Source organism: Stegastes partitus, unplaced genomic scaffold (assembly GCF_000690725.1).
Source record: "Stegastes partitus isolate 25-593 unplaced genomic scaffold, Stegastes_partitus-1.0.2 Scaffold1045, whole genome shotgun sequence".
Taxonomy (NCBI): Eukaryota; Metazoa; Chordata; class Actinopteri; family Pomacentridae; genus Stegastes; species Stegastes partitus.
In genome coordinates, this window is record NW_007578776.1 from 183,033 (window position 1) to 250,792 (window position 67,760).

At 42.4% G+C, this 67,760-nt stretch overlaps 2 protein-coding genes across 5 annotated transcripts in view; both read left to right on the plus strand.

The window, feature by feature from the left end:
* The first annotated feature begins 11,789 nt into the window (after nucleotides 1-11,789).
* cep350 (centrosomal protein 350) lies at nucleotides 11,790-49,991 on the plus strand. Of its 4 annotated transcripts, XM_008295417.1 has the most exons (38): nucleotides 11,790-12,120; nucleotides 15,605-15,693; nucleotides 15,874-15,917; nucleotides 16,026-16,134; nucleotides 16,277-16,442; nucleotides 16,924-17,528; nucleotides 17,651-17,764; nucleotides 18,272-18,400; nucleotides 20,498-20,617; nucleotides 22,170-22,912; nucleotides 23,505-23,623; nucleotides 25,104-26,116; nucleotides 27,065-27,218; nucleotides 27,652-27,821; nucleotides 27,972-28,158; nucleotides 29,798-29,934; nucleotides 30,031-30,194; nucleotides 30,685-30,795; nucleotides 30,943-31,083; nucleotides 31,272-31,411; nucleotides 32,815-32,922; nucleotides 33,020-33,231; nucleotides 33,645-33,865; nucleotides 34,126-34,398; nucleotides 34,497-34,646; nucleotides 34,845-35,005; nucleotides 36,395-36,517; nucleotides 38,171-38,427; nucleotides 38,572-38,771; nucleotides 39,508-39,652; nucleotides 40,179-40,339; nucleotides 40,491-40,624; nucleotides 40,706-40,767; nucleotides 40,881-42,742; nucleotides 43,224-43,748; nucleotides 44,649-44,795; nucleotides 45,817-45,939; nucleotides 46,876-49,991. In XM_008295417.1, the coding sequence occupies exons 2-38, from the start codon at nucleotides 15,618-15,620 to the stop codon at nucleotides 47,044-47,046; spliced, it is 9,477 nt and encodes a 3,158-aa protein (XP_008293639.1). In that variant the 5' UTR covers nucleotides 11,790-12,120; nucleotides 15,605-15,617; the 3' UTR covers nucleotides 47,047-49,991. The 4 variants fall into 4 exon arrangements, with proteins under 4 accessions (XP_008293639.1, XP_008293640.1, XP_008293642.1 ...); XM_008295418.1 differs by lacking the exon at nucleotides 36,395-36,517 and having other exon boundaries at nucleotides 30,028-30,194; XM_008295420.1 differs by lacking the exon at nucleotides 36,395-36,517 and having other exon boundaries at nucleotides 30,028-30,194; nucleotides 33,648-33,865.
* Nucleotides 49,992-53,842: 3,851 nt separating this feature from the next.
* Nucleotides 53,843-67,760, plus strand: part of LOC103367402 (sulfhydryl oxidase 1-like) — a 17,411-nt gene continuing 3,493 nt past the window's right edge. The window contains exons 1-6 of the mRNA XM_008295421.1: nucleotides 53,843-54,365; nucleotides 55,648-55,748; nucleotides 59,351-59,399; nucleotides 62,095-62,197; nucleotides 63,045-63,135; nucleotides 64,362-64,507. Coding sequence (XP_008293643.1) covers nucleotides 54,077-54,365; nucleotides 55,648-55,748; nucleotides 59,351-59,399; nucleotides 62,095-62,197; nucleotides 63,045-63,135; nucleotides 64,362-64,507 — 779 coding nt within the window. The 5' untranslated portion in view covers nucleotides 53,843-54,076. The remainder of the gene's footprint in view (nucleotides 54,366-55,647; nucleotides 55,749-59,350; nucleotides 59,400-62,094; nucleotides 62,198-63,044; nucleotides 63,136-64,361; nucleotides 64,508-67,760) is intronic.

Here is a 67,760-nt window from a genome sequence, read left to right on the forward strand (position 1 = left end):
ACAAGAATCTCCCTCAGGAATAATAAAGTCTTATCTTATTTCTTCCAGCTCATAGAAAACACAACAATAATATTGACATATTAACAAGATGGAAAAAAATGACCAGAAGAGGTCTTTAAATCTAAACGTGCTCCTTCATCATACAGACACATCAGACGAATATTACAGTAAGAATGCAAGATGACACTAAAAAGTTTTCATCAACTTAAAGAATATTTTATGTTTTCTTTGCATCTAGTGTTTGATTATGAATATATACAGTTGGTCTGAGACTCTCCAGAATGATCCGTCACGGTGGGAAAAGCACAATATTCTGCTGTGAGCTGCGTCAGAGTTACAGTCTTCCTTCAGCCGCACTGTTTGCTATTTGTCATTTTACAGCTTTGTTTGCTTTGTACAAACAGAAGAACAAAGACGAGACAAATCGATCACGGAGCTGGAGCAGGACCGAGGAGCTGCAGCAGCAGCAGCAGCAGCCTGTGGGCTCCAACGGGAAGTTTCCTCTCAGTGAGAACTCTGAGCAGTAACTCTCTCTAAAATACAGCTTATTACCGCCGTGCATTATACAGAGTGCATGAGGCTGCGCCAACATCTGCATATTCAATTTACTACTTTCAATAACACACCGGGGTGGATTTCAGCGAGCAGAAGCAGCAAATTATGCAAATGTAAAAAAAAAAAAAGGATGTGTCAGAGGCAGAGCTGATCTTTAAAACAACTTGTGGACATGTGCAGCTAACGCACGCTAAGTTCTCTGGTTGGTAGAATCAGAACGGATGAGGCAGAACGTTTCCACTGCACCTCACAGCGCCCACATCCACGTCCTTCTTCTACATCACTAATTCATCCTCTCTGTAAAAGCTGGATGTTTAACGACAGACATGTTTTCTAAGTTGTTGATGTAAAAGCTGCACTGAACTCCCTCCTGTTCCTTTTGTTTTTCCTGTTTTCATTTCAACTTTGCTGCCACACAACACATTTCCACATGTTCTTTTCATGCATTTTTTATTGGCGCCGTTTCGTTTCCTGACGTTTTGCAGCCTGCACACGTCTCCCTGCTTCTCGCCCAGATGTCTCTATTTAACGCTTCTCGCTGCACTCGCCGTTTACTCCAATCATTTTGTTATTTCACGACTCTTTCTCCCTTATTCTCTGATATGTTGTTGCGCAACAGCAGCGGCTGGAATCCCTGCAGGGCTCATTAAAGTTTCACATTATTATTATTATGTAAGTTTGTGTCACGAACACTGAGCGGCCCGAGTTTGAACGGATCAAATCATCCGTCTGACAGTGAACACACAGCAGAACTCTATTTAGTTTTACTGTTTGTTCTCTGATTTTTCTTTTAAAGCGGACACGCCCGACTGAGCTCTTGATTAAACCCAATTAGAAAACACTGTAATTTGTGATGTTATGAGTTTGATTCGTTTATCAGAGAAGATAAAAGTGAAAAAAACGGTAATTTTTGACTTAATTTTCTTTAATAATTTGCAGTTTGTCTGCGGCTGCAGAGGTAAAATCCCGACATGTCGCCTTTAAACGATGAAAAGATGCCCCTCAGAGGGATCCCATTGCGGCGATGACCTTCCAGGAAAGACCATTATGCAACTCTGACACATCAGATCAGTAATGATCAACACGCCTAATAGGAGGCACGCACAGCTAAGGTCCAATCACGGGAAGGTGAAGTGGCCTCATGGGGGACGGCCGGGAGGTGATGCGTTTTCTCCACGATATTGATGAACAGATGAAGTAATGCGACCAAATCCCTTCAGACGAGACGGCGGTGGGAAACACAAAAAGCATGAATCACTGCAGAAAGTTTTTGTTTCTCTCAGACCCTGAACTATGAGTCAAAATATTTCAAATAAGAAATTCTCCAGAACTCAACGTCCCACGTGTGAATGTTTCATCAGGCTTCAGGGATGCGAAGCCTGACTCTGACTCCAACCTGCTGAGAATAAAACGAGCGGCGTCTTCGTCATCCGTGTGTGACCAACATGGAAAAGCTCCAAAATGACCGAATACTGAAGCTGCTGCACGATACCAGACAGCTGCTCGTACCACTCCAGGCTGATCATGATTTACACCTTTCAGCAGATTTGATTTAGTTTGTTTAGGTGGTGGTTTGCCTGAACATCACTCTGTGTGCTCGTAAGTGCTGCTGCAACTTACTGAGAGCTGGTTTTTACGTCTTCTGTTCGAATTTCATCAATGTTTGAATTCATACAGTCGATAAAATTGATTAAATAAGATGTCAAATAGGTAACTTTGAAAATATGACTTAAATGCACGACTCTAAAATGTATGTTTGGTTAAAAAAGTCAATGCTCTTAATGATAATGTTGAAGAATCTAACAAGTTGCATGAGAACAGTTTAGTTAAGGGGCGAGAGTGAAACTAAAACAGCCAGAAGCACACGGTAGTTTGTGATTTTTAACTTTGATTTGTTCCATATTTGTTTGTAATATTAGTCAAAGTCCTTCTACATGTAAATTTTGAGGCATTCGCTGTTGTGAGTTAACACATCTGGATCAACTGAGACCAGCTTGAGAGACACTTTCTTTAAAAAAAAAAGAGAATGATGTGTATTTAAAACCTTTAAATGTCCTATATTTGTGTTGACAGGAGGGGAAATAAAGCTTCAAAAGACAGCTGTATGATACTCTGCCTTTATTTCATCAGACCAGTGTAGTTACAGCTGGAAAGATGCTAGATTTGCTTCATGCATTCTGTATTTTTTTCATTAAACCTCTACTTTAATCTCTAGGAATCATTCAACAACCAACAGAGGACAGTCTGTGTTTGCTGCAAAATGTTCCAGTTGTGCAGCAGAAAAACTTCAAGCACAAGCCAATGACCTGATCGAGCTCAATAATGAATTTGGTCTAATAAGGAAGTTGGTGTTTTGCTGCATCTTGGCATCCAGCGGTTATAAATAAACTGAAGCCGGTGTCTGTCTCGCCTAACTGCTGGCGCTGGCCAGCCAACTTTTCATACAGCGAGTAGAATAACTGAATAAACCGCTTTCAGAATATAATGAGGGGAGAAGTGAATGTGTCGCATAAACTGGACGGCAGTTTGTGCTGCAGGCTTCCAGGTCTGCAGTCGAACAACAACTAAAACATGCATGTTTGAGCAGATGGAATATTACAAAACCCAGCGACAAAGAGCTCAGCGGGTCTGGTGTGTCCTGTACATGGTGTAAACACACCGTCACACACCTTAGAAACTCTTCTACAGATACAGGAATCTGTGCTGCATCAGTATTTCTAATATAAGTGTTTTCTCATGGACGAATCTGTTGCACAAATTCAAAAGAATCAGTGCAAAACCAGTATTTTTAATATCAGGATTTTCTCATTAAAGAATCTTTGCAAAATCAATAGAATCTGCAAAAATCTGTATTTCTAATATCAGTATTTTCTCAATAAAGGATCCGTGTAATATCAATAGAATCAGTATTTTCTCACAGAAGAATCTGTTGCACAACTTCAACAGAATCAGTGCAAAACCGGTATTTTTAATATCATTTTTTCTCATAAAACAATGCGTGCAATATCAATAAAATCTGCAAAATCTGTGGTTTTTTTATGTCATTACTTTCTCATGGAACAATCTTTGCAATATCAGCAGAACTGGTGCACAATCAGTATTTTCTCGTAGAAGAATTTGTGCAATATTGAAGGTTTTTCTTACATATACCAGTAAAATAATCACTTTTCCCAGATGCACAGGAGTCTGCTCAAAATCTGAACGTCTACATTTAGAAGAATCCGTTCAATATCAACAGTTCTTGTGTATTTTTCTTGTTAATTTTTGGTTTTCTACTACATTTTCCCTTTTGCTGCTCCTATCCTACAAAATAATACACCTACTGTTGTAACTCTAAAATGTATTAGAGGTCATTCAAAGGTTTGCATTTCCAGCTATAGCCATTCTTTTATATCCTGCATTAGAACCAAACTATTACACACCGTTGCTGAGCTCAGGGAACTCACAACACGAGGCCACGGACGCATCGATCTTCACAGAAATGTAAAAACCAAAGAGAAGCAACATCAGGTTTGAGGCGAGCAGCCGTTCGAAGCAAAACATCTAAATTCATCACGCAAATGTGAAAAAGCCGCAAGAATCTGTGGCATTTACTCCTAAAATCCAACGTCAGGCTCAGAATCACAACAGTGTGTTAGAATAAAAGCAGTGTTTGGATTTACTGCCTGATCCACACAGGAGCTGAGGATCAGCCTCTTAATGGAGTCTGCTCTCCTTCAAGGCTCGGCCAAGTCTGCTAAATAACTTTTAAGCATTCTATTGACTGGATATTGATTAAACTGGGCGGATTTGCATATCTGAATGAATTAGAGAGCCGCTCCGTGATGTCAGCGTCGGTCGAGCAGAAGCAAACTGCAGAAGTGGTTGGAGGCAACGTCCCAAAACCGAACGAATTAACTGATTTAGATACTGCAGCCTCTTCTTTTAGCTGCTCAGAAGTACGACAAAAGATGGCAAACATCCCGCTTGTGGATCTGCCACAACAAAATCCAAACAAAGAGCCTAAAATAAATGAGTTTACGAAGGAAAAACAGACATTTTTTAAATTAAAATTGGATAAAAACAGCTTTAACCGATAAAAAATATTACAAAACAAAAAATAGTCACACTGGACTGAGTTATATGAAGCAGCACCAAGGCCAACCGAGGCAGGGCCAGAGAGAAAAGAACATAAATATAAAATAACAAAGCCAGCATGAAGATATAATAAAACCAAGCAGTTATTTTTCCACTTAACTGACTCAATATGTAATCAGTCAGAACCAGTTCACACCGATAACAACATCTCAGGGTTGTAGAAATCAACTGAAGGCTGCTTTTTGTTGCTTGATTGCACATTTATTTGCCTTTTTATTTCCTTTAATTAAACCGATAAAAGTGTCGTTGAGACTGAAATCTCCTTTTCAGTAGAAATCTCTCCCCGTGAACAACATTCAGACCCACTGACACAACAAAAGCAGAATCGTCCACATTTTCACTCCCGTTCCTAAACACTGACAGCGCGTGAGACGACAAAAGACGTGATTGATCGTCTTTGTGGACGATGAATCACAATTAATCTGTATGTGGCTGTGAGTGGAAGTAGGTGGTCCAACAAAGCTTGTTTTTTTGTTCCCCACGAGAGCGAGTTCAAGAGGAAAGAGTCAGGTTCACTTCTGCGCCGAACAAAGGCACTAATTTACACGCCACCAAAACCAATTTACATCCCGTCCGAGCAGAGTGCTGTTATTCAATCGCAGCACTTGACAGGAGGAAGATTAGCAAAAGACAGTAACGGGAGGAGGAAGGAGGCCGCGTGATAGGACGGGGGAATAATTAACAAGTCCGCAGGAGTCGAATTGATCCGAGCAACAAGGTCCATTTGCTCTCGTTCGGGCAAAGATCATTTGATCAATTGGAGCAAAAAGCTGATCAGCCTGAGTATCGAGCCGCTGGGCAGCAGGATGAACGAGTGCAATCTGAAGGACAAAGAGAGAGACGTAGAGTTATGAAGTCGACTGGCAGCGTTCGCCTCAAGCAGCCTGTCAGCTCAAACACAAGCTCTGATTCCTCCAACTGCCTCTTCCTTCACTGTCAGACTCCCAGGACTTGACAACACAGTCGGACGAGCATTTGGATGGACTGCATCTCTGCAGGCCTTCAGTCTTCACAAAGATTTCATTTAAGAAGTCAAAAGATGGAGCAAATGGTGCCATTCAAGCATCAAACGCCTCACCAACAACTTGTCAGACTCCTTTTTTTTTTTTTTTACTCACTGCAGCAAATGAGGTCTCGATTTTCTCATCTTTAATTAAACCCTCGCTCCTCCAGGAAATAATGGCTGCCTTTTCCCTCGGCCTCTGAGACCGAGCTGCTGGAAGGTTTTCTTTTCTGAAAATTTCATAATTATCAAGCACAGGCCCAGTTGGTAATTAGCAGCAACTGATTCCAGTCGGCTCCCGCATGAACTTAACACCAGCTCTGAGTGCAGCCCTGGATTCTAACCACTGAGCCTGGTTGCATTAATCTAATGACTTCAGGTGAAAAATAAAAGTGTTGAATCTAGATTTAAGCACTTATTTGCCACGTTTTAGAGAATAAATATGCACAATTCCCAAGAGCCTCAGGAAAAAGCAACTGGTTTGGCTCTTGATGATGCTTCATCTGTCATGCATGATTAGTCAGAAGTGAAGAGAGGTCAGGAAACATGAGTCCAGTCGCTTTTTCCCTGAATCTGAAGTCTACAGAGACAGTCGTGCGAGCAGCGAGCTCCCTGTCAGCATCCAGAACACACACACATGCATCTCCACAGATTTACAGCCTCAACACAAGCAAATCCAATCAGAAAGAAAAAAAGTTAATCAATGCATAAAAACATGTTCAGCATCAGCAAAACTGCAGCATGTATTGGAGTCATTTAGAAAAGCTGCCCAACCTGCACCTGGCTGCACTGGGCAGCAGCTCCAGAGGAGGCTGGAAGGATTTCTGCACAAACACAAGCCTTCAAAAAGCAGCACTAGTTGTCGGACGAGCTGTGAGCTATTCTCCATCTGACACCTGTTTGATTGAACACAAGCGGGATTTCTTACCTAAAAAGAGAGAACTCCTTTCCATTTCGTTCACCTTTCCACAGGGAGGGAGAAAAAAAATGAAAATGTGGCAGCAGATACGAGCACGTCCTCTCCCCCTGCCAGCCCTGAGAGAGGAGGAGGCAGGGAGGGAGGCAGAGGGATGGGGGAGGGAGGGATGGAGGGAGGACTGTGGCAGGTTGTTTCCTATCAGGAGGAGAATTGGGGAAGTGGAGCAGCTGCCACTAACATTTGTTCTGTTGCACTTGGATAAGCAGCCGTGCGCCGCCGCTCGACACGCAGGTCACCTACTTGTTGCCTCCTGCAGACACGAACCTGGATCCCTGCCTCGGTTACGACGAGCTGCGCTGCAGTTTATATATTTATGACTCACCTGTTAACAGTCAGGACGCACGCTGCCTTCAAACATTTCCACTGTGTGCACTCCAGCCGTTGCCATAGAGAACAATGATAAGAGGGAAAAACTCCTCCTGCAGGGAAAAAAAAAAAAAAACTGTCGAAGGAGAGAAAAAAAATTAATCCTGTGATTCAAAAATTAACTGCACTCAGAGACTGGAGAGGAGGAGATTTATTTTTTTCTGAATGAGTAAAATGTTGGAGTCGACGCCATGCAGGCGGTAGTTTGTCTGTTCAGATGTGATTCCCACTGCGGCCACAAGGGGGCAGTAAACGTCTATCAGCTGTATTGATGAGGCTGCTTCTGGGCGGTAGTGAAGAAGGATTAGTGAGTGTGGAATATACATCTGAGGTCATGCATACAAAAAATAATAAAGGTACAAACTGGAGGAAGAAGTGGTTCTTCACACTGGTGCCAGAAAAAAAATTAAAACTTTAAAAGAAGCATTTCTGCAAACAAAAAAAGATCCATCACCCTTTCTTATCCATATCTAAGAGGAAAACTGTCCAACGTTTATCCCAAAGTGAACCCTGTGTGTCCTCGGTGGGAAAATCAAGCAGATCCACACTTTGTAAATATCCAGAAGATGTTGTTTCCTTTCAATCAGTCGCCTCAAACAGCAACGTTCAAGGTGGTTACTGATTAAATTAACCTCCCAGTATGTCAGAATCAGAATCTGATTTATTGCCAGGTGTAGTTCTCACAATATGAGGATAATGTTCTGGTGGGTTGGTGCAACAACACAACAATACAGCAAAATAAAGTAACTAAAAACAAAAATAACTAATAGTGCAAAGAATCAAATTTAAATTTAAACAGGAATGGTAGTGCTATTTACAGGAGTATTGAGGGTGCTGATATGTTGTTATTTACATTTATACAGACATAGAGGAGGCAGGGGGGTCAGTGGGGGTCCTGGGCCTTGTTCATGAGGCTGATGACAGACGGAAAGAAACTAACTGTTCTTGTGCCATGAGGTTCTGGTCCTGATGGACCGACGCCTCCTGCCAGAGATGAGTGTTTGAAGGAGTTTGTGTCCAGGGTGGGAGGGGTCGGCCAAAATCTGACCTGCACGCCTCAGAGTCCTGGAGGCGTGCAGGTCCTGGAGAGAAGGCAGGTTGCAGCCAATCACCTTCTTGGCCGAGCAGATGTTAAGCTGCAGTCTGGCCCTGTCCATGTCTGTCACTGCAGCGTAGCAGATGGTGATGGAGGAGGTGAGGTTGGACTTGATGATGGAGCTGTAGAAGTGCACCATCATCTTCGTTGGCAGTCTGAACTTCTTCAGCTGCTGCAGGAGCTGATGTTCAGCTCCCACTTGAGGTCCTGGGGGATGATGGTGCCCAGGAAGCAGAAGGACTCCACAGGGTCCACTGGGCAGTCTCTCAGGGTGATGGGGGGAGTGGGGCTGTGTTCCTCCTGAAGTCCACAATCATCTCCACTGTCTTCAGAGCGTTGATTAAATTACATGCGACTGCTTTTGTATTTGTGAATGCTAGACGACGAATTCTTCTAAGTAGGAAGATGAAACAGCTCCGACCCAAACTGACTGGATTAGAGGCTTTATGTTGTTGTTCTTTTGCAGCTACAGAAAGTTAGATTCACACTGAGGGGATCTGCTGATCAACTGTAAAAGGCCTGTCGGATGTTCATCACACACTCAGGAGGAATCATAAACTGGACATAACATCCTGAAGATGATTATTTGTTCTGTGCTGAAGAAGTTTGCACAAAGTTCGATATATCTGCTGCAAGAGGCCATAGTTTAAGGTATGCAGTGAGTCTAAAGTCATCCCCTTTTCCCTTTTTAATTTTTACTTTAACTTAGTTATTTGCTCTCATTTTTTTCTTTCCTTTTTATTTTTTATTTTGTAATTTTTTTAACTTAGTTATTTGCTCTCATTTTTTTCTTTCCTTTTTATTTATTATTTTGTAATTATTTTTAAACTTAGTTATTTGTTGTCTTTTTTAATTTCCTTTTTATTTTGTAATTTGTATTTTTTTAACTTAGTTATTCGTTTCAGTTGTCATTTTTTAGTTTCCTTTGAATTTATTATTTTGTGATATTTTAAACTGAGTTATTTGTTGTCATTTTTTCCTTTCCTTTTTATTAATATTATTTTTTATTTAGTTATTTGTTCTCATTTTTTAGTTTCCTTTTTATTGTAATTTTTTTTATTAATATTTTTATTTTTTACTTTGTTATTTGATCTCATTTTTACTTTCCCCCTTTCCAGTTGTTTTTACTTTACTTTTATTTTTTATTTTTTTAATAATTGGTTCTTTGAGCATTCTAAATTATTATGTTTGGGTTGAAAAATAAGCACATGAAGACAGTTGCTGGTTGTTTCATGATGTTCCTTTTTACTTAATTCAGCTACATGAAGGCAGACACAGAATCAGTCACTATGAGGAGGAACATAGAGCCATAAAACCTAAAATTAATAAAACACTGAATGTATTTGACAGTTACAGACGCATTGATATTAAACACCTTTATGTATGAACTGCATGAATTTGCAGCGTTTCAGAGACTGATAATTAGTTCTAATTTTACACTCTTATCTGCCTCCAAATAACTCCGGTACAAACAAAGAACCTTTGTGCCTCTAAGAACCACATAAAGAGCATTAAGAATCATCCACTAAATTAGAAGGCTCTTTAAGTGGTGATAGTGCTTTGAAGAACAACCAGAGAACCTTCTGAACAACCATTTAAGAACCATTACCTCTCTGAGAGCCTCAGTGGGTCTCTGCCTGTTTCAACACATCCTTCGTTCTAATTCTGCAAATGAGTGAATCAACACGAATACAATAAAACAGACTGATGTGCTTTTGCAAATCTCATCTCAGGTAACTGCTGAAGCTTTGTTCGTCTGCCATCCTCACAAATATCATCTTTATCTTTTGGTGCCTCGTTCTCGGGGAATCTGCCCCTGTCAGTGTCACACCTCCGCACATGAGTGAATCAACACAAACACCATAAAACAGGCTGCTTGATGAGCTGCTGCAAATCCCCTCTCAGTCAACTGCTGAAAACTGCTGTTTAAAATGACTTTTAGTTGCCACTTAGTTTGTCGGGCGTCGCCACAAACCGTTTTACTGAAGCGATTTCGGGCCATTGAATGTGATTGGAAACAAATGTGTGCTCACTGTAGTGCAGGAGTGGATCAGCATGCATCACACACACCTTTCACGGATGGTAACGCTCCCTGAGAGACGCTCATATTGTTCTGTTTTTTTTTACTTAGTTTTATTACTGTGCCTCTGTTTGTCATTCCCTGTCTTTGTCTGGTTTATTCCTGAGTGTGGCATGTGTTTTTATTGAGATAATAATAATAGATCTAGAGGCTGTTTTCAGTGGCACTTGTTTGCCCTTCATAGTCTGAACATCTTTAGTATTTTATGTTTATTTTATTCAGGTTTACAAATTGATTTTTACCAGCCTTCACACTGTGCTGCTTTTTGCATATATATGTGTTTGTTTATAACAGCTCTTTGATTAACTCAGATTTTAAACTGTGCTGCATAAATAGATTTGATTTAAATTACATAGCCTGTATTGTGTAGCTTCCACTCAGACCACAGGGGGGCAGTAAACACATATAGGTTGTATTGGTGAAGCAACCTGAGCACACCTCAGCAAATTAGTCACTCAACAAATGCCATAAAACAAGCTGCCTGGTGTGTTTTTGCAAATCTCCTCTTAGTTAACTGCTGAAAATTATTGCTGTTTAAAATTAGTTTTAGTGGCCACCTAATTGCCTTTCTGGGATAAATAAAGTTTTTTTCTGATATCTGACAATTTTGCTGAAATGGTTTCAGGACACTGAATGTGTTTGGAAACTAATCTGTGTCCACTGTAGTACAGAAGTTGACTAATATGCACCTTCCACAGACGATAAGGCTTCCTGACAAACTCCTAAATTGTTTCAGATACAAGAAACTGTCAGTAAAGTTAAATTTTACAGTTAATAATCGCTTTAGCTTTAGCTGATTTTGCTTTTTTATGATGGTGCCTCTGTTTATCATTATCCATGTCTTTCTCTGTTGAGTTCCTGAGTATGCTCAACGAATTATTATTATCGTTGTTGTTATTCTTATTATTATTGCTGCAGTTGTTGATTTTATGGCATAATGCATTTATCAATTAAGTTTAAATAATATGGTTAAAATTAAAACATTATTCCTTTATTGTACATGTTTACCGACTAAGTTAAATATTAATGTTAATATGCTACGATGGTATTAATCATACAAATTTAAATCTTATGTTAAATCCAAAAATATTAAATATATATTGCACATTTTAGGTTTTTTTTTTTTTTTTTTTTTTTTTACCTCATCTCACTTTAAATTTACCTTAATTTTAATTAAGGTGAAATTGTAGCATCCTAATCTTGATATTTAAAAATATCAAGATTAGGATGCTACAATTTTTTTTATTTTACAAATTTAAATATGAAGTTAAAATCACCACAACATTAAGGTGAAGATGCTACTAATTATACTACTTTACAGAACTCATTAAATATTGAACTACAGTATTAAAAATTACACAAATGCACTTGACTAATTATATAGTAAGTTTTTATTATTAAAGTTAAGGCAGTGCAATAATATTAATTACACAATGCCTTATTATTTTATTTTTTATTTTTTCTTGAGTTTCTTACGTGTGTTTTCGGAGGTGGGGCTTTTCCGAAGGTTTGACGTGGTCCAACTCTCGCGATACTTCGGTGTCAGTTACCTCCCCGTCCTGGATACTCTCGTTTCGCCGCTGAGAAACATCAACATAGTAACCCGGGAAAGGAGACCTCAGAGGCGGGTGGCGACGTTTCTTTCCGTGGATCTCACAGCTAACCTTCACTTGGAGATGCGGTTGCCCGAACAGACGCTGGGACGGTGGCTGCATGTCGCTAGAAAAAGTTGCTAGCTAGTTGTTGGCACCGCCGCTAGCTAACGTTAGCTGGCTAGCGGTAACGCTAGCAAACAGACAGCTGAACGAAACTGAAGCAGAAGTCCAGAGAAGTTCGGATCTTCTTATCATGAGGACATCGGCGTGAATGTGGACATCTAGAGACGCCGGATTGTTTCCCTAAAGGTAGATGTTGTGTCTCTCTAAAGTGTTGTTCAGCTGCGTTAATTCATGATTTTCCCATCAGCTAGCATTAATTTCAACTCTCTCGAGTTGGCGGCTCCGTCTATTCCCTGGAACGAAGACACTCCGAAATAAGTCGTCTTGAAGTCAGACGTTCCAGTTAGTTGTAGAAATAAAATTTGAACGTACAACCAGGATATTAGAAAACCCAACAAAGCTGCTGAAAGTTGAAAGTGGTTTCGTTATTACCAATTTGAAAAAAACAGTGTTACACCGGTAGTTAGTTCACACCCGAAAGTAGATTAACGATGGATTGTGTTCTCCCATCGCAGCAGCGAGTAATTCCTGGAAACTGGATTAATTAGTTGTCCTTTACAAAGGTATTTTCACGACTTTGACGCGGAGATTTAGGTGGCGTTTACTTTCGGTTTAGCACTGTAGACCTCAGTATATTCAGTAGTAACGATGCTGTCGTGAACACCGACTACAGCTAGCGTCCGAGTAGCTCCTGGAATGTCAGTGGGACCATCTAACTCTGGCTCTCTGTGTTTTACGAAATACTGCTAATAATATAAAGTCCCTGAATGTGAGGTAAACTTGTCGCTGACCTGTCCGGGGGCATAAATGTGACCCTAGGTGGATGTGAAATGATAAGAAAGAACCCTGACTCGTTTCTACTGAGTGAGGGAGATTTACGTTAAAGTCAATACAACCCATGTAAAGTCAAAGATGGCCCATTATTTCCTCCTCGCCCTGCTGCTGCTGCTGCTGCGGCGCTGTTAAGCAGCCATTTGCACAGTAGTGACACTCGTGGTCTGAAGTTATACTGCAGCAGACACTGTCCCTACATGAGTGTTGTTGTGTAGTGGCCACCCATAAGGACTGGCATGTGTCTGCAGCAGGAGAGGCTGTAGTGCATATTTTAAACTCTTGTTTTTCATGACTGCACCTCCTAAATGAATAGCTAAGGAGTGGCTAATTAAGAAAACTCCCCAAAAACAAATTTCAGAACTATATGGACAGAGTGAGAATCAAGTTTATCTATTAGTTGGTGGGTTGGGAGGTTGTTATTGTCTATTACTGTACATGTATATAGATTACAAAGGCCACAGCGTGTGATTCCATCTGTATTTTACCTGATAATGACCGACTCGTAGGAATTTCCCAACATGCAGGTCTTGACAGCAAAGTTAAACTGCAGGCCAGAGAGTCGTATTTCAGTGGAATCTGTACAACTATAAGTACAGTACTAGGACAATGTTGTATTTTAGGTAGAAAAAAGCAATTAAATTTGGTGTGAAAAACTAGCTTCCGAGAAAAGAAGTCCTGGAATTGTGGTTCAGAAATTGCTGCTTTGTCTGCTGCAGGAACATAATCAGAATTAAATCAGACATAGGGATTCCTGTATTGCTTATAAGGTGCAGCACGGCGCCACTACTGCAGAGCAACACTTCAGCCGCTTAGCATTTTGTTATTTACTTTCAGGAAATTTGTATTTTTTATCAGTTAATTCTTTCCAGGCAACAGTTTTTCTTGTCTGATATGTTGCTGAGGGGATATCACCCTTTAGACGGGTTTGGAAATTTTATTTTTTTATTTGCCAACTTTATAAACATTAAATGCTGTAATAGGGTGGCTTCACTGATACAGCAATACTGGACCGGTGTTGTGCCAAAAACTGATTGCATGCATCTTGTTAAAGCTGTGTTGACCAGTTTCCACACGTCTTGAATAAAACAGTCATAATGTGCAAATGCATCAAACTTTCTAAGTCTGTAGCAACAGTAGAAGTATGCTTTTGTAAAAGTTAAAGATTCTTGTGACCAAAGAAATATGTGAGTCACAGTTTGGTTTGATGTGTAGAAAAGAAATCTCTTTTGCAGTTATCTTATGAGCTATAATCTTCAATATATTACCCTTATTAATGAGATCAGGTCACACTGATGCATTAATATTATTTCAGTAACAGTGTACGGCTGCCGTCACTATTTGGCAGGTGGGAAACTGCAGTATATGAGTCATGCTGGTCTTTTAAACCTGTTTCAACTAGTAAAAAAAGAAAACTGCATTAGTTAAAATGTAGGGCACAGAGCATGTAAAATAATGCAGAGAAATGCGGATAATCAGCTTTTGGCACAGCACTAGTCCAGTGTACAGAGGAGTAGTTGTGTCTCAGACTTGGGCTGTTTAGTGTTTAAATAATCAGCTAGTTATTGTGGATTTTACTAGTAGTACAACATCAGTTATTAACCTTAAATGAGCTTCTAACAGAGAAGTGTTTTGTGTCATGCTGACGTGCGCTTTTCCTTCCACAACGTTTGCCACAAGTTGCCAACGTCAGCTTGTCTTGATAGTCAAAGTGACAACCTGAAAACGGTCCTGGTGGGAATTTTACACACAGTTTAACGTTTTATCATTTTAGCTGCTCTTGTGCAACAGAGAGGACACAGATCCCTTTCTGTTGTCCGGTTTAGGACGTTTTTTTATTTTTTTAAATTTCACTCTGTCTGCACGTTTGATCCGAGTCTATAATCAGAGTCATATGGTTGCATTCAGTTCAATTCATTTTACTTTGCGTAGCACCAATTCACAGCATAAGTCATCTCAGGACACTTGACAGTGTAAGGGGGAGGAGGACCTTACTGTATTTGATTATAAAGGGAAATGAAAGCAGCACCTCTAAATGCTTCCCTTTGAGGAAGCTCTTTGGCGACTGTGAAGGCTGAGTGCTGGATTGAGTCTTCTGCCTGTTTGCTCTCTCGCCCTCAGAGCTGCGTCATGTGATTGTTGTGAGTAAAAGCTATGACTTCTGAAGAACTCTTTATGACTCAAAGGGTGTTAAATATGAGCATGCAACACCCGCAATAGACTACCAAACTAGTCTAGACTGGCTGACCGATCCATGTTGCAATAAACTGATTACAGTAGTCAAAGTTCTCTGTAGATTTTTAGTATTATTTTTAGGAAGAAGGTTCCCTTTTCGAGAGCAAAGAGTTCTGTAACTTAGCTGTAAACTCAGTGAGAGCGGTGCCCAGGCAGGACCAGATACATGATCCAAGCATTACAGGTGTTTTAGGTAAACATCACATTGCTGATGTGTGACGTGCGTTTCCCTTTGAAGAATGTGCTGTCGTAGAACCTGTTTTAAATGTCAGGGTGACACTAATCTGCTGCCAACAAGTCCAGATATTGGTTACATATGTTTTACAGCAGGAACTAACTGGGCGACATACCTATTGTATTGACTGTGTGCTTTCACTTGAGCACGAACTGCAGCTCGTCATTTGTTTTGAAGGCTTGTTTCTGTCAGTACCTGACTTGTTTCCTGTTTCATTCCTTGGCTTCACTTAACCATCTTTGGCTGATTGATGTGATGCGGTTACATTCTTTTGATGACTCTCAGTGTTGATCTCATTCACGGCGTGTCACAGTTGTCATCTTTTCAGTGTTGGTTTTCATGATTTCTCTTTGTTTGTTATGACGGCAGGTGAACGGGAGAGATGAGGAGCAGCAGGAGGACTGAGGTTTCTCTTAAAAGCTCTGCTCAACAGCTTACCGATCACAATATTGGCACAGGTGTGTAGAACATTTGCAGTTCAGTCTTTGGTGCTTAGTCTTAAAATATTCTTTAAGTCCTCGCTTTATTTGAGATATAAAATTCTTAATCTCAACATGTCATGGGGTGTTTACTTTGTGAGGGCATCTGTGTCACTCTTACATCTGATTGTGAATTTTAATTCTCTTTTTGTCTGTCAGAGCTGACAACTGCATGGAAGAGTTTGGCTCAGTCCAAAGCAGCTGTAAGTACACCTTGAACAGTTTTCTGAATGTTTTTTTTTGTCTGTTTTTCTTAAAGGATTCCCATTTCATAGAGGCACTAAAATACTGTCTTGTTTTCTATTTTGTAGCTGCGGCACATAGAAAACCGTATAGAGGCGACTCCAGGAACAGGGGTTCTCCTGGACTCTGTCATTACTTTACCGAAGAAGAAATCCTCGAGGACGGTTCGCTGCAGGGGTGAGTTGTTACAATTTGACCGATAAAGTTATTTTTGTATTTTCACACATTTTAGTTTTGTGTGATGTCCAGTACTCATCTGTTGAAATCCCCCGATACTTATTTGACTTTTAAAATGAGATTATAACATTACTCTCTGTAGATGGCCAGCAAGTTGATGACCGTGGAGGGTCTTCAAAGTCCCGCAGTGGGAGTCAGCAGAGTCCAGAGAAGAGCAGCTCACGCAGCCCTTTGAGAAACACGACTCAGGACAGCAATGTCCGCAGGAGCAGCAGTGTGGAGTTCAGGGAACCGCTGGCCTCATACAGGTACAAATAAACACATTCATGATGACTTCTCTGTGGGTACATTGCTGGATTTGCATATAAGGATATGTGTGGTTGGTTTGTTCAGGTACTGAGGGAGATGTAATACCAGAAAATGTTTTGTTTATGGTTTACTGTTACCTGATGTAAGTGTACTCAGTAGTCAGTGATATTCTTATAGGTGAGCTGAATGATGGTGGTATACTTTATGGAGCCTTATCTAATCCTATTCTGTAGTTCTCTCAGTCAGTGAGGATAAATGGAAGATTTGCATTATCAAAAGACTATTTACAAATCCTCTTCTCATGACTGTCGTATACTTTCAGTTGTTTCCATCACTGAGCATTTTGAGCGAATGCATTCATCCCTGCTCACACAGGCTGTGGCCTTCAGTTAGAGTGTCGCCCTGTAAACTCAGTGAGCAGTAAATTAAGAGTAAATCTTGATCCTCTTCTTGATCCCATGTAATCTGGTTCATGTTCAGAGAGGCCACCCCTCCACCACATCCCTCCTCTCAGCTGGAGGCCTACAGTCTGCAGTCGGTGCCAGGGTCTTCGCACCCATCCTCTCCGCCTCCCTCAGATCCTCTGCCCAGCCAGCTGGTTTACCACAGAGACACCAGGGACAAACAGACAGACAGGGACCTGGACAGCACACACTCCTCAGCTCTGGAGAGCACTGAGGTGCGCTACCTCAATGACCAGTCAGCCCTGGAAACCCTGAGGACTGTGCAAAACACTCCCAAAGCACAACTTGGCATGGATAGTCAAGAGTCCAGTCCATGCGTAGCTCCCACTCCGGGATCTGCACGCCGAGGAGACAGCACTCCCTCCACCAGCCCTGGGTCAGCTTCCCAGCGTTTGGAGAACCTGAGGCGACATCAGCCTGATGATAAGCTGGAGAAGCTCAAAGAGCGCATTCGGAGGCAGAGGCAACATCTGGAGGAGGCTGCAGAGAGAGAGAAGCTGCTGGGTTCTCTGGAACAACCCGCGATGGCAACCGTGGAGAGCAACGGCGCTGCTGCGAGCAACATGCCCACCGCCAAGATACGCAAAGTAGCAGCTGCTCCGCCTGCACCTGTCTACAAAGGTACCTTGACCGTCAGATTTTTTCCACCTTAAACTTTCTCACTTCTTTGACCTTGTTTGATATCGTAGGACGCAGGTCACTGCTGGCTGCTGACACGTTCCCTCCTTCCCCTTTATTCTCAGGTTTCAGCAATACTGAGACAAAGATCCGGACTGCTGATGGGAAAGTTTGGAAAGAGGAAGACTTTCACAACCTCAGCAGAGAAATATACAAAGACCTGTCACGGCAGTTTGCTGGTAAACCTCGAACACACTCAGTTTCTTTTCACTGTTGTCATGTTTTGTGTGTTGGATTTGTAGGCTGTGATGTCACTGATCTGATTTAGATTTTTTAACACCTGAAAATGGATTTTGTGTTAAAAAATGGCAATATTTGGACATGTTTGTATGTTCCTGGGCTTTTGTCCGGCTTACAGGACTCTATTGGATTGGTTATGCCTGGAAAAAACTGCATAAAATGAACAAGCTATTGATTGCTGTGATGTATGTCATTTTGACCTCCATCTGCAAGAAACACAGTTTGCAGTTGGATTGGGGAAATCTGTTCGTATTGGCTGCTCAAATAAATTCTACATACGAGATACTAAGTTGTATTGATCAGTCTGAAGCATAAATTGTGTTTCCAAAAAGATGTATTCAGGTAGCCTTTGGTTAAAACAACAGAGTTGTTTAATTAAGAAACTATGCTGTAGTCGGTCTGGTTGACTGTGTGACTTATCGTCTGTACGGGTCTTCTTTGATCAGAGAGCACCAGAACCAGGCATCAGCAGCAGAAGGAACACCGAGCTGACAGGTCCAAAGAGAGGAGGCCTCCCAAACCAGTCAGGAAGGTCCACCGAGCTGCCCCTGCCTTTGACCTGAATGCAAAAACAGGTATAATAATCCCCTTTTATGTGTCAGGACCAGCCCACCCTCTGATCTATTTTTAATTAGTGACAGTAGGAAAGCTAAGCATGTGGAACAGTCTGGCAGGATTTTGTCATGGGTCAGCGCACATGCTGCAAAACCAAGAGCATCAAATGTTGAACCGTCTCTTTGGTCAGAACTTTCCTCTGAACTGGCTCTCCTAATCTGAAGCCATCCGTGTTTGGTGTTTCTTATCTACCTTTATTCCTGTGTTTATTTCGCCACAGATTTTGTTTTTACTGTACCCAGCACACGCGCTTTCGCTCATGTCATGATTTGGCTGCTGTCACATCTCGGTCTTTTGGTTGTTGTATACACAGTCGGTGTACTACAGTCTCATAAAGTGCTAACTTTGCTTACAAGCAAGCTAATTATCAGATAATCCAAATATGAATTCTTTCATTCGAATCCAAATTAGTTAATTTCATTACTGCTACAAACAGCCTGCCGATGCCAGCGTTCAGACGACAGCATTTGGCTTGTGCTTTCCGTCTGCTTCGTTGTCCCGCCCAGCCCTGTGTGTGTCCCAGTGCATGAACCAGAGACATTGCTGACTGCTGTGCGTGCTAAGACTGTAATCCCTGAAGAAATGACCAGTATGTGTGACATGCAGTTTGTGACCAACAAGTAGCATACAGACGCCAGAAAAATCGTCCCCACATACTGCTGGAAACTGGCCACAGTAGAACCGAGAAAAAACGCAAACAAATGCTTCTAAAAACACATCTAATCACGACTGCTAGCCGTCTTCATCGCTGTTTGTGTGGATGTGGGGTCAGTACCACGGAGTGACAGAGTGTAAGAATACTTTTCGAGGTCAGTATGACCCAAATGTTTTTTAATAATCATGGGAAGCATTTTGCAGCGCGTGGGCTTTAGTTTTTATTTACGGTTGTCTTCACAAAGTCTGCTCATGTTTTGATGAGATGAAGCGTTGAAATAAGAACGTGGAAGCATCAAGACTTGAAGAAAGGCTGCTGGGAAGGAAGGAATCTTTGTGCAATTAAAATGTAGTTGGAGTGAACAGCAAAATGATCCTCTGATGATCTATTGCTCTTTATTATTTGTCACTTTTACTGTAGAGTCTTATGTCCCTGTTGGGATCCTGTAGAAATTAAGATTATTTATTGCACAAGCAAATGCATTTGTCAACAATCAATGTAGCATCCTAATAGTCAGGGCACACAACAACTCAGATTGTAGCTGAAAACCTGTGCCTCCTGTTTCAATGCCACAAAATGATACGGAAAAGCTTGACTGTGGACACCGAGACAGCTGACTGTAAAAGATCTCCCTCCTGTACTCGAGCTCTCAGACGCTCTTGTGTTTCTTCCAACTCCTGCGTTGGAAGAAACACAGAAGTTGGAAGTGTTGTCTCTGGAGTCTGGCTCTGGTCTCTGTCTCACGTTGGCACAGCGCTATAAATAACCGCCTGAAATCCGTGGCCAGGTTCAGTTGGCTCGTCCACCCAGGACAAACAGCTGCTTGGCTATTCGATGTACGTACGGCTCCGTTACCGGGAACTGCTCGTCACTAGTGTGTGCAGTGGTTGTGAAAAGTACTCTAGAGATTGTTCCAGATAAAGCGACGCTGCTGTTGAGTCACTGTAATGAAGAAAGAGCAGAAACACTGTCTGAAATATGTCATGACTGTCTGCTGATAGTTAATAAAGGAAAGGAGGAATAGATTCTCTTGGGGGATTTGGGTAAACTGCAAAAATTGGCAATATACCCGACACTTAGTTAAAATGTTCTTGGTGCCTCAGCTCTAATGCACTTAAGTAATTTTAAAAATAGACCTCGTCGGAGCTGGCGTGTCCTCGTTTTGGGTTAAGTGACCTTTTCAACCCTGCTAAAGCTGTGCATCTTACCTGAGAACTCACACTGCTCTATGCCTTCCATTGTCTCCGCTGTATTTGTATTTATGTATGTAAATGAGCCTATTTTTGTGGTGGCATGTTTACATAGATAGTAGCACTCTTATTCCGTGAAGTCATGCATAACGTACTGAATTGTGGTGCTTTTCAGTGGCAGCCTCTCATTTGTAAACCTCGTTTCTTTGCAGTAATTAGCCCAGCATCGTGGCGGGAAGGACAGAAGCTCGTGAAGATGGTCCTGGGTTCTGGTCCGAAGCTGCCCCGGGAGGAGGACAGTCCCTACCCAGCTGACAGAGCGAGCCGAACAGGTGGGGCTCAGGAACATAAACTCTTACCCCTCTGTACATGCCATTAAAACCCATCCACTGTCATTAAAAGTGTATAAAGAGGTGAAAAATTATATAGACAGGGAGGGTGTTTAGCTTACAAGACTTTGAGGAGCCACTCAGAATTTGCCAGCTTGACGTCAAAAATGGTTTCTGTTCAGTGACATATAGGATCAGACTTTATCACTGAAGTGTAAATTAGGTTTGTTGTCTTGATTTTTGTTCTTCATCCTGCTCCTTTTGTGGAGCATTTTATGTCCTCATCTTGCGTTAATCCATTTTTTCTTTTGCCATCAACCTTTAACATCTTCGTAAAACTAAATTTTGCTTTTACTTGTTTTGAAACTTATCGATGTAATTAGAAGATGTTGTGAGCTGAATCAACACTGGCTTGTTGTTGGGCTTTCGCACGCATTTCAACAGAGCCAGCCAAAGAAACATCAATAAATAAATAGTTCATCGCTACTCCCTGGCGCTCACACTGTCTATACCTCCCCCTGTCTTTTTTTTGGCTGTGTCTGTACTGGCTACCACTGACCGGAAGGAATAGAGATTGACTGGCTTTTCTGGTTGGACGCACAATAAGACATGGCCTGGTTTTCAGAGGCTGGCCCGATGCATGGAGCATGCAGCGCGGGGAACGGCAGACCAGGGCGGGGAAATACACTACTGTTGTCACAATTTTAACTTTTGTAGAAAAATACAAGTATTCAAGAACATTTTTGACACCACAGCAAAAAATTGCCACAACGGTGAAGTCAAAAATGTCAAGATTTTTTATCAAAAGTAAAAAAATAACATCTAAAAAGGCTGTAACATGACAACAGTACATTTTTGCATGAATGAAGACTTTTAGGGATGTTGTCCTCGTTCAGATGTGCAAGCAAAAAGAAAAGCGGTGCGATCTTATGCATTTTCAAGTAACGATCCGTCTTTAAACAAAGTATAAGACTATGAATAAATGAGGATTGTGTGTGGAGATGCAGAGTCTGTAAACTCGTTGTCGGATAGGAAAAGTGCAGCTGGTACTGATGTATTGATACTGTGCAGAATGAGTATTAAAACTGCATGAAATATTCTGCATCATGTATTGAAAGTCAGTATTTTTGACAACACCAAGGCTCACCGCAGACATGCTCCAAAAACGCTACTGGATTAGATGCTACATGGGAATCTTCCGTTTGGCCCAGATTAGAGTCGCCATCGCAAACCTCCCCCAAAGCCTAATTTCTTATGTGTGCTCCATTTGGGTCTGATGCTTTAGCTTCGGAGTTTGTTTTTTTTTAATCCACTGCAGTCACTTGTTGGAACATCCGGTGTTTCACAAGCTGTAACAGAACTATTTATGACAGATGTTGATCACAGGTTTACAGTAAAGCAGTTTTATAGTTAGAAGCATAAAGAATGGTCACAAACCTGTTTAATTAAATAGGAATCACCTCTAAAAGTGTTCTGCTCTGTGTTTATGTTTCTGTTGTGAAGCTGATTACCAGTTCTCACCTGTAACCTCTTGTTCTTCTTGTTTATCCACCAGCTTCCCATCACCGCTCAGACCCACGTTCAGAGTCACACAGTCGGTCTCGGCCCAACAGCACAGAAAGGCCTCGGAGTGGATTTCAGGGGCAACCCAGAAGCCGCCCCGCAGCCACGCCCGTCCCCTCGTCTGCAGCTCAGGAGAAGACCCCGGTGGGAGTTAGCACGGACCTGCTGTCGGCGGACATCCAGGGGATTCTCGATGACCTCCAGCTGGAGTGCACAGCGGCCGAGAAGGAGGAGGAGAGGGCCCGGAAAAGGTCCCGCGGTGGCAGCGGTGGCAGGAGAGGGAGAGGGGGCTCAGGGTCACGAACAAGGACTCCGGTCTCTTTTTGGGGAACTAATGCGCCAACGAATAGCTCCTCAAGAGGCTGCCGCAGCGCCAGCCCGACGACGCACCGGCCAGAAACCTCCAGCACGGCTGAAGCAGGGCGCAAGAAGAGACACTACGACGCAGACACCGTTCGCCAGTACATCGCCCGACAACAGGAGGAGAGGAAGAGGCGTCAGGCGGAGGAGAAGAGGGCAATGCGGGAGGAGACGGAGAGGAGAAACCAGAGACTGCAGGAGCTTTACAGAAAGCAGAGAGAAGCTGCTAAAACTGTGGCTCTTCCCAGCGAGGCCCCCGTGGCCCCCGTGCAAAAGCGACTACAGGAGACCTTCAACAAGCTGCTGCTGGAGGAGGCCCAGCTGGGCGAGGAGGCCACGCACACGACGCAACGTCCTGCTCCTTCTATACAAATGGTAATGTGAACAGTGTTGCAGTATTAAATTATTAAATGGCCATATCACGAGGGGTGCAACAGTTCATATAATTGTCCTGAACATTTTTAATACCAGCCTTTCACTGCGGCACACGTTGTGATCCAAGCAAATGCAGCCACTGAACATGCAAAACTTCTTTCTGTGTGCAGAACTCACAAAGCTACATCTGTCCACAGCTTATCCAATGTATGTGTTGTCAGAGAGAAGCAGCTGAACCTTAATGAATATCTGTTTTATGAATTTTTATTCATTTAAAAGTAAATTTCACTTTTTTGTAGTAGCCTGCAGCCAGTTGCAGCACAGCCAAAATCTCTTGAGTCATCCGGTTTTTAATTAAGTAAAAGAAGCAGTTTAATGTTCTGTATGTCTTGGTTTTGCTGCACCAAAAACGTACCAACCAGGGCCTACCTACCAAATATTTGCGTACCGTTACAACCCTTCTTATCACTCATGTAAGAAAGCGATGTTGTTTATTCAGACCTTTACTTGAACAGCCGTGTAAACAGTGTCACGTCTCATGTCAATCAGTTTTGTATTTTTTTTAAAATCTTTTCACTGTGTTCTTCTACAGAGACCGATGTACCAGCCCTCAGGGGAGTCGGACAAAGAGAACAAAAGACTAGAGGCACCGCAGAGCCCCTCGAGCAGTGACAGGTCTTTGAATGATCAGCCGCCTCCTCCATTATCCAGGTACACACATAAACACCTACCTGTGTTCACTTCCCTCATTCTCCCGAGTATCGAGTTCCCTACGCTCAAGTTCCATCAACACAAACGAGCATTAAAGGACATCCTGCATATTCTTCAAATGTCTTAAAATTATGTTTGGGTGAAAACTAGGAAATCACCTGACTGGAACAAACAGACTGCTTGTTCTCAGATGCTTGGCTTTTTACGGGCTTCCCTTGTGAGTGCCCCAGAAGCCTTTTTTGCTCAACATTTTAGTACAAAAACAAACAAAAATAGACACTTTTACTGCCGCTGCCACTACTTTCATTGCACGACAGACCATAAGAGATAATCGACTGGAAGTAAAGACGAGTATAATAGTTTAGCTATGCAACACATGATCATCCTTCTCTTTGTAAATGGAGTTGTGATTATTGTGATTTATACTTTTCCAACTAGTTGCTGTGAATGCTTTGTTCTTGTTAAGCTTATGTTTGCCTTTATTGGACAGCGAAGTGAAGACAGGAAACAAGGTGAAAGTTTAAGTAAAGACACAAACCAGGAACATCATGTGGCATGTGGGGATGCAAATTTGACAGTTTTCCTATCTGATCACAGCCTTATTAATCCACCTGTTAATCATTAACACAGATGAAGTACAGTGAGCAGATGTCGTCATGCTGATAGAGCTACATCCAACTGTGGACACACAACAGTCGCTTCTGAAGCGGCTTGGTTCATTGGCCAATTTGTTATCGAGCCACAGTCCTCATTGGCTTTGGCACATTAGAAATGTGTGAGTTCTCATCAGCAGCCATTAAACAGTAAACTTTGTCATGGTGGCCTGTTGCTAGTTAAACATTCACAATGCTTTTAGGTTGCCAACAGGGAACTCCCCAAAGTCTGAGCATCCACCTCCTCAGGTGGCTGCTGTCTTCTGTCTCTTTAACAGTTAGAGTCTCCATCTGGTGGTGCAGCCAGGTAGCACAGCTGATGTACACAACATTTTCTGATGTGTGTTCTTTGTGTTCTGCCTTATCGGTTCCTATGTTTTAATCAGTTACATTTTTGCAGACATTAACCATTACTATCCTCTGTAGCATGTGGTGTAACCATGTGTCTGCTGAGGTGCTTCATACTGCAGCATTTTTGCTAAAGTAGAGAGAATTGGTGTGTTTTGTTCCATAACCAGTTCGATATCAGGCTTATGAATACATTTAGTTAGAACTATAGCTGCAAGAGACGTACTGCAATACAGTTATGTGTTTGACATTCATTTGACAGTACACTGAATATCCAAAAAGGCTGTAAATATCTTATCTGTGAACACTGTGGGCATTCAGAATGGAAGTTCTTGTGTTTACTTACCTCTGTAGCAATTACAATGAATACATTTACATATAGTTTTTTTTTTTTTGTCATAGTTTCAAAGGGAACTGTTTGCACCTCTCTTTAGATCTTGTTTTAAGTCAACCGTTCTTTCTTTCACTAACTCTTCCAGGAATGATCTGGATGTTGGGGTCGCCTCGTTGCTCCAGCCAGACCGACTGTCTCCAGCTGTTCGACCTACAGCTGCTGCCAGCAGCAGCGCACGAGCGGCCGCTGGTGAGAATCTCTTCTCTCAGCTTTTAAGGCTGGAGACAGCAGTGGCTGTTGGCGACCTCCAGCACACCCTGCGACCGGCCACAGCCCCATCCAGCAGGTCGCGCTCCAAAATGTCCCGCATTGAAGCCCTGAAGGCCACCGCTACATCCCTCTCCAAACGTATAGAGAGTGAAGCACGGAAACTGGCTGGGGAGGGCATCAACTATGGTGCAGCAACTTCTATGGACATAGATCCTATTTTGACTTCTAAGCCCTCTACTCGTGCTGATGGATGCTGGGCAGAAAGAGCCGCAGAAAACAGTGACATGACTATGAAGATCCAGAGGATTTTGAATAACACAGGTCATAGTTCGTACAACGGCACAGCTCTTCCTGGTGTGAGCAGCCTGCATGCCTTCAAGGAGCAGAAGGAAAAGAACGGTGCACACACGGGTTTCAACAGTCCACATACAGCTTCTGCTGATGCAGTAGGACCCATTCTTAACAGCTACACACAGGAAAGGAGGAGGCTAGTCAATGGCTTGGAGAAGGAAGAGAGACTGGATAAAGCAGCACAAAAGAAACAGTCTGAGGAGCATCGGACTGATCTCCATGATTCAAGCGCTAGTTCCCTCAGTGAGGGTCCTCTGCTGAGTGAAGGGAGTTTTTCTGAGGACGAGGTCAGCCCTCCTCGTCCCTCCAGCTCTCGTGTACCTAAATCAGCAGATCGTCTGGAGGCAGCGGACTACTCTGTACGGCAACGAAAGGACTATCAGCGGCTGTTTGACTTCCAGAGGGAGGCAGCGATGTGTCCCGTCCTCAGTCCACCACAGCACGACAGCAGCAGAGCCCCGTTTGAAGAGCTGAACAAAGGAAGCCCCCTAAGTGTCATCAACATTTTCCTAAAAAACCTTCACGGCCAAGTTAAAGGTAAGTTCAAGTATCAGAATGTTACTTTTCCATGTTACATATGGGTCATCATTGATGCAACAAAAATGTTTTAATGTGGGTTTATGAACCGCTAACCCTCATAACCCCAAACCCACCTAGATCGACTGTTTTAAGGGTCGTTTTCGTTAAACAAATCACCAAAGTTACACAAATAAAAACAGCAGGGATTGCACAATTTTGAACTTTCTGACGGTCTTTGAGCGACTCATCCATGACGTGCCATTTCATCAGAAAACCTATTAAGTTTGAAGTCATAATATTTCATCAATATAATTTTACTCTACTTTTGTATTTTGAAATTTTGCCTTTAATCAACACTTTGTAGTAACCAAATTCTGTAAAAATCACAAAATCTGCACTCTTCAGCACAGTCATGAAGCATTTAGTGATTCAGCAGTAGCCCACAGTTACATGTCAAACATTGTTTGACTTTGCAGCTAAACTACAGGCTGTGTTTAAAAAAGGCAGACAGGAGTATGGAAGCAAATTCATAATATAGGCAGTAAATTGTCTACAGTATGTAGAGTCACCCATGTTCTCTGTGTCATAATGTACAGAAGATGTTGTTGAGTTTTCTCTTCTTGTAGACATGGATGTGCTGTTTCTATAAAAATGCTTTATTTTGCATAAACATGAACTCACAGTGAGTAAAAATACAACCAGAACAAAAGAACACACAGAAACTGCTTGAGCTTCAGTAAAGAGATTTTTACTTTTCTTTTGTTAACATGGATTTTTGGAGGTCAGCACAACCAAAAGAAAGGAAATAGTGACACTGTTCTTGTTAGTTTGTATCTGTGGTTAACCTCTAAGAAATATACAACTATAGCAGCTACACAGAATATTAAAGCTGTGGTGGTCATGTCTCAACATGCAGCGTACTGAAGGTCAGTGTGGATAATGTCTCCTCTGTTTTGTGTCCTCTAGTGAGTGGGAGAAATTCAGAGACCAATTCTCCCTCTGCTCATTCTTTGCACTCTGGACACGGCCCTGGAGACGCAGCCGTCTATGAAGATGACTTTGTGTCGTCACATAGCAGCAAAGCCACCGGCCCGATGAAGAGAGGCTCCAGTTCACCCAGGTAAAAAAAAATGACAACAACACCACAGGTCTAAAGCGGCCACTGGGTGGCATTCATGTCACACAAATAGGAAGAGCTGTAGATGGAAAGGTTTTTCTTTTCCAGGCTTTTTAGAATGAAGTAAATCCTACACATATCATTTGTGTTGGGTTGTTTCGTGCCGTGTTTTAGACCCTGAAACTGATTTTAAACTTATTTGATCAATTCATCAGTCAAAATCTCTGAACCATTTGTCCACAATATTGCTGGACTTTATTAATAGAATCCTAACATTAAGGACATATTGTTGATTTTAAATTATTATTACTACTGAGTATGTTGGGAGGAGGGGCTTTATGTCTGACGTTGGTTGTTCTGAAGTGTTTCTTTTGTTACGGTAAATTAGAAAACCCCAGATTTGATCCCACTCATTGGTGTGTCTCCTCTCTGTCAGCACCAACAGTCACTTTGAAGAGCTGATGAGGAGGTCTCCTTATGAGAAAAGCACAGGAGGCCTTTATTCCCACCATTCATCTTTCCACTCGTCCAATCACTCCCCGCATCTTTCCTCTGGCTCAACATCTGGCTCCTCACCCCACTCCAGGCACTCTGCCAGAAAAAGAGGTGAGTGTGACTATTTTTCAATTATTTTCTGGAATGACTCTGAATTGTGAACCTGTTTTATTGCGAGAAACGTTTATGGATTAATTTGTTTCAGTTAAACTGCCTTTGAGGTCAAATGCTGCGTAATGTAACGATGCCGTTCCTGTGCAGGAGCCGCGTCGGACCAGAGCGACGCCACGCTCGTAGAGGAGCAGAGGAGCTCCTGCTCGCCGCCGTCAGAAGCGCTATCGTCTGATTCCAGAAAGAAAGGCTCAGACAGAAGCTCTGCCCACAGCCAGGCCAGGAGTGTCCACTCTAATGACACGTTAGGGGAAACATCAGGGCATTCTCACCAAAGGTAATGATCCTGAGCTTTAATGATTAAGTTTGTCACCTGCACGTTTTTCTTTTGTTTTTTTGCTATGATCGCCGCTTAGGTATCTGATTGAATCGTAGGTCCAGAACAGTGAGAGAGGTGGATGAATGGTGAACACTGTTCCCACAAGTTTAGGTTACCCTCACATCCAGTTGTCCCTGGTATTTCCTTCCTTCCTGGTTTTCAATAACCTTCTGTGCAGCGCTGCTTTGGTGTTGCAGTGCTGTTGGCTTACAATGACATGTGTGTTCCTGGACATAGGAGGTTATCGATAGGTGCTTCTTTCCACAGCATGATTGTTTTTCTTCATTTCTGGGTGCCTTTTCGTTCATCACAATAATTTTTCCATAAATTCCAACTTTGGTTTCCACTTAATAGAAGTCGTATGCATTCAGATGTTCTATGTGAATCTCTACATGAACTCAGGAATGAGTCGGTTATTTTAAGCACCGGATCATCTCGGTTGTTGCTGCTTCGACCACTCAGAAACCTCCACTTGGTATATACTGTTATTCATTACCTAAAAGTAAATTTATCTGGGCATGACCAATTACTAAAGTACACTTAGAGGGGCCCTGGTCGAGGCTGCCAGTCCAAACAGTGTTGTGGCTTGTTGTTCTGTTGAAGGCCTGAGGGTTTAAGCAGCTGTGTAGTGCCCAGCAACGGGAGCAAGCTGCAGTTCAACCAAGACAGAAAACACTGGTCATTTTGTTTAGGGGGCCCGCAGGGTTGCTGGTCGGGTCAGTCTGCTTCACCACAGCTTGGGCCTGCTGCCAAAGGAAAGGAGAGAGATTTTTTTTTTCCCCTTTCCTTTTAATCTCACTGCGAAGTAGTGACATTTGAGCCCCCTAATGGTACTGTGAAGCCCAGGTGGCAGATTCTTGGGATTCTGTGGAGCCTGTGTGTCTTGCACAATAAAGGCAAGACATTCTGACAGGACTGTATACCGCTTACTGCCGTTTACAATCGAAGCTGTTTTGCTTTGGTGGTGGGACAGAAACTCAATTATATCATCATTTTTTAATGTGTTACTACCTGTTGTTTGCTTTTTGCACATTGCATTTATATCAGCCCCTGTGCATATTACAGTTGTTTTGGGATTGATGTTGCAGTGTAAAACAGCTTTTTCTTGTATTTAATTGAGGTATGTTGTTATGATTGGGGGTAAAAAAATGTGTATTGTGATCTCTGTAGGCGCCGTCCTTGGCCTCTGGTCATCTCTGAGCAGCACAGTGTGGCCATTCATACTGTGGGCCTCTCACAGCAGCTGCCTCAGTTATTTATAAGGTTTGCAGGATCAGGGTCTTGTCCTTCTTTATCATGGCGCCAATCTGCTCCTCTTTTCAAAACAGCCAGCCAATCCTGCGCTTAAAAAAAATAGTATAGTAGTGTATATGACATCAGAAACCAGCTACAGTTTGTGAAACCTCGGGGATCTGCTTTTTACATTTCCATTTTGTTGGCAGTGCTAAATTATGCTTAAAACATTTCAATAAGAATTCACTTTACCCCTAATCTGACACACTGAAACTCATCAACCTGATAGTGACAGACACACCCACTGCAGAGAAGATCTTGTCATTTTAAACTTAGAATCACATAACATTGTCTTGTTTTGCAGGCCCAGGTTGGCTTCTCCTTCTGGCGCTCCAGACCCTGCTTCTCCTCCAGGACCAGACTCTCATAGCGAACCTTTGAGAAGTGGCCCAAACACAAGCTCCTCAGCTCACGGTGGCAGAGCAGAGGCCCGGCACACAGGTAGATAAATACCTCTTACACTTATTCACAAGGTTTGTCCCACCACACTTGGTCAATATTCCTTTTTACTAATTTCCCGCCTTTCCTTTCCAGCAGGTGAGCTCCAGTATTCACCTGCTGTCCTGCAGCAGCGTATGGCAGCAGAGCTCCATTACCTGGAGTCCATTGAGGAGTCGATGAGGCAGCTCGGGGACGTGGAGCGGCTGATGGGCGTGTCCATGGCAAAGCAGGAGAGCGCAACATTGGCCCAGATGCTCAAGGTAAAGGAGAAGACTTGCTTGCTGACAGTAATAACATCGATGTGATGACGGAGAGCTCTGCTGCGTCTTTAGCTTTAGCTCTGCTGACAGTGTTTACATATAAGAAGTTGTATTAGTGTGAAGCGATTACAGCTGAAGCACACCCAGCTTCCTTAATCCTCTTACTGACTGATGAGAGATGATTTGGCATTCTGTAAATGGCTTAATATTTTACCATTTGCGGAACAGCACGCACTCTAAGCTTATGTTTAATATTGGATAATGTACAAAACAAGCTGCTCACAGTTTTAGCATTTTATATAACAAATGTGATTGTAATTCACTAATATTCAAAGATAATTTAAATGCGATTGCTTTCAAACAATTACATGATAAATACCTGTACCTGTTCTCTTGGCTCCCTAAGTTTCAGTCTCGTCTGCCTCACTGTAACGATTCTGTCTGCATCGATGCACTTTATTGACCCGCTGTGTGAACTCTGACCCTGCAGGCGAAGCAGCAGCAGCACGAGCGCGACCTGTACGAGTTGAAGATCAAGACCGAAAGAGAAGCTCTGGAGGCGGAGCTGCAGATGGAGGAAAACAGACAGAGAGTGGCCAGGGTAATGCCTCCATTAGACATTATTAATCAGCTGGTTTACAAGCAGCAGCAGATGAAGGATTCAATGTTTGCATCTTCACCTTTTGAATTCCAACCCCCGAGAGCTTGTGTTTCTCTGTGTGTAATGTCTATGTGTGGTTTTGTCCAGGCTCATTTGGAGCTGCAGGAAAGCTTGGCGGCAACTCAAAAAGAGACTTTGGAAGGCCTCCAGGAATCTACTACCAAGATGATGAGTCAACAGGCTGAGGCAGCGCGGTACACAGCCGATGCTGCTCGACACATCAAGGAGGTTAGCAATCACTTCCTTCCTCTCTGCCTGGAAAACAGCCTGTGTCATAATTTTACAACAAAAGCTGATTGATCGTTGAGTTACAGGAAAGAAATAATAATGAGGGGATGGGAGGAAAGCACGATGTCCAGTGTTAAGATTCACCAAATCAAACATTTGATCTTGTGTATCGTGTTCTCATCTGTCAGATGGCAGAACTGACGCGGTCGCAGATAGCAGGAACCGTGATTGTCCCTCCTGTTGCCACTGATTCCTCAATGTTCGACCAGCGAGAAGAACAAGAGAGCTCCTATACGAAGCAGCGACACGACAAAGCCGACTCTGACAGGTACTCTAAAAACACTTTAATTAGTGTCACGATCCGCTAGCGGCACAGCTCGCATGCTTTAATTTATTATGGTTTAGATTCAGAAGGGAATAAATCACATCCCTAATAATACATCACCATTTACATAGAAACATTCTGCCCCTTCGTCACACCTTTGTACACATTTACCACTGAGGGCTGCAATGAGTATTTGTTTTGAATGTTTAAGCAGAGATGTTATAAGGGAGAGTCTCACCGCTTTAAAAGAATCCTGAATCCTTTAGAGAAATCCATGATTCCAGAGATGATGGTTGTATGACACTCGTCACGCCCTCCCACCAAAAAGCATCTGCTGTATAAAAGCCAAACTCTGACATATCAAACATCAAACCCCGTGTCATGGAGGTGTGCACGTGCAGAGTAGAAATATAGCGTGTGGAGGAAAAAATAAAAGGCTGTTTAATCCTCTGAACTCCAAAAACCCGCCAGCAGGTTTGAAAGGCTTGTTATCTTTTGCCAAAATCACACCATTCATCAGAGCCAGAAACTGTAAAAACAAGAAAGAATCAGCAGAATTTCAATTTCCAACAGTCCTTGAACCACTCATCCGTGTAATGAAGTTTGCGGAAAACTTAATCAAGTCGAGTTAAAATCGAGATGTTTTATCAAAATCACTTTGTTCTGCACGGCTCATTTCAAATGTTGTGAAAAATAAGGCAGTAAAATAGATGAAATTCTTCAAAATTTTGTTTTTAAAAAATAAATTCTGCACTTCTCAGCACAACTGTGAATCCATCAGTGACTCAGCTACAAATAACAGTCACATGGAAATAAATCAGGGATTTTTGATTTAGCTGCAGTCTGTGTTTACACAGAGCAGACAGATGCAAACTAAGGAAATAAGATAAAAGTCTAAGTAGTAAAATATCTATTGTTTAACAACTTTGGGCACCAAGTGTTGGACCTGTTGATTTCAGCTTTTTTTTTTTTTTTTTTTTGTGAAATAACTATGCAAAGAAATTCTTTGTTAGTTTTATCTTTTTCTATGATGTGTGGCATCATAACCGTCCTACTGCACAGAAGACATTTTGGAGTTCTCTCTACTTCCAGCTGTGGTTGTTCTGTTTCCGTTGAGGTTCAGGACTTTGTGTTGCAGTGAAAAATGAGCCGACAGTGATAAAAAAATGTGACCGGAGCCAAACATGCCCAGAAACTACTGAGGGTTCAGATGGTTTAACACTGGTTTGGGACAAGGTCACCAAAGCTTTACAGCATTTCTTATCTGTGATAGTTGATATTGCAGGTATGCCTCTCTCCCCAAGGATCTGGACTTATTAACCCAAAGTGACTGACCGGGGAATTACAAAGATGGCTGCCAAGTGGCGAGACGCTGGTTTCAGTCTTGTTTACTTGCTCTTTTACAGCTTTCTGAGTGAGGTGTCAAGCAGAAGGACCAGATCCGAGGAGCCCCTGTCTTCCCTGAACAGCCTCAGTCACTCTGACTCCCTGTCCTTCAAAAGACCCAACATCAGGTACCAGCCAAGCCCGATGTGTGCTTTCACTATTTTCCATTTGATTTGGGGGAAGAGAAAGCAAAGAAAACACTAAATCTGTTTCCTCTTTCCTCAGCGGGTCTGCCTCCAGCAGCCACCACAGCCCGTCACATGTCTCCTCAGACACCAGAGAACGGACGAAAAAAGAGGTAGTAGAAGGGAAACGGAGAACCGGAGGGGTCGAGGAAAGGCCAGAGGCAGCCAGCAGCTCCGTAGAGGAGGAAGTTCCAACAGCTGCGAACGACACCCTCTGCAGTGACAGTATCCCCTCTATGGTGGATGAGAAAGGTACTGGACGGCTCAGCTCTGAGTTCAAAAGTTCACATGTGTTTTAATTCAACAGTTGGTGACTATTTCTACATAAGCATCAGCACACAAATTAAAAGCTATACTGCTGTCATTAAATCAGACCACAAACAAAACAGTTTAGAACCACAGTGCTGCACATGTGGCCCTGACCAGTTGACAAAATAGTGAGTGTACAAGTTTAAACCAGAACCAAGAAGCACAACCGGCTCCTGGTATGTTTTAGGATAGATTTTAAGATTTTACTGATTACTTTTAGGGTTTTGCGTGGACTCTCGCCTACCTTTCATCACTTTGTAGCTTGGATTTTGAGAAGTGCACTCTAAATAAAGACTATTATTATTATTGCCATCATTACAGTATAGACTGAGCTCATCTTGTCTCTGACCCTCCAGCAGACAGTATGTCGGTGGCCACAGAGTACTCGCTCAAGTTCGATGAGTCCATGACAGAGGACGAGATTGAAGAGCGCTCCTTCCGCTCTCTTCTGCCGTCCGAGGCGCATCGCCGCGGAACTCTGGAGAAGAAGTCTCGCCACCACGAGGAGTCGGAGGATGACGGAGCCAATCACAACACAACATTGGTTTCAGCATCGGGGTTGCACAACTCTTTAAAGGTGAGGCAGTTATCCAAACACTGACCAACTGCAACACTTATGGATCAGTGGTTGCTTTTGCAGCTGGATGTGACCACTGATAGTATGATTTGTTTTTGTTTAATACTTAAATTTTGCATAGATGTTTTTTATTTAGCATGTGCTTTGTGTCCCTTTTTATACTCTGTTAACCAATTATTTCACTGTCCACCTTTAACTCATTTCTTGCCGTGACTGTTTCCTTCCTTAACCTTTCCACCTGTGTGCTCCTGCGTTTCCAGGATGTGAACATAACCTTTTCTGGCGGGCAGGAGAGCTTCTCCCAGTTCACTATGGACATGGTGCGTCAGTACATGAAGGATGAGGAGGTAAGACTGCAGCACCAGAGCTCGCTGCTGCATCTTCGCCAGAAAGCTCTCAAAGAGAAGACCAGAACGGAGCTGGCCTGGTTGGAGCACCAGAAGAAGAGGCTGAGAGACAAGGGAGAGGATGACAAAATGCCACCAATCAGGAAGAAGCAGCGGGGCCTTCTGATGAAGCTACAGCAGGAGCAGGTGATGGCATTAAGTCACAGTTGAGCTACGAGCTGTACTGTAGTAATACTGATTTCTAACTAACCAGTGTTTTCTCCAAATGTACTCCTATTCCTCAGGCTGAGATCAAGCGTCTTCAGGAGGCCAACAAAGCAGCAAGAAAGGAAAGGCAGTTGTTGCTGAAACAGCAGGAGGAGATTGAGCGGATGAGAAACTCAACACTCAGGCTGAAGGAGCGGCTCAAGTGTGCTGGGGGTGAAGCTCCACCTGTAAGTAGTGCCGTAACTTCAGAGCTCATATAGGAGAACAAATAGATTTAAGAGGTTTCAATCCAGCAGAGTATAAAATGAATAAAGTAGTAATGCATACACTGACCTGAACATGCTGCTATGTTCATCTTTTTTGTTTGGTTTAATTTAGTTCTTAATTAATTTTCTCTCTGTGTGTGCCCACTGTCCGTCCTCCAGGAGACTCCAGTGTCGGAGCTCCCAGAGTCCGAACCAGCCTCCCCCAGCATGAGGCATCCCGATGACGTCCGCAGCCCCTCGCCCTCGCTCTCCATCTCTGGAAGTGAGACCAGCAGCATCATGCAGAAGCTCAAGAAGATGCGCTCGCACATGGATGAAAAGTAAAGACCTTGATTTCATTTTCTTATATTAACTAGGCTCTCTCAGCTTATTGACAAATTTCCCAGCAAATTACCAGAAGTCATACTGACAAGACAGAAGAGTCCAAATTCTGCTTTCATAGAGTCTTTACCTTAACTAGCGATGAGCCTAATTGAAGCTAACGGTAAAGTCAATGCATGCCATCTTTCTCTTGCTGTTTAAAGCGCTGTGGATGTGAAGATAAGCATGCTCCGTGTTGTCCTCCCTCTAGACTAGACGAGCATCCACACACTCTGCAACAACACCCCGTTAACTTAATTTGTCTGTACCAGTGCTAATGCAGCCTTACGCGTCTGGAAGAGAGACAATCCCACGACGTTAATACGCAGCTGTAACACCGTGTGAGCTCAGTGCTGCAACCTTTCCTTACAAACATAGGTTGTGCATTTCATCCTTTTTATTATTATACCCACTTTCTTTTGTGTTGCCTGTGGGCTTGGAGCTCCTGTAGGTCCTCTAAGGTTTTAGACTTCACCAGCAGCTTTGGTCAGGTGATCGCAGAGCCGCTCATGATCGGGCAGCTCAAACAAGTGTGTTAATTGTTCTGGGGGTTTAGGACTTATAATTTGGCTTTGGCAATCTTCCATGGTGGCATTTTAGCCATTTTCAGGGCGAGATTTGTCTAAATTTATACTAACAACACAACTGTCAGTGCAGTTTAATGCAGTGTGTTCCCATTAATGTTATTATGAGTTTCAGAATCACTACAATTAGATTATGTCTGCATAATAATACAAATAAGAGCATGTGACTAAAAGCAGAACTTATTTGTGTCTGATCATGCATTCATGATCATTAGCTTGCTTGTCATGATCCTTAATGTTTTTGCTAAATTATCCTGTGTCTCCATTATATTCTCTGCAACTACTGTCCTGGTAATTATTGCTGAGCATTTGCACCTTTGTCTTCAGCTAAAAGTAGCCCAGTAACAAAGCTGTAATCGCTTCATCTCAGGGTGTTTCCTCACACTAATTTGTTTGTCAATCAGGCTCAGAGATCTGTCATTTGACTCCATCTAAAAGCAGGTTTGATTATACCTGAATCAACTCCCAAAACGAGTCTGATGCTCACACGCTAAGCTAAATGCTCATTAGGAAGCTTGTCTCACCACAAAGTCCTTTAAAAGTCACCGTCTCCTAACAGAAGCCTGACAGTCTGACACGCTGGGTGCAATAAAACCACGTTTTCTCATATCACTCTCTCCTTTCTCTCTACTTGTCTTTTCCCTCTGCGTCTCTTGTGTTTTTTACATTATGTGTGTGTGTGTGAATGTGTGTGTGTTGTACATGTCCATGCCCATGTTTGTGTGGCTCTTTTGACTTTGTCTGTCGCGTGCTTGTGTGTTGTAGACACTGTTCTCCTGTCCACTACTTCCTCTCTGTGTTCACGGCCCACCACTGGGCCTCCCTCAGTGTCTGTCTTCCCAACCTCCACCCTAAATTCCAGCTCTTTATCTACAACCAGTTGGTCAGGTACTGTACAGTGCTCTCTACCTCTCCACCTAGCCCTGCCCTGCCTCACCTCCACCCCCCTCCACCCCATGGAACATGCTTGTGTTCATCCACTGGCACTGGGACCTTGTTTAGGGTGGGATGATGGATGATGATTGATTGGATGTGCTGGTTTGTTTGAGGTTTTTCTGTGGGATCTTAAGAGGTTTTTAACTTCCAGGATGGGGGCTTGTGTGGGGGAGGAGCTTAAATGAAAGACTGAAAAGTGCCCAAGGAAAGCTGCTTTACTGAAATAAGCTAACCTTTAGACTTTAGCTTCACGTTGAATGGAGTTTTTAATATATGTGCGAAAAAGAGTGAAGGTAATACAGCACACTGGTTGAATTGAAAACAACGGAAATGAGAGAAAATTTGATTTACAAATAAAAATCTCCTGTGAAAGTCAAAGGTTGTGCTTATTTATTAGCAGCTTTCCTTGTTGGATGGGAATCTCAGACTCAAAGCTGGGATTTCACTGATTTCAGTGGTGTTTAATTTGCAACTCTTTCCCTCTGTATGTCTTGCCTCTTGGAATGAATTATAAAAAACATGCAGTGCAACTTGTTCTGTACATTCTGCCTGCTGGCCGGTCAACTGCAGCCCTTTTACGTTTGTGCAATGCTTCGAGACGAAACCACAGTGCGACACAAGCGTAAAGGATTTTTGCAGAAAATAGAGCAGACGTAGAGTGGTCTGTCTCTTTAATGAGCCCAGTAAATCTCAACTAGACCCTTTATTATGTAACTGTTGCTTAGGATGGGATAATAAGTACAGATGATCATTGGCCGTAATAGAGTTTGGGAAGGTACTAAAAACCCCCACAGTCTCGTTCTTGAGCATCTGGGCTGTCATCAGTTTACATTAGGTCAAGAGAAAGGCCTCGAAATTAGATCAAGGCTAAATAATACTGCACTGTAATGGCACCCATAGCTGTGGGAGATACCATTACAAAACAGCTACACCTCGCTGCACTTTATTTCAGGCATCTGCAGAGATTTGGACGGATAAGTGACCCAGTATAAGTTGGATTGAAGAATTACACAACAGGACCCGTATATCTTTATTGCATAAAAAATAGAAATGGTCATATTAGTGGGACCCTCGTAGAGCTGTGTGTCCTGTAGCCCTGAACATGTTTGAGGTGTGTGTGTGTGACTTTGCTCAACGTCCAACCCCTGGGTTTGAGTCTTTAATGCATGAATCTGACATTTTCACTATTATTTCTCTGCTCCTGTTTTCTCCTGAGTGACATTTCATCACTTTTTTTTAATTTGATGGGTACTCGTGCATTTCTATAGATGATAATTCTAGGCATGTATGGAATGTGTGTTTGCTTATGTGTGTGTGTGTGTGTGTGTGTGTTGGCTAAGAGGTTTGAGGTGCAGTAATAACTGGATGTCCAGGTGATTTGGGTCTGCTTGCTCCTGCGCGGTCATGTTTAACCTTTTTCTTACGCCTCATGTCTTTGTCCTCCTTCTCTTCTTTCTCTCATCACTTGTTCTACCCATGCTCTTCCCGTCTTTACCCTCATCTCCATTTCTTCATCTGTCTCCTCACCCATCATCTACATCTTCTGCCACTTCCTCCTCATCCCTCCGTTCTTTTCCCTTTCATTCTCATCGTCCACCTCTGCAGGTTCCTGACCAAGCGAGAGCAGCAGCTGATGCAGAGGCGTCACCATGCCGAAGAGCTGCTGCAGTGGAAACAGCGGCTGGACCAGGAGGAGGCTGAGGTCCGGCGCATGGAGAAAGAGGCCCTGGCTGTGTGGGACCAGAACACGCCTCGGGACAAAGATCTCAAGATGTCAGAGAGTCAGGAAAAGGAGGTCTCTGACATCAGCTCCCACCACAGTCACCACCGAAGCTCAGAGCCCCGAACTGACAGTGAAAAAGGTGAAGCTACGCGAAGTTCTGTTGCCAGGTTTAAAGTCAAAAGAACAATAACAAGAAACCGAGTTTAAAATATGATTTGTCACACGGTGCATGCTTTGTGAAGGTCAAGACAAACATAATGACCCTAATGTGTTTAACTTTCAGAGTATGTGAGTGAGGGCGACTACTCCTCAGAGACACCTGACTCCAGCATCCGCACAGAGGGACTGGGCTCCCAGCAGCAGAGGAGTCCCCCCTCGGCTCAGCCTGCTTCAGTCCCTGAAACACCTTTGGCTTCGGTCCAGAGCAGCCCTGCCAATTACACCCAGGACTTCACTTCTGGGTCACAATCACCTGGCAGAAAAGTATGCGTAACTCTTTTCCTTTTGTATTTCGGTGTTTAGGATAGGGATGCAAATTTGTGGCAGTTTTCCTAATTGATATTCAGCAGCATTATCAATCAATCAATCAATCAATCAATAAGTACCATACCACATGCAGGTTTAGCTATTTTTAATGACAGACACATGACATTCCCCTTAGAAGCAGCCGTATAACAGCAGCCACTCAGCTATAGGTGCATTTATCTTGATTATATGAGCTGTGACCGCCCGTTAGTCTTTGTCATGGTGGCCCATTAGTAGCTGAACTCCCACAATTCTCTCTGCATGAGTCAGCAGGCAGTTTTTTAAACAAGCATTTGATATATCAAGCTGAAATTTTACTAATATCTCGAAAATCACAGACAAATCAGAGATGGTTAAGCAGAAATTGTTCTAAACATTTGATGATTTAATTATCATTAACATCCCTCGTTTAGGCTCATCTGATAGACGCTGAGTTTACATGTAGCTGCTCCAAAACAACCTCTCATATCTCATGTAGAAAACTTTGCAGGCAGGAATGCACATCATCATTGTTGTTGCTCCGCTCTGTACTTGGTGAAGTACAAGGAAAGGGCATTAGTTGGTTTATGTAAAATATTAATGTAAACATACCTCTGATCAATTTGCCTGACTGTGATGTTGTATCCTCAAGTAATATTCCTCCCTCTTTGCCATCCTTCCTCCTCCTCCTCCTCCTCCTGTCTGGTCTTTCCAGTCTTCTCCTCTCAAAGGCAGCCACAGCCCTGCTGCCTCGTCTTCAGATGCCAGCAGTAGAACCAAGATGCAGGTCCGGTCCACCTCCCGGACACCCAACCAGGCCTGCACTCAGCCCACTGACCCTCCCATGGTCACGCAGACTGGTGAGTTATTTATGTGCAACACACAGAGTATGCAGCATATTTGGAGTGTAAAACTGTTCCAGATAGTTCTAATAGAAGATAGAAGGGTTGAAGCAGAGAGTGGACATAATGCAGCTATATTGCTGGCACTGTAGAGTCAGGCATAATGTGATTCTGCCAGGAATACATTATGCAAGCACTTCTCTGATGTCTAACCTGCTTAGCTGTGTGATAGCAGGAGGAAACACTGTGCATTGCACTTAGTTATGGCACAAGCGAAAAACGGTTTTGCTGTCTCGTATTGTAGCCGAACGTGTTGAATTCATTTTCAGGCCACTGCTTAAACCTTTAATCTGTGTAATGCTCATTGTTCATTGTGTTCATAAAAAGGAACTTTACACGTTCTCAGTAAAGAAAATGTACAGTAATCCCCAAAGAACTGGGTTTGAGTTCGTGTGAGCTAAAAGTTGGATTAATCTTTGCTAATCAGAGTTTTGGCACCGGGTTCACATTCTAGCTGTGATTTATCATTGAAATTTGCTTTCAGAAACCATTTCAGACCAGAGTGACATAGAGAGTCGTATCAAGGCCCTGAAGGAAGAACTCAGAAAACGCAAGTTTATGGCCTACCAGCTGAAGAAAGAGCAGAAGAAGCGAAACAAGGAGCGCCTGAAGGCACAGGAGGCCAGCCTGCTCAAACAGCTGGAGGTAAACATGTCACCTCGTAGCTGGTGTGTTTAGACGTCCAAGCTAAACATCCAAACAAACTGAGATGGTTTCGTGTTTTATTTATGCGTGTGTTTGTGTATTTGTCCGTTTGCTGCATATCTTAACTTTTATTCTCCTGTTTTCATTTCAGAACTACAACAACTTTATCGAGAAAACTAAAGCAGAGCTGAACAAGGAGCCAGACTCAACACCCGACACAAACTCCCAGATCAAAGAGTCCAGCTCTGTTTTAGAGCAGTCCTATATTAAATCACCTCCAAACAGGTACCAAAAACAGCTTAAAATGATTCTCTGGTGAATGTTTGATGCTATAAATACATTTCAAACTAAATCTTTCTGTCTTAGGTCTGAAACCAGCAAAATCTCTGACTCTGAAAGGACACTGATTCATGCAGCGTTGCATCGCGGTGAGTTGCTTACATTCATCACATGGATTATATACATTATGTACAGGGTTTATTCAAAATGTTTTGTGACAGAAATGTTCCAATAATAAAATGACTCTCTCTTATGTTAATAGATGCCCTTCCTCAGCCAGACTACAGCAGATCTACGTCAGTGCCCGGAGACCTGTCTAATGACGAACCACAAACAGTCACTCCGACTGTGGCAGCATCCGGCAGCACAGAAGACAGGAGCCGTCCATCCACAAAGGCTCTTCTAAGACCTCGTTCAAAAGAAGACATAACTGAGTCTGCGGATGAGAGCATTGTGTCTGATCATAGGTCTGATGTTCAGGAGGAGCTGGAGATGAGCTCCAGGGTTGAGGACGAAAACTCTCAGCATTTTCTCAAGCTAGAGAGGGAAGACGGACCTGACTTCCAGGAGAGGTTGTCTACGTCCAAGCATGTTTCCTCCTCCATGGACGAAGAACAGCGTTCTCAAAGTGTTAGCCTTGAACAGGACAAAGAACTGAAGCAGGAGGAAATATCTGAAGGAGAGCAAGCTGTGAAGTTAAATCTTATCGATGCCCGACCACCAAAAATGGACCTCGAAACCTCCCCACATCCAGCCTCCAGCTCTTCAGCTCGTGAAGGTCCCTTCTCTTCAAACAAAGAGGCTCCCATCAAGGATAACGAAGCTTCTCCCGTGGCAGATGGTTATCACGATGACTTCGAGTCATCATTGGATTCTTCACCCAGAGAGGAGCATCGTAGTTCCAAGCTTGAGTCTCACGTCTCGCTTTCCCCGACTGAAATCAAGGTTTCAAGAAAGGACTCGTCTAGCAGAGCCACACCAGACAGCCAGGACGAGGTGGTTGAGGAGGATATAGCCGAGGAGCTCAGTTACCGTTCTGATGCGAGTGAAGCTAGCCGCCAATCTGAGAGGCTGTTCGACCTCCAGGAGAAGACAGACGATTTCAAACATGACAATCACTCACCACCCATCTCCCCCCTGCAGACCCCTCTTTCTCCCATTGTAGATGAAATGTTGAGCTTTACCATTGGAGACCGGGTTCTTGTCGGTGGCGTTCAGCCCGGCACGCTCAGATTCAAAGGTCCGACCAGCTTTGCCAATGGCTTCTGGGCCGGCGTGGAGCTGGACAAGTCTGAAGGGAGCAACAACGGCACCTACGATGGCGTGGTTTACTTCGAGTGTGAGGAGAGTCACGGTATCTTCGCCCCTCCAGACAAAATCTCTCACCTCCCCGACAAGTTCGAGATCTACACGGATACCACGGAGGACGAGGACTCGTTTTTCGACGACTCGCCCGATAAAGGTGAGAGTAAACGCAAAACAGATGAGGACAATTCCCAAAAACAGGCCGATCTGGGGAGTAGAAACGAACAGACATCTTGTAAAGACGCTGAATCTGAAGATAAAAAGGTTACGAATGAGTCTCTTCACAAGAGCCAGACTCCACAAATGGCCAAATCCCACCTCAATTCACAGCATCACAAAGAATCCAAGCATCCAGTTTCTAATGGCAACACGAGGGACATAATGCTGGATTTTGAAGACGCGTCTCACACTCTGATCATATCTGACATGGATAAAGTAGACTTTGTGAAGCAGAGTAAGACAGAAATTACAAGCCTCGTCAAGAGAGAAGACGTCGACTCCAACAGACACGTTACTCCTGCTGATCTCACAACAGATATCAGGGATGATAAGAGAGAAGAGAGGGACAAAGATTCGCTGGACACGTTCGCAGACAAGCTTCTCGACAGCTTTGTTAAAGACGCTGTCAAGCAGTTTGCTGAAATCAAAAAGTCTAAAGAGCAGAAGATCGAAGCCGCCAACCAGATGAACGGAGGCCTGTTTGGTGAAATGGCTGAAGAAGAACAAGAGTGGATGTCTTCAGTGGAACAAAAAGATGGGCTGCCCTTCTTCCTGCCTGAAAAAGAGGAGCTGTCTTCTCCAGAACTGTGCAACCGACCTGTGAGTGTGTTTTTGATTCTTGACTTTCACGCCGCTGAAAGTTTTACACGAGAATAACATTTTGCTTCCATGTTTTGAGTCAGAAAGTCAGCAACAAGTCAACAGTTTTGATGCCGTTTTGCGTAATAACTGATTGAACTTTAGAATTTTTTCTGTCGGGAAGCACGAGCCGTGATCGTATCAAGTCACTGACAAACAGTTCTTGTTTATCTGACCCCGAGAACCCTTGTTTTAGGGATGTGTTCAGCCAAAGTCCGACTGCATGTTTACAGACTATTGAATTTGGTGGTCTTTACTGAAAGCCTCTGTGTCTGAAACATTAGTAAGAAAGGTGACTGTTCAAGGCGGCATTAAAGTGTGAAATCATGATTATTAATTAGGCTTGTCCTGTATTGTTGCGAGACGGTATCAGGATTTATGGAATTTTCTCATTTTAAAAAGGAAAGTATGCATGAAATTCACATTTTCTTTGTCACAACAGGAGAGTCCAGTGTTGGGGGCCAGTGGCCAAGAAGAGCTTGCCAAGCGACTGGCAGAGCTGGAACTGAGCCGTGAGCTGCTCGATGAGCTAGGCGACGATCAGGACTGGTTTGATGAGGACTTCGGCCTCAGCTCACGCAGGGAACAGCAAAGACTCAAAGAGAAAGAGGAAGAGGAAAGGCTGGGAGCAGGAAGAGGAGGCTCATCCGCCGGCTCAGCTATGGGGGGGATGGTTTCGTCTCCAGGTGGGGAGCAGCAGGTAAAGACTCCACCCAGACCTGAGCTGCCTCTCCCCATGCCTCCCAAACTACCCGAGCAGCCTGCCATGGTGGTGCCCCACTCGGCCACTGAGGTGGAGAAGATGGTCTACGCTGCCACACAGGAGATCTGGGACAGCTGTGACCTCGGCAAGGAGGGAGCACTGACCCTCGCACAACTGTCAAACCCTCAACCTTCTCAAGAGTATCTGGGCAAAGAGTCCAGCAGCCAGGACCAGGAGGCCCTGTCCATCCGCAGCTACAAAAAGGTAAAAATTAGAACTGGAAAACAAAGTGTATGCAACAAAAACAGATGTCGTTCTAAAATCACAGACTTCCATTTCTGTTCACTACGAAGCAAACCAGTGAGAACGTAACACACTATTGTCATGCTGCAGTCATCTAACACCAAAGGCAGCTGGGCCTCCGACACAGGGTTTGATCTACATACGTCCTCTGAGGTTAAACACCAGGAAAGTTAGAGTGATTCAGCAGATTCCTCTCAGATGAACATCTGAATGTTTTCAAGACCACACAACGGTTTCAGTTGATCTTCATTCGATGTCCCTGTAGCCAGAGACTCTTTGGTCTGCTGCTGCTCCAGTTACTGCCTCGGTTAGTCGGATGCTTTGGATCGGGTTAGGGATGCAAGAAGGCTTTCTTCACCTTTTAATCTGCAGCCGTATTAATCAATAACAGGAACAACAACAGCGGGCATTACTTCATATGCTTATAGAGCTACTTTTAAACATGTTATTTTATGTTTTAAACATGCAGCATAAGTCTTTGAAGCAGCTCACTAACGAAGATTAAGAAGTTTGCTTTTAGGTTCAGGCTCACATTGAATATACCAGCTCTGCTCAGGAAGCATTAACCATCACTGCAGACTCTGTCATGGCTGTCCTTCACTAGTTAGACCCCCACAATGTTTGGTCATGTGTGTCTTTGCTGCCTTATCAGCTACTATGGTTGTCGTTGGATGACAATACCAAAGCTGCTGAGCAGTACATGTTGCTGACGTGTCATCGGATTCATTTATGTGCAACTAATTTGGGGTCACTTGACAAGAAAAGCAGAAAAGCCTGATCTTTAGTCTTAAGTTTTCAGCTCAGTTTTAATTAATAGTTCATATTTAAGTACTAAGCACAGCCATTGCCGTCTCTCTCCAGGCTGTGTATGACCTGACGTGGGAGATCCTTCAGGACATCTATGCTGAGGACCCCAACACTGACCAGCCTCAGTGGGTCAAACCACGACGAGTCAAGTCTTCCTCCTTTCACAGAGTCAAGACGCCAGGCGACATCAACAAAATCCAGGTACAGTGCTGCAGGACAGACTTCTTATTTTTTTAATAACACGCTTACCACAATACTTCCTCAGTGCTTTTGGTTAATGTTTTCTAAATGTGCATCCAGAATTCCTCTGTAGACTTCAGAGTTCATGGTTGTATCAGTAATCGGTGAAAGTTCAGCCTCAGCGTGTGAAAATAAAACACCTGAGACTTTATTGTCGTGCAGTTTGGTTTCTCCAAACGTTCACCATCACATCCAGGTTGAACTCATTGGAAAATAGCCCACATCTACAAAGACTCATGTCTGTTTGTGCAAATATGAATCTGAGCTTTCTTTTTCTTTGAGCTCCACTGTAGTTACTCATCAGCTGTACTTATTGGTTCTGTTTTGTTCTGAGTTGTTTCTGGTAGTTGATCTCTGAAGTGGTTCTTGCTGCTGTTTCTTGTCCGTTTTACTTGATTTTACTTTAAATTATGTGCTTTGATCTGCTGCTGGTCTTTGTGAGGCTGCATGTTCAGTCAGATCGTCTGTTTTTGGATTTATTCCCAGCTACAGTGGACAGTACTTTGGGTTTTTTTTGCTGATGGTGACTTTCTTTGAACAAACAAACAAAGCTCGGCCTTTTCTCTGAGCTCATGTCAGATGTTTTTAAACTACACCTCAGCTTATTTATAGCGGATGTATAAAGTCAGTTCCTGTTAAGTTCACACATGCTCCCAGCAGAGCGACCACAGGACTAGTTCACATCACCAGTCAGCGAGCATCTGCGTCATTTTTCCAGTAGTCGGTATTTGTTTAGAGTTGTGCTAAATGTGTAATTTTGTTGTTCAAATAGGAGCATTTCTAGAATGACCTCATGAACCTGATGGAGTTTGCTCAGGGTTTAACTTTCAGCGGCTGATTTCTTATTTGTTGAGTGTAAACAAAGTTGAAGTTTTGACCTTTCCCCACCCTCAGATTTTATATGCAGTAATAAAACTTACAGTCAAGCATCGTCCCGTCCGTCGCACACGAGATGACGAGGCATGTTTTTTTTATTGGACAGGAATTCATCGCGACCGAAGTCCTGAAACTCTTTGGTCTGACGAAAGATCACAACCAGAAGACCGACTGGCAGAAGATGCTCAAGTTTGGCAGAAAGAAGCGGGACAGAGTGGACCACATACTGGTAAGGCCCACGATGAGATGTGTTCAAATGTGACTTTAGAGCATCAGTTCACAATGTCGGGTTTTATTTCAGCCGGACAGAACATCTCATCTGATGCCACAAGTCATTAAAAAAAAGGAAAAACTGAGTTGAATTTTCTTCATTACTTATTTTACAAACCTTTTTAAACTGTCCAGGTGCCCACAGATGTTACCAATACTGGAAAAAATGATGACTCTACATACGATAGATATTTTTTCTTCTTCGTTCTTCTTCCTGCAGTTCAATGAAAAGTCTTTAAAGTTTTCGTCACATGGTTTCTGGTCACAGCTGAGTCACAAACGGCTTCACAGTTGTACCAAAGAGCACCAAGTATTTAGTTATTTACAGAATCTGGCAAACAGTTAATGTTTGGTGATTTTATAAAAATAAACATCTAAAATAAAAATATATTATATCAAATCTAATATTTGAGGAAATGTCTTTATTTTAAGCTTAGATTTGGTTCAATTTTGCAGGTCAAGGATCATCAGAAACATGAAAATCTGACTATTCTTTCTCTTTTTACACTTTCTGGCTCTGATATCTGGTCTAATTTTGGCAGTTTTTATAAAGATAATACACCTTTCAAACCCAGAATTAAATCAGTTTGTATTTATGTTTTGTCAGAATTTGACAGGATTAAATTATTTTCTGTAAACGGCAACACCAGTTTAAGAAATGTTCATAATTTTGATGTTTAAGGTTGAAAACACAGATTCAGTGTTTTATTGATTTATATGAACATTATTTAGTTGAAAATCCAGATAAAGTCTATCAACAGGTGCTCAGCAGATGTAAACACCGTCTTAGAAAATCAGGAGCAAGTTTTGGCTGAAGAACAAACTTTATGTTCTAATAACAGAATCCCTGAGTGGCTCGATTTGTACTGAGCAGCTGATTGTCTCCGTGTCTCAGGTCCAGGAACTCCACGAGGAGGAGGCCCAGTGGGTGAACTACGACGAGGACGAGCTGTTTGTCAAGATGCAGCTGGCCGACAGCATCTTCGACGCTCTGCTGAAGGACACCGCCAACGTGCTCACGCTGATTTCCGACAAGAGGGCCAACAAACGGGACGGCCTCTCCTGACGAGTTTCCTGCTTCGATGCTCGGTCTCAGTTTTACTCCTGAACTCCCCCTAAAGTCAACTCCGGCCGACCTCCCGCCGCTCGGGCTTCCACCAGCTGACGTGCCAACTGCAACCCTCTGATGCCTTCGGTCCCAGTATTACCTCTCGGCTGAACAACTTTCTTTCTGTCTCGTTCGTTTGCTGAATTTGCTTCAGCCGACTGTGGTGGTGATAGTTTTTTTTGTTTTTTTTTTCACACAAAACGCCTCTTGAGCAATCCAGCCTTCTAGGAACCTTAACACCGTCTATTCTCAGTTCTCGCCTCCTGGACTGGTCCTTTTTAGTCGCTGCCAGTTGGAGAGCGAGCGTCGACGGGACGGACCGTGCCATCTGTAAGCGTGTTGGAGTCCGTGAATGCTGCTACGTTGATTGTTCCTCTGTGGACTTTAACTCACATCCAACTGAAACGGCAGTAGGTTGTGTTGAATCTTTAAGTAAATATAAATATATATATATATGGATTCAGAAATTGTAATAGAATAGCAGATGAAGTGAAGACAGTGCACTTTGAGACCTGACAGTGAATCATTGAGATGAAGCTATGAGGTCAAAGTGCTGACTTTAGCGTGTGAAGGGATTCTTTTATTCACAGACTTCCACTGTTTGGAGGCCTGTAAGTTTGCCTTAAATGATAAAACTGGCTGAAATCTTGACTTTTGAGCAGCTCTTGCTTGTTTACAGGGACTTTCGATTGTTGTCTGGTCTGAGACGCGCTAAAACGTAGCTTTGAATGGGTCGTTTTTAGACACTATGCATAAATAAATCCAACATAATTCCCCCGATATGGACACAAAGACCTCTAAAGCTCAAAGTCAGCACTTTACCTTCATGATGCTCAGACAGCAGGTCACCGTTCAGGTCCAGTCAAACTGCACTGCGCTGGAAAATCACCGAGTTCAGATATTATGCGAAACATTTTTGCCTCCTTAATTATTTATTGTGTACAAATGTTCGATGGGAAGAGAAAAGAATTGTAAATGGAGAGAAGAGATGGTTTTAACGTTGTGTAAAGAAAAATCTAATGTAAAAGCACAAATAGAAATGTGAATGTGAATATGGCAATACATTATGTAGGAGAAACCAGGAAACAGGACGCCGAGGAGGAATCGGTTTTCATATTTAAAGTTGTCAATGATTGGTGTTTGATTTGTGGCCGCGGCTGTCCGGCGGGTCGAGGCGATCCCTGTGTCCCACCTCTCTGCTCTATGTTCATGTTATATACGACAGGGTGAGGAAAAACTCACACAGCCTGCAAGGAAGCAGCCTTTAACTGAAGCTGTGTTTGTCTTTCCACTGCCAGCTGCTCGGTCGTTTTAGCTTCGTTGTGCGACAAAAGCATCCATCTGTGTCGCACTCAGAAGCCGAGCTGGCGTTTTGTGAAATCAAACTCCAAATACACATTAGTTTAGATATTTACAGCACCGAGGTGGGACACAGAAAACTGGATGTTTTAAAAAGCATTGCATTATGGGACAGTCCTGAGATGCTGGATGATCCTCCGGTCCGTTCTTCTTTCCTGAGAAAACACTCGTGGTTGTTTGTTTATCAGCAGAGCATTTACCCTGAAACAGAAAACACACACCTGCTCGGTTCGGCGCTCCACCTCCTCCACCTCCTCCTCCTGCTGCTGCTGCTGCTGCTGCTGCTGTTTCCGGCCATCAGCGAGTCCAGACAGAAGCCCGTTAATGTAGTCGCGGCCTCTATTCTGTTTAAGTGCCTCTTTGAGTTGAGTCGTAGGTTTTCTAACCACTTCTGTTGGTGTCTCAGCTTCCTTTTGGACCTATTTTTCTTCTTCGAATGTCTCTTTCGACTGCTGTACACTACCATGTTTTCTAACTGATCCTCAGACGGCTGCTCTTCCTTCTTACCGGTTTACCAGTCATTCAGTTTCTGCCTTATCCGGTCTTTCTGTAGCGCAGTGGTTTTCTATACGAACCCTCTCACTTCCCCCCCGTGCCTCCGCCTGAGGACGTAGCGTTCAGTCTAGAAGCTACCTGCCTGTCGCCGGACACAGCTGAGTCATTTTTATTGATACACCGAATCAGGAACTAGTTTGTGGACACTCGGGCGGTTTGACTCTCGGAGCTGGACTGTTTCAAAGGGCTTCATGGGTCCCACCGTCGGTCCAGCAGACTGAGCGAATCCTCACTGACTGTTTGGAGCTAAAGTGACCTTAAACTGAGTCTTTTTTTTTTTCTACTGTCAGTGTTTTAACAGTTGCTACGATAATATGTTCAAACTGTAAATTATATAAAATGTAGAGGAGGAAAAAAAAGACCAAAAACATTTGATACCAGTCTGTCCATGCTGTACGCCTCCTGCTCTCTATTTAACTGTAACGGTGACATGACTGGAACTCTACAAACTGCAAGGCTTCGTCTCAAACCCTCCCATCGTCGTCCTGAACTGATTGTACGCCCGAGGACGCCGAGCTCCTCTCTAACTATGCAGTACTCCTCGTCGTCGTCGTTTTGTACGTGTGGACCAAACAGCTTCGACCTCAGCTGTAGATACAAACATGTAGCTTGAAGCTGTTTCACCTGAAATCAAATAAAAAAAAAAAGGTTTTGATCCGAGGAAACTTCACAGTAGGCACAAACCGTTCTGATTGTCACGCCGACCCACTCCTTCCTCCTCCATCTTCTCAGATGTTTATGAGTATTTATAATGATTTGCTGTGAGTGCGCTCCAAGTGCACTTGAAGACTTGTACAATTCTTTTTTTTTGGTTGTTTTTTTTTCTGGGTGTAAATATTCTGTGCGTCCGATCCGACCCGCCGTTACTGTAACCCGACGATTGTTGTACAAATAAACACTGTTTACTCTGCAAATATGTACATAGTATATATTTGTTAACTAAATGAAATTTGAAACTGTAAATAAAGCTTTCATCGTTTCTAAAGGAACACGCCGCTCCTGGTGGGTTTTTTAATTCACGGCGCGGCGTTCCCGTAATGTTTGGGTACAAACCAAACTCGGATGTTGCGGTTTGTCGCTTGTTTTCTGCACATCTGGAATTACATGTTTGGATGTGGATGTGGTTGAAGGTTGTGTTTGGCCGCACTGAAGGAACAACTCTGTCAACGTCTGAAAGAAAAGAAGACTTTAGTAACTGCCTGTTAGTGAATTTGTCCTGACAGCAGCATTAAAGTCACATTTCTGTGAATCTGGAGGCTTTTAATGACACTAGAAGGAGTTTACATTCAGTTTCTGTGCTTTGATTTATTAAAACGAGGGAGTTTTAAAGGGTAATTCTGCTGTTTTTACAGCCCAAGCGTGTTTAAAAATGTTAGACAACCAGTTTTAGATTAGAACTGTTGAATTATCTCTACACCTTCATCCTCACTATGGGGGGCTGGAGTCTATCCCAGCTGACTCAGGGTGAAGGCAGGTTCACCTGGACAGGTAACCAGTCTATCACAGGGCTACACTTAGAGACAGACAACCAAGCACACTCACATTCACACCTACAGACAATTTACAATCACCAATTAACCTCAACATGTTTCTGGACTGTGGGAGGAAGCCGGAGAACCCGGAGAGAACCCACGCTGCACGGGGAGAACATGGAGACTCCATGCGGGTGTCCTCACCGGGACACGAACCGGCGACCTTCTAGCTGTGAGGCAACAGTGCTACCCACTGCTCCACCTTGCAGCCTTTTTAAAATTCTGTATTTTTTAATCCTCTTCGGGATTTAAAGACATTTTGGTCGGATTGAAAACAGGAATCAATGAGTCATAATTGTCATTCTGGAGGCTGATTAATGTGAGTTCACCACTCTGAAGTGTTTTTATTGAAATTATTGATATCGTCAAAACATAATTTGTTACTCAAACGCTGATTTATTTTTGGTGAAATAAATAACAAATGGGAATTTTAGATTAAATTAACTTTGCTTCGCCCAACCTAAATAATCACTTAGATTCATTAAACTGGGCGTGAAAAACTTCTTCTGTGTAACTTCTAATAACTTGTTTAACTTGTTTAATTGTAAACTAAATTGTATAATTGATCCTACATCCACCCAACCGGTGGAGGCAGATGGCCGTCCCTCCCTGAGCCTGGTTCTGTCGGAGGTTTTTTTTCCCCTGCGGGGGTTTTCGGTTCCTTCCCACTGTTGCGGACTGCTGAAGCTTATAGGGAATCCAGATGTTTTGGATTGTTGGTGTTTCTGTTTCTGCCTTTGTGAAGCGCTATGAGATGACTTGTTGTTGTAAATATGCGCTATACAAATAAAATTGAATTGAATTGAATTAAAAGAAAATCCAAAAGTTTTAGACGGTTAAATTTGTCTGTTATACATCTTGTGATATTTAGAGGTTTCATGAGGGTAACATCACTTCTTATTTTGGTAATATTTACAAATCTTTGTGATCGTCGACACAGAAACTGTGTTTTATTGTAGTTTGATGTTTCAGAAACATCAGAGAAAGACAACTTTGTATTATTACAGTAAGATGATCTAAGAATCACATTGGGTTTCTTTCAAGGAATTATTGGAAACATATTTACAAAAAAAATCAAATAAGTACCAGTAAAACCTTTTTTATTTTTTCAAATCTACACCTTTCATGGTTTTCCTTAATGAATAAAGTTTAATCAATAATCGGTGGTGGTTGAACCGTTTAGAATTTTCTGTCTTTTCTGCACAAATACAACGTAAAACATCATCAGATTTACACACAAGTCCTAAAAGCAGATAAAGAGGGAAAACAAATGACACTCATGAGACAAAAATCATTTATATATTGTTGAAAATGATCAAATATTATCCATAAGAGGCTAAACTGTGCGATCTTGTTGGATTAGCAGCTAACTGAAGGTGAAACTGGAGTATTTGATGAACGAGGTGACGATGGGACGTGAGCGGAAACAGGAGACGTCCTGTTGGCCTTAGAAAAAGACCTTTTGATGCTCATCAGGCTGGAAAAGGTCACAGAACCTTCAGCTGACCAACAGAACCCTCAAAGATCAAGACGTGAACTTTGCTGCGAGGTCACACAGGAACCCTGGTTGACCTCTGAGCTGCTGAAGGAAACATCACATCGGCTGACGGGAGTGAATCCAACATCCAGAGAACAACAAGAACAACAAGAACAACAAGAACAGCGCTGTGCACGGCAGACAAAGATACTGTTCTCCAGAATTACTGCCCGTGTACAGTTTGCCAAACATCACGCAGACAAGCAAGAAGGCTGCTGGAGCGTTTTGTGGGGAACCAAAATAAAACTCTGGTTTCATTCTCAGCTCTCCATCAACAGATGAAACAACAGATTCTACCAGCAAGTTGTGGAGTTAAAGTCAGGACGTCTGAAGTCAAGAGAGCCTGAATCTGAGGAGGAAGTGGGTCACACCACGAGACAACGGAGAATAAAACTAATGTTTGGTAACGGCCGAGTCAAAGTCCTGACCTTAATCCAACAGAAGTGTTGTGGAAGGAGCCGAGGAGAGCAGCTCATGTGAGGAAACCCAGAGATGAAACGAGCTAAAATCCTTCCAAACTGATGGGCAGGACCATAGATAAACATAATAAAGGCTTTTATTATTTATGTCTATGGTCAGGACTGATGACCAGAAATGTTCAGGTGCTGTTAGAGCAGCAAATATAAAAGCAAAGGTTCACATACAGATGTGTAATACTGGATTATTTTTTTCTCAATAAATAAATGACGTAATATTTTTTGTCTACCTTTAGGGCTTGTGTGAAAATCTGGTGATGCTGAGGGTCATAATTATACAGAAATCACTTCAGGACCTTAAAGACAAAAATGTCTGCATCAAAAAACTGCAATAAAAATATTAAATATTGATCCTAAGTTGGCTTTTTGGACCAACACCAGTCCTGATTATAACAAACAAATATTCATTCATTTTCCTCCTTCTAATGCCAGCTTGTTTACATGATGCCACTGTTTGTTTGTTTGTTTGTTTTTTAAAGACACAAAATTGTAACTAGTCGGTGAAAAACACTTCTTTTGATCGTCACATTCTGGGATTTGTCAGTAGTTCACAACAACACCAATCTCCACAGTAAGGAACTTAAAGACAGAAATGCAAGAGTCCAAAAAAAAAAAATCCATGAAAATATAATATATATATATTACTATTATTTCCCTATTTTTCTGAGTTATACATTTATAACCAACATCAGTCTTAACTAATTTACATTATTATTATTATTATTATTGGAATTATTGTTATTATTATTATTAGAATTTTAACTCTTTAACTACCACTTTGTTTACATAGAACTAATATTATCTTTTATTGTGTTTTTAAAGTTTAATTAACTGTCATATGACATGTCAATGATGAGCAGCAACACTGATTGTGATGCATTATTATTTTTGTAAAGTGTCTGATTTTTAATAAAAAGTCACCTTCAGGACCTCAAAGACAGAAATGCCAGAGTAAAAAACAATCCATGTAAATATATAATATGTATTATTTTGCTGTTTTCCTGTGTTTTATATATAAATATTTAGAACCAACATCAGTCTAAACTAATTTCCATTATTTTTTTTAGGATTTTAACCCTTTAGCTGCCAGTTTGTTTACATGATACCAGCATCACTTTTTATGGAAAAATAACCATTAGAATAAATATGTTTTCATATACTAGAACTTGTTTAGAGCCAGTCCTGGTCACTGCTGTGATCTTCAGCCCTGTGAGCGCAGCCTGACATCAGAGGTCATGACGCTTATTTCCTGTATTAATGTGGCCGCGCGGCGCGTCAAACCGCCTCCACTTCACGTCTCCCTTCCTCTCTGAGCAGGTCCAGGTCCTGCGCGCTGGGCTCCGGGGCGGTGGGCGCTCCGTCCGCAGGGGGAGGAACCCGCCAAGCCTGCTGGCCGCGAACAAAACCGGAGAGGCAGCAAAAAGTTGTGCTAAGTTTGTGGTGACAGGCGGCCGGAGAGTGTTGCGCTCCGACCGACCGACCGACCGACGCTCAGCGGCAGCAGCAGCAGCAGCAGCTCGGAGGGGAAGATGGCGCGGCGCCGCGGCCGTGCCACGTCTCGGTCTACCGAGCACACAAGTCCCGGGAAGGTCGCAGAATCCGCCGTGTGGCTGAGTTTGTGGCTCCTGCTCGTTCCCTCCGCCGCGGAGGCCGGACTGTACACCGCCTCCGACCAGATCCTGGTGCTCTCTCCGGCGAACGTGGAGTCGGCGTTGATCAACTCCACAGCTGCGATGGTCGTGGAGTTTTACGCTTCGTGGTGCGGACACTGCATCGCCTTCTCTCCGGTTTACAAGAGCCTGGCCAGAGACATTAAAGGTTGGTGCGGACGCTGGTTGCTCTTTTATTCTTTTTCTTTATAATAATCCCTCATGAAGCGCGACCCTGTGACACTTTGCGAACAAGTTTCAGTTTTGCGCACGACAAGGCGAGTCAGCGGGACGCTTTTAAACGTTTAAAACTAAAAACCTACATTTAATTCTGTCAGGTTTAATACAGCCAGAGTTATTTATCTGCATGGAAACAGTGGAAGCACCAAGCTGCTGCTGCTATCTGTTAATTAGAGCATGTGATCTAATAAAAGTGTTTTCCATCCTCTGACAGATTGAGCAGAAATACCACAGATAGATGAGGAAATAAAAACTAATTAGGATGGAAGTGAAGCTCAAACTTTGTGCTGGTGGCAGAAGGCCCAGTGCTGCCAAACGGTGGTGAAGAATTGATGTGTTTTGCAATCATCCTAATGTTTCTGCATGAGTTTACCTGCTCCGTGACCCGGATTATAACCATCCAGTTGTTTCCAGCAGATGAAATTGCTTTAAAGGACCACTTCAAGTCTGATAAAGCAGTTTTCCTGTGATAAAGCCGTGAATGCCGCCCACACAGTGACTGAAATGCTGTTAAAGCATCAGAATAACTTGATTTCTGCCATAAAGACGATATTTTGAGGATCACAGCTCACAGGAGGATCGTAAAAAAGATCATTTCCCATTTGTAAAGCATCTTAATTGCAGTTAAACTTCCAAATATAAACCATGATGTCAGACAAACCAAACACTTAGAGGACAAACCAACGTTAAGCTTGATTACATTATAAATTTAAACATTTCTTTCCCTCCGTCTGCCTCCACGGACATAAAGTATTTGCACTTTATGACGCCCTCACTCAGATAAAAGCAGACGGACGTAAACTTGTCTGGCGTCTCCGTCACACAGCGTTTCTGTTCAGTGTTTCGCCGTCACACTCGGTCAACAATGGCCACCGATGGCTTGGCAGGTTTTCAAAATGCTGGGAGGCAGCGGAATTTTACAGGGAAATATCAGGAATAGGTGCCGATACCAGAAGCACTGCCCAATCTGAGGGGTATTTTACACCAGCCTGCAAAGAAACACTGCTCTGATGCACTCCTTTATTCTGGATGTGCAGGATGCATTCACTGACCTGTTGAAAATACAGCGTTTTTCCTTTTTGACAAGACTGACCAAATTCTCTATTGACACACATGGCAGCAGGACAATGCCGGCCCGCGGTGCCAGTGGGCTGCGGCAGACAGTACACTAAATATTTACCGTGGATCTCTGTTTGATGTCTGTTCCTCAGAGTGGAAGCCAGCTGTGAACCTGGCAGCCGTGGACTGCGCATCGGAGGAGAACAGGAAGGTCTGCACGAGCTACAAGATCAGAGGGTATCCCACCATCAAGGTATCACGCTGCACAGGAAGCTGATGGTTTGGTCAGATCAGTCGTGGAGAACCACCACGAGGCAGTCGGTTAAAGGGACAAAACATGCAACAAGGAAATGAAAGTTATTCAAAGAGTTAAAGAGGTGTTTGAAAAAGTTGTGATGAAGTGAAGAAAAGCCGGTTTTCAGTCCAGAGATGAGCAGCCCAGCAGGCAGAGGAACGAGCAGCATCAAAGAGGGCGTGTTGGTATAATTAGGTCGGATAAATAAGGCGCTGCAGGGCCTCAGAAGATAAAAGAAGAGCCTTAAAGTCAGCTCTGGCTTGCACCTGTAGCCGCTGAGCAGAGGCCAGGATGCTGTTGCACAACGACGTTCGAGAGTTTTTGTCGTGAGTCAGCATTTATGAACAAGCTCCGACGAGTCAGACCAGAGAATATTGCATAAAGACGAATTGACATCTCAGCATCATGCAGGGATATAATACAGGTGGTTTCATAGCATTGCTAAGATGAAAAAATGCCGTCGTGGTGATGTGAAGCTGGAATGTCAGAAAGAAATAATGTGTCGTCAGTGTTAAAGTCACTGTCTGGTCGTTGATTTAACTCCTAAAAACAAATTTATGTGCATCAGAGTTCCATATTTAGAAGTTTTTTCCAACACCGTCGCTTCCAAATGCATTGATCTATGTAGCCGCTGCCTCTCTATTCCCTCACCTCCCTGCTCGAGCACACCAGCTCACCCACGACTCTGCTCAAACACCGTGAAACTACTCGACGCTTCACGGCAGCAAGTTGTAATTTTGAGTAATCCGGCTGGACGTGTTCGAACCATAAACGAGGAGTAATGACACAGGAAGCTCCACCCTGCCAGCTGACAGCGTTTTTCTTTTTTTAGATTAAGTGTGAAACCCTGATAGTTTGAATCTGTGTTTCTGAGCCTGCAGCTTCAAGGTGGAGACAGTCAGCTGGAGCTTTAACTGCTTACGTCGCTCATGTATGTTTTTAGTGTTCCAGCAGATAAAAAACGCAACATGGAGGTGGTTACAAGGAAGAACAGCTTGATTTTCTCCCCTTTAAAGAGTGAGTTTTTAAAGCTGGGACAGAAATCTAGGAGGGAAAAAACATAACAATAAAAGTGAAACTCCATGAAATAAGTTGTACATAGGAACATTTTGCCTGCAGTTAGCATCGAGCTAAGCTGCTAGCATTTGTCACCAAAACCACTCGTCACCAGCTTGCTTAACAAAACCAACACATTTAGATCAAATAAAGTGAGCAGCTCATCTGTGCATGAGAAGAAGAAAACAGAACATATTGTAGTAAGTGTTGGATTATTCTCCAGTTCTGAGTTCACTGGTGATGCTGACTCATGTTTTACTGCTTTAATTGTTTCTCTTTTTGAGAGTACAGCAGTCCAGACATGTTACTTTATTAGTTTTAATTTTGGCAGCTGTTGCTAACGCTGGAATAGCAATGCTTCCTGCAGGATTTTCCACCATTAAATCGGGCTTTTCATCGTCTGAAGGAACACACCTGCATTTGTAAAACAGCCAATAGAAACAACCACTCTCTGAAAAGACCTGTGATTGGCTAGTCTTCCATCCATCGCCTGACAGATTTTCTAAAGGATGAAAAAGGAGACAAGAGGACGCGCAGAAGTCCAATTTCATCTGATATCAATTAAATTACAACATTCTTTACGGTTGTAATGGAATTTTTACCCAAATAAAACTGCCTACTTCAGCTTTAACCATCAGTTTATCACATAAAGCCCACATTTAGCCAATTGAACAACTAATAACTTCATCATCATTCATTTCTTTTTTACATTTCTGACAGACATACCTCTAAATGTTGGAGTTGGGAGAGGTCACATGGCTGTACAGGTGTATATATAGAGGTGTGTATCATCAGCGTAGTGATGAAAATTAGTGTTTGCAAAGTTTGCCACCAAGAGGAAGCCGAGAGATAGAAAAAAAAAAACAAGGACCAAAGATTGAACCCTGTGGGACACCAAACTTACTTTATAAAGGTCAGAGGTTGTGTTATTTTAAGTTACACATTCAGGCCTGTTTGATGAATATGAATAAATCCATGAACTCATCAAGCCTTTGATGCCAACATCCTTCTCCAAATCTGAAAGTAAATCAGCTTTAATTAGCAGATCATTGACTGAAAGCCAGATTGATATTAATCAAAAAGACCGTTGTTTGATGAGTAGGCAGGAAGTTGATCAGCTGCTGCCCTTTCAAGTAATTTCGACATAAAAGGAAGATTGGAAATCGGTCCATAAATCTTCAGAACATGTGGATCAATATCAGGTATTTTAAGCAGCCGGTTAATAATGTCGGTTTTAAAGGCTGAGGGCTCAGAGCCCAGATGAAAATCACTCAAAGTTACTGTTAATTATTCAAATGTATTTCTAATAAAGGTCTCTGTGAAAGACGAAGCTGAATTAAACATGTAAATATGGGGAAAAAAACAAAAAGAAAGATAAAGAAGAGACCTTTTTGTTCTGCTACTTTGTGTACGAAGCTAAAATAATTGGTTTGTTGACGGACAGAAAATTAATCTGCACCAATTTTAATCATCAGTTCACCGTTTAAATCACGTCTACTGGTTCCTGCTCTGATGTTCAGGTCTGCTGTGAAACTAAACTGAATATTTTGAGCCGAAACAAGGAACTTAAATATGTATTAACTGGAATAATCAAGATAATTACCAGTTGTTTCCTTTAACTTAATGACACTCTGTTGGATTTTTCCTTGATCGAAACAGAGCGAAGCCCTCAGCTGCTGCTGAATCAAGCTACCTTTACTCTGGACCTCTATTTATCCTGTTTTCCATCATTTACGTAAGAGAATAAATCAGAAACGGCTTCACCACATCTCTGCCATACGGCGGTCACTACTTCGCAGCAGCACATTAACATGCATACCGATGCTGCTCCCATGAGGTTCCACACTTCTGCCGTACGATTCTGAAACCGGCTGTAAAATTAGGAATGTTTCAACAAGTTCTGCAGAAACAACCGACCCATTTTACGTACTTGGAATCAAAGTTTTTATCTGATTTTTGTGTTTTTTATGCGTGTTGTTAAGATTTTTGTATTATTGCATGTAAGAGCAGATGTTTTCTTGTAGTTTAACTTTTAATAACTGCATAATTTGTAGGATTTATTTTGTAAAATGCTCATTAGTGAGTGAGAAAGGCCCAGTTGTCCTCGTATTATCTGAATGCAGCGGGCTCTATATGGGATTTCTGATGCCCTGAATATTAACGTGAGTTTGACAGATCCCAGTGGAGTTAACTTCTGCACCATCAGCAGCCTCGACTTGCAGAAATCTCCTCAAACATCTGCGTTCGTATCCGCGGCTGATTATTCAGCAGCGCCGTGTGTGGAGGCCTCTGCTCCCGGTCGATCCGGAGAAACAAAGAGCTCCTTCTGTTTGAACTCACAATGCAGCTTTAACATCTGCGACTCATTTGAACCAGGAAGGGTTTCGGAGGTCAAGGCTTCCCCCCAACCAAACGTTACACAACCTCCTCTCACGGCCGTGTGAGGCCCGTCCGACCCGATCTCCTCTTCCTTCCTAACCAGAACCTCCCTCTTCTCTTCACAGTTCTTCCACGCGTACTCGGCCGCTGATTCCACAGGACTGTCGTTTAAAGGTAACGTTACCACACAGTGAAGCAACGCAGTCTGTTTATTTACGGGCTCCACCTTCAGTTGTCTTTCATGCAGTTTCAACAGGCGTCATGCTGATGCAAGATCATGTGCAAAGATAATTAGTCTGATATGTTTTATTTTTGGCTCAGCTCAGCTTTAATATGCACTATTCTCACATACAGATGTAGGTAAAAGTGGACACACACCTGTGCAACATCATATAAAATGGCAAATTATTAAATAAATAACACTTCTAAGTTGATCTGTAGGTATTTGCTTTTGCGTAATATTAAAAATTAACAGTTTACATTGACTGTATTTAAAGTTTAACACAAAAGGCAGCACTGACATTCAAATCATTAATCTTTTCCACACTTTGTGCATCCAGCTTTCTGTTTGATGGCAGAATCAAACCTCCTCGATGTGGATTTGTGCAGATACTTTCTTGACAGACTCAGTCTCTCGGCTGTTCTCTGCCGGAGGGTTCGTGTTCTATTGGATTCAAGTCGAGTCACATTCTTGTCCGTGTCGTAGATTTCAGTTCGTTCATGTGTAGAAACTCTCGTGTGATTTTGTGCTTTAATTAACGGGCGTCTCTGGCTCTTTAGTCTTAAAGTCTTAAAGCTGGAGGCACACCTGCTGTCCTGCCAGTCTGCGTTCTGATGATACAGGAAAGGATGAATCGGACCACAGTGGCTGCTGGTTCTGTCTGTCGTTTACTGCTGCCTGGTGGCGTCACAACATCTGTACATCTGTGCAACAACATAAATTAATTGTTTTCAGCGCAAACTGAGGCGACAGACGCGTGATAGAAAAGGTAGAATTCAAGTGACAGTACAGGAAGTTAAGTGAGAACAGACTTACGACCCTCTGTTATCAAGAAAAATGAAGTTTTCCAGAACCCTGATCAGGATTTGGTGACGTTTCAACCCAAAAACATAAAACATTACATTCAGTCCGGTTACGTCTGAACGGTTCTCCTGCTGGATATTCCTCTTCTTAGCTTCTGCAGCCAGTTGTTTGGTTTATCCTCAGACATTTATCTATAAATGTCGTCTCTCCTTAACTCCTTCTGCCCTCATGCAGCCTCGTATCATCATACTTTAACCTCCGTGCTTCACTGTCTGGACTATGCATCCACTGTGATGGTCCTGGTCCGGTTCACACCAAACATGTTGGACTCAATCGGAAACCAACAAATTTGTTTTGGTCGTATCTCCAAACATTCTGCAGGCTTCTTTCCGTGGGATTTTCAGCTAATTTAATCTGGTAGTTCTGCACGGACCAGCAAGAAAAGCTCTTTTTCTTGGCCTCTGTACGTAGAGGTTGATGTTGTGCAACGTCCTGGCGTTGTTTGAACTGTTACAGCGACTCTGATTTCCACCGACAGGTCGGGATGAGTTTTAAATACCAGAGGATCGACGAGCTCCGACGTTAACGGTTCTGCTCGCGGCGCTTTAGGAAGCGAGAAGAAAACCTCACTGCAGTCGGTGAACGAAATGTTTGTTGGCACAAAAGTCGTTTGCATGTACGAGCAGAAACACGACCAGTCTGAGGAAACGTTCAGACGACGTTCAGACGACGTTCAGACAACGTTCATCTCATGCAGACGGAGAAACGTTTGACTGCTGAGCTGGTAGTTCTTCATCCCTCACTGACCAGGTTCATGTCTGATGACAGCCTGGAGTTCATTAAATTACAACAACACGGGTTCATGATTGAAAGTGAGCATTTGCCAGCTGTAGGTTTAACAAGTCATGAAGTTGGTCTGGACTTCAGAGCATCATCTAGATCATGGCTGTCAGAGTCAGACACACAGTGGATTAAAATACAAAGAACTAAGTCACAGGCCTGAGTCCATATTGATTGACCAATTGACTTCAGTTGTGCACTTTTTCATTTTCTCTCTGATGATAAACTTCTTCATGTGGAAACAAACTTTAGTTTTGCTTTAACATTGAATCTGGAACAAACAAAGCTTCATATTATGAACACGTGAGAAATCAAATTTAAAATAAAGGATCCATCAGTGGCTTTTGTTTCTTATTTTTATTCAAATGAATAAAAATAATACAAATCTTATGCCTCTCTCTGGCTGGAGCCTTTCACATTTTCACAGCCCAACAACAAAACAACCAAAAAATAAAAATAAAAAAATGTATTTAATAATAAAGGACAAACAGAAAAGTCTGCAACAAACCTAAAACCCTCCACCACCGCTCTGGCTCCTGGTTTCCAGCTTTCGTTCGGCCATTTTTTGTGAGCGGTGGCTTAAATTCTCCCGACGTGACGACAACATGAGGCTGCTAATTAATGTCAAGAGTTTCTAATGAACGTCAACAGAAGGGGGAGGGGGGCACTACCAGTGCATTCTGGGATGTGTAGTATCAGCGGTGTATGCTCTGTATGCTGGTGGAGCAGCTCTGATAGACGTCTGATAGAATATAATCACACACCTATGATCTGAACTGTCCATTTTTCACTAAAACTGTTAATATCACACCGTCAAAGAAAAGTTCTGCCTTAATTTAAAACTCAAACGTGAAGCGTGAAAGAGGTTTTTATAAACACAGTGTGCTGACGTTTGCCTGATGTTTGTTCAAGGTGGAGCTTTTAGTTCTGATGTAACGCTGCACAGTTCAGTTAAACACAATGCAGTGAACTTTTAAAACATGCAGCAAAATGTTTGTCTCCCAGATTTTTCCCGTGACGTTCGGAGTCTCCGTCACAAGATCATCGACAAAATGGAGACTCACCACGAGCCGTGGCCTCCTGCCTGCCCCCCGCTGGAGCCCACCAGGTAACAACACAGCCGCCGCTTCACCGCCGGCTTCTGTTATTGGTTCATGTCTCTGTGTTTGGTTCATCCATCACACAGGAGCTAACGTGTATCATCAAAGTGTATATTTAGAAATGTGTTCTGCTTCTAGTTGCGTCTGTATCTGCAGTGTTTCCTCTGTTCTGGTGACGCTTCATGACTTTATCTCCTCATCACCGGCTGCTGCAGGAGTTTTGCAGACTTAGTTAATCAAACTCTACAGGCTGTAAGTCAGAACATAGACGTAGGAACTGAGTTAAGCTCTTTGCTCGGAGCCTGATTTGACTCATTATTGTCGTGTTTGCTCGCTGCCCTGCACCGATTCAGACTCATGCACTGTTGTTCTGATGGCTCAGCAGTAAATCGAAGCCGGATGTCGACTTTATTTCTCTTTTTTCGATTTGAAGGGGAAACACCGTCGCTCCTTTTTCTTCTTCTGCTTTTTCTCGTTTTCTTGTTCTGGTTTTGAGCTTTCGTTCTTGCGTCAGAGCTGCTGTTTATTCTACCAAACCAGAAGAATATGTGTTAGAGGCCGGTTTGGTTTAATGTTTGTGGGTTCTGTGTTTTTTTAAAATCCTGTGTAGGGACACAGGGCATCGAGGAAAACTCCAAAAACAGTAGAAAAACCAAATTCAGTGAAGCTTTGTTCATTTAATTTAACATTTTTTTTAAAACTCAAGTATATACGTACATATTTATCCCCCTTTTAATGCTTTGTTTCCATCTCGACTCGATCAGCAGCCCGTCCTGTTATTTATTGGTGATGTTTGGAGTTTATTGAACGTCAGATGTTGGATCTCACCTGTTTTTTCTGCTCGTTTCTCTGCAGCCAAGCAGAGATCGACATCTTCTTTGAGAACAACAACGTTCAACATCTGGCTCTGATCTTTGAAGACGCTAAATCCTACATCGGCCGAGAGGTAAAAACTCACATTTCCATCCACCAGGGGTCTGAATTATGAAGTAAATTCAGCATATCAGGGATATCTTTGCATTATCTGGCTTCACTAAACCCAACTGCTGCAGCTGGCTGTCAGTCAATCCTGAGGCTAATTTCAAATAACCAACAAAAGCTGCTTATTTCTCACAAGAAGGACAAACTATGATCTTAAATTAGGATGAAGAGTTTTAACATATGAACACAGCTGCTGCAGAAACAGCAGGTGTAGAAGTTGTCTTGGACGTGAGTTTCTTATCTTAAGATTCAGTTTAATCATCGTCGTCATGCATCGTGAGATTGTACAACAACATGACGGATTGTGCAGGTCAAAAAAAGACAAATTATGTCAAGAATAAATCATAAAAATAATAAAAAATGAAGCTGTTTTCATGCTGGTGTGGAGGATGAATTCCTTCATCTCACCTTCAGTCTAGTTTTAGTCCTTTTCTCGGCAGAGTTCAACAGTTTTGGGAGCAAGTAAAGAACAAATAATAAAACAAAATTAAATCATATATGTCGACTGGGAGCAACTCTTAGGAGGCGTACAATCAGGCCGTTAGGTTTTAGTGTTTTAGTCAGCTTCTGTTTTTGGATTTATCACTCTATAAGAAGGATGCAGAGCAAAGAAACTGCCGCCAACTCGAACAACTCTCGTCTGTATTTCTAACCATCTGACCCTCTGCAGGATGTTTCAGGTGAAGGGATGATATTTTCCCAGAGAACTGATCAGTAGACGTGTTCTCATTACCTGTTCATCTGAAACACAACCTAAAAGTTACCTTCAAAACTCAGAGCTTTGTTTCTGTCTATGTGTTATTTATGTCTGGACCACAGAAGAAATGAGCTTTAAAAACAAAAACAAAGTCACTTATCGATTATAAAACCTCATATAGCTACTAAAAGTCTGCTGTTTGGCTAAAAACGAAACCTTTCTACCTCATCACAGTGCGTTCTTAATTCTTTTTTTTATTGCATTTGATCTCTGTGCTCTTTGTTTATTCTGCTGCTAATCCAAAGAGCTGCTGAACTCTCTTTTATTCTCGTTAATAATGACGATAAAGTTCTGTTCTGTTCTGTTCCTTCATATTTTGGGTCGTCTGATGGCAGATAACTGGATATTATTAACACACATCACCTTATTAAAGCATCAGCGTGTTGAAATACAATAAAAACGACTGATCTTGTGAACTTTCTTCTGTTCTTCAGGTGACTCTGGACCTGCTGCAGTTCGAGAACATCGCGGTGCGACGGGTTCTGAACACTGAGGCCGGTCTGGTGTCCAAACTGGGAGTGACGGAGTTCCCGTCGTGTTATCTTTATTACCCGGGAGGAAACTTCAGCAGACTCTCAGTGTGAGTGCTTTAACTTCTACTTCACTCATCATCATCCTGCTGGTTGCTCAGCTTTTACATCCAGTAGGTAAACTCCATTTATTTTTCATTATTTTCAGTTACATAGAATTCATTTTCTAGCACAAGGACTCGTGATGATAACGGTGTCGTATCATTTTCTACATTTTCACGACGTGTGTGTCCCTAACAGCGACATAAATCAGTTTCATACAAGTCACTGTTGTTTATTTGCACCAAATACAAGAATTAGTTTGAATGAAAGTTGTTTTTAAACTGATCAATACTCTTGAGCTTTGGAAATAATTATTAATCCACTTGTTGTCTTTACAAAATCTACACAACAGGGTTTTAACACTGATCAGTTGGTTATCATGGTGGTTAAATAATTCCATCATCATCATCTTTTATAAATGCTTTTTTTTAATGTCATGAGTTCACACTAGAAGTCCAAAAACTTTCTTTAACCACAATGAATTTGTGGGTAAACTGTGTGTAAAGTCAGGAGATAATCCAAACTAAAAGTCTGAAAGAGGAAAAGTACGAGATGACGAGAGGACAGACATCTTTAATGAGGAGAGTAATAGCGAGAGAGTCGTCGTTAACCAGCTAGAAATCAGTAAAACTGCTGTTTATTATGAAGAAAACAAGAAAAAATGAACCAAAAACCACCAAGAAACGGGCAGAAGACAGTAGAAACAGTGTTCTCATGATGAATCCCAAAGCTGAATGCACCCTTGGTTCAACTTTTTGCTTGTTTTGCATGTTTTTCTCTTCAAATGTCAAAAAACCAAAGTGCTGTAAAACTAATAATATAATTAACTGATGAATGCCTGTCTGTATATAATGCAGTGTATTTTTAAAAAGCCCGACTCTCTGACTGGACCACATGTTTCTGAGCGTCTCGTCGCTCTCCTGCACCTGTTTGGTGAACTCACATTATTTCAGCACGACTCTGAGCAGACGTGGAAACACTTGACGTCCTGCTGCGCTGCTGAACACAAACACAGAAAGGTGGTCTGAGGACACCGAGCTGCAGGACGGAGAGTTTGTTCTCCACCGAGGAGACAAACAGCAGAATAAAGAGTCACTGTTTTATTGTCACTTGCAGCTGACGCGAGCTGCTTTGGTTCAGCCCATAAAGTCACAGAACCACTGTGTAAATATACTAATGGAGGAGGCCGGGCTGAGTCAGACTCTGATAGTCACCCTGAGCAACAAACTGCTGCAGGACGTGATGAAGGATTGGGCTTCACATGAGGCCCGTCACACTCGTGTTCTGTTATCTGTGACGTAAAGAGCAGCTGCTGGGACAAAGTGGACAAAACAACACCGTCCACACCGAACTGCAAAGTCACCAAAAGTAGAACCGGCTTTAAAAATAACACACAAGGCTGCAGAAACTGGGATCTTCAACATTAACAGTTTTTCGTTTTTTTCCATCTCAAGTCTCTGATTTGCTTCAAACTTTTTTCTTTTTTTTTTAACATAAACTATGAATATTTAAAGTGACATTTGTGAAAATTTAGCTCAATATATCAAATGCTTAGAAAGGACAGTATTTTTATTTTTAAATTTTTTAAATCATATCAGGTTTATTGTCATGTTGCTGTACATATCCAGCAGTACAGGCAGGATGAGAGAGTGTTTCCTCAGGATCCAATAGTAATTTAAATAAACGTGTGTTTGCACATCTTGATCAGCAGTTCAGCATTCTGACAGCTTGTTGATCAGTCTGGAGGTTCTTCCTTTAACGCTTTATATATTTATAAAGATAAAACCCTGAAATGTTTATTTCGCATCATATCAGTGATTCAGAATCTACCGTATTAGACGAAGTGGATCAATTAGTCTCTGATTATGTTTGAACTGACGTATGAAACTGAAACTGTCAGAAAAAGTCCCGTCTTTGAGCTCAAGTTATTAATAACGTTAATGAAGCAGAGGTCAGCGAGCGGTATTTCCTGAACTACATGCAGCTGCAGGTCACAGTAATACAAAAATATACAGAAAACAAGAAATACTTGGTCACAAAAAATAGTTCTTATTCTTATTCTTATTCTCATAGTTATTTTCACAGAACTTTCACAACTGATTCAGCAGGTAGGACAAGTTAGAAAAATAAATTTAAAAAAAATCTAGTTTAAAAAGAACAGAGAGGAGCTGTGACCTATTCTACATATATAATATAATAATATACTGTCTGAATTCATAAACGTACTGGAAGAGACGCTTGAAGGTTTTACTATTTAATAATAATAAACACAATGAACTTTCTGTCAGATTTAGGATCTTGAAGGTCAAGTTTATTCCATAAACATTTAAACAGTTCCTACAATGATCCTGACAACACATTTATAACTAAAGTCTTCCTCAGGTACATCAGGTTATTGTTAAATATGAGGATTTGAAATGAAATTACCGTTTTATGCCATAATTATATTTTAAAAGCACAGGGCGGATGTGCTTGAGAAGCATAAGATGATAATTATCTGCTTTTGCAAGACTTTCTCTGGTCCATATTAATGTTTTTTGCATTTATCTAAAACTTTTTCATGTTTTTTTCCGTCTAACTTGATCCCAGTCACACAAACATCTAGTTTATTCCTCTTCAGTTCTTTTTGTTCCACGTCTGTCAGCTTCGCTTTCTGCAGAAAAGCTTCATCTTGTGTTCGTTATCTGAACAATACTCATGAGAACAGACTGTAAAACGTCCACATGGAGCTTCAAAACCTACATTTTCAACATTATTATAACAGAAAAGACAACTCCTGACTCAGGATTTTAATCATTTATTCATTTAGGGAACATTTCAGAGACACATGAAGGCTGAATCAAAGCTGTGATCCAGAGACAAGCTGACAGGAGACAAGAGAACTATTCTGTAAAAACAGACATTCAATTCAATTAAGTTCAGTTTTATTTGTATAGTGCAGTTTATAACACATGACATGATCAGGAGCTATAAGGTGAACATCATCTGCTCTCATAAACGTCTTGTACAGATCGTATCCGCCACATATTTATATTTTTGCATTTATCACAACATTTTTAAAGCTTTCTTTTCCATTTAATTGGATCCAAGTCATGCCAACATTAAGTTTATTCTCATTCTTCTGCTTCGTTTTCTGCCAAAAGGCGTCGTCTTGTGCTCATTATCTGAACAGTGCTCACGAGAACAGACTTTAAAACCTCCACTGACGGCTTCAAAAGCAAATTATCAGCATTATTATAAAAGAACGGACGATTTTTTAAC

Coding starts and splice junctions, on each gene's coding strand:
- cep350 (XM_008295417.1), top strand. CDS start 15,618: ATGAGGAGCAGCAGGAGGACTGAGGTTTCTCTTAAAAGCTCTGCTCAA. Junction 29,935..30,030: donor AGCAGAGGCCCGGCACACAG/GTAGATAAATAC, acceptor CCTTTCCAGCAG/GTGAGCTCCAGTATTCACCT. Junction 35,006..36,394: donor CGCTCGCACATGGATGAAAA/GTAAAGACCTTG, acceptor TGTGTGTTGTAG/ACACTGTTCTCCTGTCCACT.